The sequence below is a fragment of the Oncorhynchus keta genome, chromosome 32 (genome assembly GCF_023373465.1).
Source record: "Oncorhynchus keta strain PuntledgeMale-10-30-2019 chromosome 32, Oket_V2, whole genome shotgun sequence".
Lineage (NCBI taxonomy): Eukaryota > Metazoa > Chordata > Actinopteri > Salmoniformes > Salmonidae > Oncorhynchus > Oncorhynchus keta.
In genome coordinates, this window is record NC_068452.1 from 21,823,331 (window position 1) to 21,895,419 (window position 72,089).

The following is a 72,089-nucleotide window of genomic DNA, read 5'->3' on the forward strand; positions in this document are numbered from 1 at the left end:
CCCTCCACCTCCCCACACCCTCCCTGTCTCCTCCATCTCCCCACACCCTCCCTGTCTCCTCCATCTCCCCACACCCTCCCTGTCCCCTCCATCTCCCCACACCCTCCCTGTCCCCTCCACCCCCCCCACACCCTCCCTGTCCCCTCCATCTCCCCACACCCTCCCTGTCTCCTCCATCCCCCCCAAACCCTCTTTGTTCCCTCATGCGTGTGCATGTGTGTCTGTTTGCACACTCCACTGAGCACAGTTTTCTCACCTGAGTTGCTGATTGTTTTCATGCTGTCTTTACGAGCAAGTGAGCGTGATCCAAATGACGGGTGTTATGATATAATGTACCTATAACATCCTCGGTGTTGACACTCATGCATGCATGTGTTGTGCATGTACAGTGAACGTTTTCATTTGTCTGTATAAGTGTCGATCCGAGTGTCTGAGTGCTAGTGAGTTTATGTGCTTCGGCCCTGTGATCGGAAATGAAAATAGAATGGCAAAAGTGTGGCTCTGCAGCCTAATTTGGCAGATGGCTTTGGTATTCTCAGCAGAACCATTCCTTAAGTGTTGGCGTGGGTGCGCATCCCACTTTGGAGACAAAGACTCCTTAAGCGTCCTCTCAATGAATCCAACTTAGGCTGTGAACGCTGCAGAGGGAGAGAGGGGTTGGAGGGGTGTGATAGCAGAGTTAGAGCCAGACAGGGAGGGCTCCCTAATCACCCATTTCTCAAGGCTCCTCTCCTCTCCTCACCTCTCCTCTATTCTTATCTCCTCCTTCACCTTGTACAGGCTCATTGCCTCCTCTGCTTAGGGGAGCTCCTTCTCAGCCTCACTGAATCACCACGGTAACGAGTTGAGCCTCTGAGATGTGAAGGTGTCAGCTGATTATTTGTTGTTCATTCTACAGCACGTCTTTTGAGTCTCAGTGAATAGGCCCTACTACACACCGACGACAGGGTCAGTCATTTGATTGTTTCGTTACCATTGTTTCATTGACAGCTAAGTGCAGGGAGGTATCTCCTAGAGCTGTGCGTGCTATACAGTAGTGAGGAGAGATCCCAGTGTTTAGCCTCTACCACTCCAGAAGGTTCCTGTGTGTGTTGACAGGGCTCTGTGTTCTGAACGTATGGCAGAGACTAGCTCTGATGCCAGACCCACAAACCCCTCTCTGTGTTGGTGTGTGCCCATGTGTGTATGTGTAGGCCTCCTGGGGGTCCTCTCTCTCCTCGTCCTCCATGCTCCTGAAAAAACATGCCTCATAAGTCATCCTGTGTCATCCACGGGCCCTGGGCAATTGTTACCTGGAGCTTATGGACGACGTGTGAAAACTATGCAGAGAGGTACAGGGGGAGGAGTTTGTGTGCGTGTGTGTGAGGGGAGGGGGGCTTCCACTTCCGCTTCCCATGGAAAATTACAATTCAGACAATGTGCTTCCTAGGATGCACTGGCATCTAGCTCATTACCAGGGCTGGTGAACTTCAAGTGACCTGAAGTGGGTTTCAAATGTTTGCCCATAGAGTAGAATTTGTAGCATTTTTATTGAACTGTATAATGAGTCAAATATCCCTTACACAGCCTGGAGGTGTGTTGGGTCATTGTTCTGTTGAAAAACAAATGATAGTCCCACTCAGCGCAAACCAGCCATGCTGGTTAAGTGTGCCTTGAATTCTAAATAAATCACAGACAGTGTCACCAGCAAAGCCCCCCCACACCATCACACCTGATCCCCCCATGCTTCACGATGGGAACCACACACGTGGAGATCATCCATTCATCTACTCTGTGGCACACAAAGACATAGTGGTTGGAACCAAAAATCTCAAATTTGGACTCATCAGGCCAAAGGACAGATTTCCACCGGTCTAATGTCCATTGCTCGTGTTTCTTGGCCCAAGCAAGTATCTTCTTCTTATTGATGTCGATTAGTAGGGTTTCTTTTGCAGCAATGCGACCATGAAGTCCTGATTCACACAGTCTCCTCTGAACAGCTGATATTGAGATGCATCTGTTACTTGAACTCTGTGAAGCATTTATTTGGGCTGCAATCTGAACTGCAGTTAACTCTAATGAACTTATCCTCTGCAGCAGCATTAACTCTGGGTCTTCCTTTCCTGTGGTGGTCCTCATGGGAGCCAGTTTCATCATAGCGCTTTATGGGTTTTGCAACTGCACTTGAAGAAACTTTCAATGTTCCTAAAATGTTCCATATTGATGGACCTTAATGTCTTAAACTAATGATGGACTGTTGTTTCTCTTTGCTTATTTGAGCTGTTCTTGACATAATATGTGACCCGATTCAGGAAACTAGGCGAATTATGCATGTCGCGACTTCACAGGAGAGACGTTTGAACGTAAAAAAAATATGTTTTTTTGTCGAAATGCCTTCTCAAACATGTGAACTTGTTGGTTAAACCACAGAAAAAAATAGCAACCTTCTCACTAGCCATGATTGGCTGAGATAAGGAGTGGGCTGGACATGCCAAGAGAGGAGTTTGGATTGGTCTGCCAAATTGAAGGCTTCTGTTTAATTGAGCTCGTCAGTCTGTGTTGGTAATCCTATTGAACATGGCTTTTCTTTTGAACGTATTGTGTAGTGGAGCTGCATAAGTGTTGCTCTACACTTTCTGGAGGATCAAGTTTTGAAATCAGTGGAATTAGAGTATGGTAGCTAAAGAGATGGAGAAAACACCTGTCTCTGGATTACATCTTCAAACTAAGGGCAACTGATGTATGGCATCCTAACAGGGAGATGCGTCCATCATGCATGATGACGGATACAGGTAAGGTAGTCTAGCATTAGCTAGCTACATTTTCAGATAATACACATTTCTAATTCTGACAGAAAGTAGTTTCATTTGAAGCTAAAGTGTACGGTTAGCTAGCTATCTAAAGTTAGCTGTCTGGCTCCCAAGCTGAAGTTATTATTTGTTTCCCAGAGCCGTTTGCTTTTCTAGATAGAGCCTAATTTTAGCTAACATTGGACCTGGTTGGTTAGCTCCCAGCACTGTGGCATTGTTAACACTTTGTTCATTGTTGTTTAACGAGCTAATGGCTTGCTCGTTAGTTAACGTTACGTGACTTGTGTGTTTTTAAATGTTGTTTACCTAGCTAAGTTCATTATTTACCTAGCTAGCTATATGTCTTAAACTAAAGTGTACTGTTAGCTAGGTAGCTTATTAGTTTCCCAGAGCTGTTAGCTTTCCTAGTTATAGCCTAATGTTAGGCATTGTTGGCACTTTGTTCATTGTTGTTTAACTTGCTAACATTAGCTGGCTGGCTCGTTAGCTACGTTACGTGACGTGTGTACAACACCCAATGAATATGGTCTGCAAAAAAGCATAATGAAATTGTTGCCAGCAGAGCTAGTTAGGCTGTTTTCATGTTATCCAGAGGTAAACAAATCATCAGCCAGAGCGTCAAGTGTGCACTCCAAAAGCGAAACGAGATGGATGGGGATAAAGCTTAAGAGGGTGTGAACGATGCTGAATGAGTGTAGACAAAGAACAGCTCTTCACTAGATACCAAAACATTCAAAGGTGATTTTCTCAAAAGTGAGTTTACAAGTTGATCAACTTTGAAATCAGAATTACTTTCCCATTGTTCCTCAAATGCAGTGTATGATATACCATTTTGTAGTTCTGAGTTCTACTTTTATCCAATGTAAAAAACACCATTTCACATTTTGCTACATAAGACTGAATCCAGATGGTGAGTCACATACGGACTCGGTCTTTGACAAATAGTGCTATCTTCTTTATACCACCCCTACCTTGTCACAGCACAACTGATTGGCTCAAATGCATTAAAACGTCTTAAGTCTAGGGTGCAGTATTCGGAAGTGCAGTTGACTGATGTGCCCAAAGTAAACTGCCTGCTACTCAGGTCCAGAAACTAGGATATGCATATAATTGGTAGTATTGAATAGAAAACACTCTGACATTTCTAAAACTGTTAAAATAATGTCTGTGAGTATAACAGAACTGATATGGCAGGCGAAAACCCGACGAGAATCCATCTGGAATTGTTTTGTTGTTGAGGTCATCACCCTTTGAAAATGCTTGTCTATGGGAAATTCAAAGGAAATCCTCCCAGATTGCAGTTCGTATGGCTTCCACTAGATGTCAACAGTCTTTAGAAATGGATTTAGGCTTGTTTTTTGAAAAATGAGTTTGAATTGGTCGTTTTTCAAGGTGGCTTTCATTTGGACTGTAGTCTTGTGGCGCGCTCTGCAATTTCACCGGATGTTGTCGAGATGGGGTGCTAGCGTCCCACCTAGCCTTAATTAAGAAGGAAAGAAATTTCACAAATTAACTTTTAACAAGGCGCACCTGTTAATTGAAATGCATTTTAGGTGACTACCTCATGAAGCTGATTGAGAGAATGCCAAGAGTGTGCAAAGCTGTCATCAAGGCAAAGGTTGGCTACTTTGAAGAATCTCAAATCTAAAATATATGTTGATTTGTTTAACACTTTTTTGGTTACTACATGATTCCATATGTGTTATTTCATAGTTTGGATGGCTTCACTATTATTTTACAATGTAGAAAATAGTACAAATAAAGAAAACCCATTGAATTAGTAGTTGTGTCCAAACCTTTGACTGGCACTGTATATATAAATCAATGTCTCATGTCATCAAACTACACAAATCCTCAGTTTCAGGCAAACATTCTATGTTTTTGCTAAAGGATCTGGAAAGGTACGATCCTTTGTGATTCATAATATAACCTTATACAGACGACATTCATATACAGTACTGTATATACGTTTCTATTATAGCTAACAATTCAGTTATTAAGGATCGGCCAGTATTACATGATGTTTGAATGAGAACACTTAATTAAGGCCTAACATATGGCTAATAAGACATAATAATTTAGAGGCTAATATGTGTACCTTAAAATAAAGTGTTATCCTTCATAAACAGTATTTTTTTGTTCACACGCCTCTAGCCAAGTGTGAATGTGTCTGTGTTCTATGAATAGACAGTGACATGTCTGTATGTATTCATCACAGATGTCTTTTCCTTCCCCAGTCCACCCTGGTCTGTTCATGACCACCCATGGCTCCATCCCTGGCTGTCCGCCTCTCAGCGCAGGTGGGCATGACTACTACTCACCACACACCCTACCAATCAGATCAGGCAGAAGGAGAAAAAAAGAGGTATGTTCGAGGTAGTTATTTAAATGGTTTATTATTTTGCTACTAGGGCATATTAGGTAAACTATCTGTTTGCGTTTGTCAAAAAGGTAGGTGAACTCCATGCCTACATGTATGAGGGTACTGTATGTCATCATGTGTATACAGTATATTGAGTATATTGTGAGTGTAGGAGGTGTGGGGAGCATGTCTCCTGTGGCTTCTTCCCCCACTGACTCTGCTCATCTTTCCCTGTCGGATCCATTTCACTTGCAGTCTAACTAACACAAATTCATGCGTTGCAATTAAGTGCATGTGCTGCCGCCCACCCACGTCTGTGCTCAATCATGTCGTGTTCAGAGGAAAACAAGAGATCATCATGGGAGTTAAGGGACACTGGCCCTCAATGTTCCACTGTTTGAAATGGACTCTTTACAAATACCAATTTGTAATGGTGTGACAGACGCTACACCGTTTTCAGAAAGTTTTCACACCCTGTGACTTTTTGTTGTGTGACAAAGTGGGATTCAAATGTATTTAATTGTCATTTTTTTGTCAACGATCTATACAAAATACTCTGTGAAAGAGGAATAAAAATTAGAACATTTGCGGTAAAATGTATGGAAAATAAAAAAATATCTTGATTAGATAAGTATTCAACCCCCTGAGTAAATACATGTTAGAGACACCTTTGGCAGTTATTACAGCTGTAAGTCTTTCTGAGCTTTCCACACCTGGATTGTGCAGCATTTTCCCATTATTCTTTTCAAAATTCTTTAAGCTCTGTCAAATTGGTTGTTGACCATTGCTTGACCACCATTTTCAGGTTTTGCCATAGATTTTTAAGTAGATATAAGTCGAAATGTAAATCGCCACATTCACTGTCTTGGTAAGCAGGGGCGGCAGGTATCGTAGTGGTTAGAGCGTTAGACTAGTAACCGGAAGGTTGCAAGATAAAGTCCCGTAGCTGACAAGGTAAAACTCTGTCGTTCTGCACCTGAACAACCCACTGTTTCTAAGCCGTCATTGAAAATAAGAATTTGTTCTTATCTGACCTGCCTAGTTAAATAAAGGTTAAAAACAGCAACTCCAGTGTAGATTTGGCATTATGTTTTAGATTATTGTCCTGCTGAAAGGTTCATTCATTTCCCAGTTGTCACGACTTCCTCTGAAGTTGGTGCCTCTCCTTGTTTGGCGCGGCGTCACCGGCTTTCTAGCCTCCACCGATCTACATTTCTTTTTCCATTTGTTTTGTCTTGATTGTACACACCTGGTTCCCATTACATTTGTATTATTTCCCTATTTAACCCTCTGGAGCCATCATGGCTTTGTGCGTGTTTATTTTTGTCAGTTGTCCCGTTTATGTGATTCTGGATTTTTGTTCTCCTTGTTGGAAGATTATTTTTGAGTAAAGTTACTATTATTACTCATCTCTATGTCCTGCGCCTGACTCCACCTTGCCGACATCACCTAGACTCTGACACCAGTGTTGATGGAAAGCAGACTAAAACAGGATTTCCTCTAGGATTTTGCCTGTGCTTAGCTCCATTCTGTTTATTTTTTTATCCAGAAAAACTCCCCCGTCCTTAACGATGACAAGTATACCCATAACACGATGCAGCCACCACTATGATTAAACATAAAAGTTTTCAGGTCAAAAAGTTAATATTCTTTGCCACATTTTTTGCAGTATTTCTGTTGTGCATTGTTGCAAACAGGATGCATGTTTTGCAGCGGCGACCTGTCAGTAAGGGCAGGTGGGGCAGGGCCCCAAATTTTTTGCAAAAAAAAAAACATAAAAAAAGGTGTATATATGCACTACTGTTCAAAAGTTTAGGGTCATTTAGAAATGTCCTTGTTTTTGTTAGAAAAGCACATTTTTTGTCCATTTAAAATAACATCAAATAAATCAGAAATACAGTGAAGACATTAATGTTGTAAATTACTATTGTAGCTGAAAACGGCCAATTTTTTAATGGAATATCTACATAGGCGTACAGAGGCCCATTATCAGCAACCACCACTCCTTTGTTCCAATGGCACATTGTGTTAGCTAATCCAAGTTGATAATTTTAAAAGGCTAATTGATCATTAGAAACCCCTTTTGCAATTATGTTAGCACAGCTGAAAACTGATGTTCTGATTAAATGAGCAATACAACTGTCTTTCAGGCTAGTTGAGTCTCTGGAGCATCAGCATTTGTGGGTTCGATTACAGGCTCAAAATGGCTAGAAACAAATAACTTTCTTCTTGAACTCATCAGTCTATTCTTGTTTTGAGTAATGAAGGCTATTCCATGCGAGAAATTGCCACCAAATTGAAGATCACGTACAATAAGTGTGTACTACTCCCTTCACAGAACAACACAAATTGTCTCTAACCAGAATAGATTGAGGAGTGGGAGGCCCTGGTGCACAACTGAGCAAGAGGACAAGTACATTAGAGTGTCAGTTTGAGAAACAGATCAACTGGCAGCTTCATTAAATAGTACCTGCAAAACACCAGTCTCAACATCAACAGTGAAGAGGCGACTCCGGGATGCTGGCCACAAGCATTGCAACTGGGAGGTCAGACTGGGAAAAAACGTTTTCATCTTGGAATTGTAAAACTATTTATTAGATTTTTTTTTCAGTTTGTGAGCACGACTTGTCGCCATTATAGTGCAATTAATGATTGTATTGTTTAGTCCTGTGTTGTGTATTGGCTTTCCTGGCATGCATCTAAAACAAAATTGGGGGGGAGTTTGCTCTACCAAGATTTACATGCTAAAATCGCCACTGATGTTTTGGAATATTTGTAATCTCTAAAGGCATCCTTCTTTTCACTCTGTCGATTAGGTTAGGATGGTAGATTAACTACAATTTTATTTTATTTTACCTTTATTTAACTAGGCAATTCAGTTATGAACAAATTCTTATTTTCAATGACGACCTAGAAACAGTGGGTTAACTGCCTTGTTCAGGGGCAGAATGACACGTTTTTTTACCTTGTCAGCTCAGCTCAATGTTGCTGATCCATCCTCCATTTTCTCCTATCACAGGCATTAAACCTCTGTAACTGTTTTAGGCACCGTTGGCCTCATTGTGAAATCCCTGAGTGGTTTCCTTCCTCTCCTGCAACTGAGTTAGGAATGATGCCTGAGTTAGGAAGGACGCCTATATTTTACTAGTTACTGGGTGTATTGATACACAATCCAAAGTGTAATTAACAACTTCACCATGCTCAAAGGGATAGTCAATGTCAGCTTTTTAATTTTTTTACCCATCTACTAATAGGTGCCCTTTTTTGCGAGGCATTGGAAAACCTCTCTGGTCTTTGTTGTTCAGTCTGTGTGTTTGAATATCAGTGCTCGACTGAGGGACCTCACAGATGTGTGGGGTACAGGGATGAGGTAGTCTTTCAAAAAACATTGTTAACTATTATTGTACACAGTCCATGCAACTTATTATATGAATTGTTCATTTTACTCCTGAACTTATTTCATGTTGCCATGACAAAAGGGTTGAATACTTATTGACTCAAGACATTTCAGCTTTTCTTTTTTAAAATTAATTTGTAAATGTTTCGAAAAACATCATGGGGTAATGTGTGTAGGCCAGTGACAAAACAAATCTAAATTTAATACATTTTTAATTCCGTATGTAACTCAACAAAATGTTTTTTTAAAAGTCAAGGGGCGTGAATACTTTCTGTAGCCACTGTACCAAAGTCTATTCTATTACTTTCAGCTTCAAAGCTAAACAGATCTGAGAGAATGCTCTGTGTGGGTTGACATGTCTACCCAAACATTAGTGTGATCACAATATTAGGACAGATAGCTTGATCTCTGTTTAAAGTGTGTCCTTGTTTTTCTGAGGGGCTTGTGCATAACACTAGGGGAAACTAAGCTTTGAAAGGTCACAGACACAATCCGCTTGCTGAACGGGGAAAAAAAGGCATGTCGGATGTTTGTTTGTGTCTTTTCATGTCGATGCTCAGTAAGTCCTCTGGAGACATGGTGGTAGCTACATCATGTGAGAATACTGTCGTTTGTTCAGACGGAAGGAGAAAAAAAATCTGTGATCTGCACTGTGTATCTCAGGCTGCAGCCATGAAGGAGCATTATGAAATGTGACGATGCATTTACCAAGAGGAAGGTGTCTGTAGGGAAAAAAAGGGATAGTTCGTGAAGAATAGGTCTGCAATATGAAGGTTAGAGTGGTATGGAGTTTGTTCAAGTAAAGTTGTGAAGTAATCGTGAACGCAGAGACGGAGAAATGGAACAACAAGGCAGGGTAGAAACCTTGACCCTGGAGTCCGCAATCTTCTAGCGCTCTGAAGCTCTCTCTCTCTCTCTCTCTCTCTCTCTCTCTCTCTCTCTCTCTCTCTCTCTCTCTCTCTCTCTCTCTCTCTCTCTCTCTCTCACTCTCGTGTATTCTCTCTTTCTTTCTCTCTCCTACTCTTTCTCTCTCTCTTTCTCACCCTCGCACATTCTCTCTCTCTTCCTTTCTTTCTCCCTCCTACTCTCTCTCTCTCTCTCTCTCTCTCGCTTACTCTCTCGCTTGTAAAGGGGACTGACTGGATAGTACACCTGTGTTGGCGGCCTCAGCCCATCCAAGGAAAACTGGAAAAGGCTTCTTCCTCGGCTGTGCCCTAAAGTGACAAAGGGAATCATGTACGGAGGCAGGAGCAGACAGAGTCGGGGTGACTAGGCGGCTGGGGACGAGGACGGGGGGAGACTGAAGGAGGGGCTGTGGGGGACAGAGCCGTGCTGACTGGGCTGTGCTGGGTGGCTGTGGGTTGGGGGACTTTGGGAGTCTGGATGGTGGGTTGGGGGACTTTGAGAGTCTGGAGGGTGGGTTGGGGGACTTTGGGAGTCTGGAGGGTGGGTTGGGGGTCTTTGGGAGTCTGGAGGGTGGGTTGGGGGACTTTGGGAGTCTGGAGGGTGGGTTGGGGGTCTTTGGGAGTCTGGAGGGTGGGTTGGGGGACTTTGGGAGTCTGGAGGGTGGGTTGGGGGTCTTTGGGAGTCTGGAGGGTGGGTTGGGGGACTTTGGGAGTCTGGAGGGTGGGTTGGGGGACTTTGGGAGTCTGGAGGGTGGGTTGGGGGACTTTGGGAGTCTGGAGGGTGGGTTGGGGGACTTTGGGAGTCTGGAGGGTGGGTTGGGGGTCTTTGGGAGTCTGGAGGGTGGGTTGGGGGACTTTGGGAGTCTGGAGGGTGGGTTGGGGGTCTTTGGGAGTCTGGAGGGTGGGTTGGGGGACTTTGGGAGTCTGGAGGGTGGGTTGGGGGACTTTGGGAGTCTGGAGGGTGGGTTGGGGGACTTTGGGAGTCTGGAGGGTGGGTTGGGGGACTTTGGGAGTCTGGAGGGTGGGTTGGGGGCTTGTGGATGCTTCCATAACAGCTGGGTGTTTCTCTGACCCTTGTGTTTGTCAGAACAAATGAAAGACTGGTACAGCTGAGAAAAAGGGAGAGAAGAGAAAAGAAAGACCCATAGAGGGTGAGTGTACTGTAAGCAGGTTATATACAGAGAGGGGGGAGCTGCAGATTAGAATAGGATTTTGATAGGAATGTTCTTTTCTCCCATAGCTGTGGTTATGTTTTAGCACCACTGTTATTCTTAATTAGAAGCATGTATTTGTAGAGGCGGTGATGGCCTTCCCAAGAACCAGAGCAGACCAACATTTCTGCCTGCCAGTGTCATATCCCATTCCTTCCTGGTCTAAGGATGGTCCACCCCTCCCACTCTACTCCTAAAAGCAATCCACTTCCCTCTCTCTGTTCACCCAATCTATATTAGTCCCGCCATCCCTATCCTTCTGTCTAGTCCTCTCTTTCTCTCTCCCTCCCATCCTCTCCACCTTTTTCATGTCTTCCTCATCCCCCTCTGCCTTTTCTCTCTATCTCTCCATCATTCATTCTTCATCTCTCTACATTTATCTCTGTCACAGCACCTTCTGCTCCTATTCTATCTCCTTCTCAGTCAATTCAATTAAAATCAAGGGGCTTTATTGGCATGGGAAACATATGTTAACATTGCCAAAGCAAGTGAGGTAGATAATATACAAAAGTGAAATAAACAATCAAAATCAACAGTAAGCATTTAACATACAGAAGTTTTAAAAGAATAAAGACATTACAAATGTCATATTATGTATATATACAGTGTTGTAATGATGTACAAATGGTTAATGTACAAAGGGGAAAATAAATAAGCAGAAATATGGGTTGTATTTACAATGGTGTTTGTTCTTCACTGGTTGACCTTTTCTTGTGGCAACAGGTCACACATCTTGCTGCCGTGATGGCACACTGTGGTATTCCACCCAGTAGCTAAGGGAGTTGATCAACTTTGGGTTTGTTTTCCAATTCTTTGTGGATCTGTGTAATCTGAGGGAAATATGTGTCTCTAATACGGTTATATATTGGGCAGGAGGTTAGGAAGTGCGGCTCAGTTTCCACCTCATTTTGTGGGCAGTGTGCACATAGCCTGTCTTCTCTTGAGAGCCATGTCTGCCTACGGCGGCCTTTCTCAACAGCAAGGCTATGCTCACTGAGTCTGTACATAGTCAAACTTTCCTTAAGTTTGGGTTAGTCACAGTGGTCAGGTATTCTGTCACTGTGTACTCTCTGTTTAGGGCCAAATAGCATTCTAGTTTGCTCTGTTTTTTTGTTAATTCTTTCCAATGTGTCAAGTAATTCTCTTTTTGTTCTCTCATGATTTGGTTGGGTCTAATTGTGTTGCTGTCCTGGGGCTCTGTGGGGTGTGTTTGTGTTTGTGAACAGAGCCTCGGGACCAGCTTGAAGAGGGCACGACAAAGTCGATTCCCCCTCAGGAAACTAAAAAGATTTGGCATGGGTCCTTAGATCCTCAAAAGGTTCTACAGCTGCAACATCGAGAGCATGGTTGCATCACTGCCTGGTACGGCAATTGCTCGGCCTCCGACCGTAAGGCACTACAGAGGGTAGTACGTACGGCCCAGTACATCACTGGTGCTAAGCTGCCAGCCATCCAGGACCTCTACACCAGGCGGTGTCAGAGGACAATTTTCAGGGCCTTCAAAGACCCCAGCCACCCCAGTCATAGACTGTTCTCCCTACTAACACATGGCAAGGTAACGGAGTGCCAAGTCTAGGACAAAAAGGCTTCTCAACAGTTTTTACCCCCAAGCCATAAGACTCCTGAACAGGTAACCAAATGGTTACCCAGACTATTTGCATTGTGTGCCTCCCCCAACCCCTCTTTTACGCTGCTGCTACTCTCTGTTTATCATATATGCATAGTCACTTTAACTATACATTCATGTACATACTACCTCAATTGGGCTGACCAACCTGTGCTCCCGCACATTGGCTAACCGGGCTATCTGCATTGTGTCACGGTGTCTGTATATAGCCGGTGTCTGTATATAGCCGGTGTATGTATATAGCCGGTGTATGTATATAGCCTTTCTACTCTTATTTTCAAATGTCTTTTTACTGTTGTTTCTTTTACTTACCTACACACACACATACACACACACACACACACACACACACACACACACACACACACACACACACACACACACACACACACACACACACACACACACACACACACACACACACACACACACACACACACACACACACACACACACACACACACACACACACACACACACACACACACACACACACACACACACACACACACACACACATACTTTTTTTCTCTGCACTGTTGATTAGAGCCTGTAAGTAAGCATTTCACTGTAATACATCTGTAAAACATCTGTTGTATTTGGCGCACGTGACAAATAATCTTTGATTTGATTTGCTTAGGGGACTCTTCTCCAGGTTCATCTCTCTGTAGGTGACAGCTTTGTTATGGAAGGTTTGGGAATCGCTTCCTTTCAGGTGGTTGTAGAATTTAACGGCTCTTTTCTGGATTTTGATCATTAGCGGGTATCAGCCTAATTCTGCTCTGCATGCATTATTTGTTGTTCTACATTGTAACACAAGGGGATATTTTTGCAGAATTCTGCACGCAGAGCCTCAATTTGGTGTTTGTCCCATTTTGTGAATTCTTGGTTGGTGAGCGGACCCCAGACCTCACAACCATAAAGGGCAATGGGTTCTATAACTGATTCAAGTATTTTTCGCCAGATCTTGATTGGTATGTTGAATTTGATGTTCCTTTTGATGGCGTAGAATGCCCTTCTTGCCTTGTCTCTCAGATCATTTACAGCTTTCTCTCCATCCTCTTCTCTCTCTCCCTCTCTCCCTCTCTCTCCCCCTCTAGCCTTCTCCGGTGGATAAATGGTTCCGCTGTTGATGAGTATCTGTGAGTATAGGCTGAGATCTCAGACTGTTTTTATTTTCTTACCTTTATTTTACCTTTACTGTGGTGTTCCTTCAGGAGTCATTCGTTTTTTAAGCGAGCATCATATTTAGTAGATTTATTCCACTGCTTCGCTGGCAGACTTTGCTGGAGGCAGATGGACTTTATCTTGCAGCCCACCTTTTCAGAACCATTGCTTCTCCACAGGAGAGGAGAGGAGTGGAGGATATTGGGAGGGGTGCACCCTTCCTACCCTCCTTCTTGCCTCCCTAATACCTATCATCCCAAATCATCTCTGGTTAGACTGATATGAAGGAGAGAGAGAGGAGAAGGCATTTATAACAGGATCTGTTTTATGTTTGCTTAAACAGAAAATGGGTTCTCTGGTGCTCGGTTGGAAGAGCATGGCGCTTGCAATGCCAAGATTGTGGGTTCGATTCCCAGGGGTCACCTATATGTAAAATGTATGCATGGATTATTATATACATTTTTGTAAAAGTTTAAACGATACTGAACAAAAATATGAATGCAACATGTAAAGTGTTGGTCCCATGATTCATGAGCTGAAATAAAAGATCCCAGAAATGTTCCATTCACACAAAAAGCTTATTTCTCTCAAATGTTGTGCACACATTTGTTTACATCCCTGTTAGTGAGCATTTCTCCTTTGCCAAGATAATCCATCTGTCTGACAGGTGTGGCATATCAAGAAGCTAATTAAACAGCATGATCATTACACAGGTGCACCTTGTGCAGGAGACAATAAAACTCTAAAATGTGCAGTTTTGACACAGAACACAATGCTACAGATGTCTCAAGTTTTGAGGGAGTGTGCAATTGACTGCAGGAATATCCACCAGAGCTGTTGCCAGATAATTTAATGTTAATTTCTCTACCATAAGCCGCCTCCATTGTTGTTTTAGAGAATTTGGCAGTACATCCAACTGGCTTCACAACCATGCTGTCTGCACTCTAAATAGTTCAACACAATAATATTATTTGGGGTAAAATAATTATCTTGAGACAAGTGACTCCAAAAATGCCATTTATTATTTAAATGTATTCAACAATTCAAAAAGATAAAATTAGATAGACAAACATAGCATAGATTTCATTTACAAGCTGTTTGTTCTTCTCATCATCTCTACAGAGGCTCCCCTCCCTATGTAATGCAATCTCATTGTCTGCTGAGTAAAATATCTGTCATTGGCTGTAGCACAGAATAACAGAAAAACAACAATGTAGCGATGGCACGGCACATGCTCTGATGCAAACACTCAAATACACCAACACACACACGCACGCACGCACACGCACACATACGCTCCCCCACACACACACACACACACAATGCTAAGAAGCCAAGTCACTCACTCACCCAATCAATTTCATTCTAAAGCAAGCTGTCAGTCCGCCATGTTGAGTAAATATCACCATAATGCTTGTATGTATCAGTGAATATGCAGCTAATGACATCCAGTGAAGCCTCAGACACAGAAACCGGAAATCTGCCTCGCCATTAAACTTCTCTCTCTCTCTCTCTCTCTCTCTCTCTCTCTCTCTCTCTCTCTCTCTCTCTCTCTCTCTCTCTCTCTCTCTCTCTCTCTCTCTCTCTCTTTCTCTCACCCTCCCCCTCCTTGCTCTGCTTGGTCTGCTTGATATTTTTTACTTCACCACAGCAGAGTGCTCGAGGATGAAGCTGAAGTAATGGACACTGTTGTTTTATAAAATAGGTTACCTCCGAATCGGAATATGTGGCTTCATTGAACGATTCTGGTGGTGAAGGATATCTACATAACTAGAACATCTAATATTCATTTGAGTCTATTCTAAACCCACTTTGGCCCTGTATAGACAAATTGGATAAGGGTATAGAGACGGGACAAGGGGCAAGGATAGAGACTCTAGATATGTTGGATGGGACGAGGGAAAATGTCATGTTGTATAACATGCCTTGCATGAATAACATTCAGCCACAAACCAGGTCTGTGTTCCCACAGCTGACATCACACATAAACAAACACCATGTGATAGCCAGGTGTCAAATACACAAAATCATTATTAGAATAATCTTTAGAAACCATAATGGCACCTTTTCATTACCGTTTCTCAACTAAAGGCTTCGGAAATCACAATCAACATCTCACAAAACCGTTCTCTCAAAATCATTTTTTTTTTAGGGATAAACATATTTTTAATATCCTCTTTTGTGTAAATATACGATGCAGTAGTATCTTTCACAAAAGTAAAATGCTGATATTCTAAGGAAAAGCACACAACGACAAGATAGGACAATTTCAGTCAACAGAGTCCATATAGCCAACTGTTAAGGAGAGAAGATGATGAGGCCGGATCCACTTGGCGTTTAGTTGGTTTATTTTCCAGTTTGAGGAGGAGAAATATTCAGAAAGCGAGGAGCAACTGACAGGTTAGAATTCTGATGAGGAGGGCACCTCTCTCTACCAAGCTTCACCCCCCACTACTCCCTCCCCTATCATCGTGTTCTCCCTCCCTCCCTCACAGCACGGCAGACAGGCAGGCCGAGCTGAGCTGGAGAACCTTGATTTGGGGCTGATGTGTTTTATAAGCAGAGGTTGGTGTGACGATGGAGAGAACCAGGAAACTAGAAAGCATTCTGGCTTTTAACCCCCTCCTTCCCTCATTAGAACTCTTTCTCTCAATCTCTAACTTCCTTGTCTTCCTCTCTCTGGACGTGGCACCTGCGTGGGTTCAGTCGGCGTAGAGGATGAACCCAGAGAAGGTGCTGTATTTGTTGTTGTTGCCGCCGTGAGCCTTGCCCCCGTCCAGCTTGATGTAGACCTCGTCGCCTGCGTCTAGGTGGAGGATGACGCTATTGGAGGCGTAGTCATAGTTCTGGTCAGCGTCCTGGGCGATGGCGCTGGCTCGCACCTGGAACAGAGAGGAGAGGAAAGAGAGGATGTGCTGGTTAGAGAAACATACTGCACTCATTTGATCTGAAATGGAAGTCATTTCTGTTGTCATGCTTTGATTTAGCCTTGTTCACAAAAAGAACAAGTGACAGGTCAGGAGCCTTTTGGCGCATCACACACCACTACATGATTTGAATTAGGCTGTCATTGGTTCGTCATTGAATGTTCCACCGTGAATTGAAGGCGGTGGGCTGGGGTGTTGGGTCAGATGGTTGTTGTCTCTGCTCAAAGCAGCTGCTCAGTGTTCTCCACCTGAGTAGACATTCTAAGAAACCCAACAACGGGTCTCACTCTCCTGGTGACCTGGTTCTGTTATACACTTAGAAATATAAAAGTACCTTCTAGAACCTTAAAAGCTTTTACTGCAGTGGGCGAAATCAGGGTAGTCTTGGTAGTCTTACATTTAAAGTTTGCATCCCAATATTACACATGATATACGTCACAGAAGACTGAAATACAACAAAACCTTTTGATGTAGAAATAACGGTTTGTTTTCTATGTAATGTTTCTCAATATGAATAACATTCCACCCATGAGGCCACTAGGTCATTTGACTGCAGGAAAGGGCTACAGGGTCATTCGGCTGTCCCCATAGGAGAACCCTTTGTTGGTTCCAGGTAGAACCCATTTGGTTCCCCCTCTGTAGAAAGGGTTCTACATGGAACCCAACATCCTTCTACCTGGAACCCTTTTTTTCTGAGTGTAGAGGGAACTACTGAGGAGTTACAGTGGAATACACCAAGGACACCCACCTCACATCAACTTATAAGAAAGTGAAAAATAAATCCTTATTCTTTAGTGAATGAGAGAATACTGTGAAAGTAAGATATGGTGTATGTGTGATTTAATGAATACATTACTGTAACACTACCACAGCAATTACATTTATGTTGGCCGTAGCCTATGTGGTGTGTATGTTATTGCCAGGCTGCTTGGCAATCTGAGCGTTTTGGAGCTGGATCTCCCTGACCTCTGGTCCTGGCTAATTAAGCTTCCATCTGAAACGTTAACCACTCTCCTGGGAGAACAGCGTGGGCTGTAGTGAGATACGGGTGCCCTGACAGTAATAACTGTGTGTGTGTGTGTGTGTGTGTGTGTGTGTGTGTGTGTGTGTGTGTGTGTGTGTGTGTGTGTGTGTGTGTGTGTGTGTGTGTGTGTGTGTGTGTGTGTGTGTGTGTGTGTGTGAGGCATAAATAAATACTCTCAAAGCTAACCATTGACCATTCATGTAGAGTTTTACAAAAAAGAAACTGAAGTGCGGCAGTATTGCACTGCACTGACACATCACCAGTACACAAGCACAGAAAGATAAGGGCCTAAATAAATAGCATCAGCACCATACATTTTGGAAGACCAAAGCATCTGAGATATACATTTAGTTGCCATAAACCCGGATATTGTCTGTAGCTAAGGATCTTTTATAATCTGCCCAATGAAGAACACAGCTGTCATAAACTCAATCAAACTACTCTTTTCCCCATGCATTTCTTCTCTAAAAAGCTTCTGGATCTGAATCTAAAGTATGGGCAGGGTCCCAGAGCTGGTGTGCCGCCCGGCAGCCTGGCTGAGCAGGTGGCGGGGATAAGATGGGACAATTAATTGGCCCGTTTAACCAGGGGCCACACACAATGGATTTATTGACACATCTGAGGGCCAAGGGGCTGGCACAGACCTCCTGCAACAACACACTGATGGGTTTAACCCTGTAGACCTGTCAGTGATTGTCTGTGTGCCAGGGTTAGGGGAGAGCGGGAGATCAGAGGGATGGGTGGAGGAGTAGAGAGAGACGGTGGGAGACTTGCTGTCTAATGAATCTATGTATTTATATTCCCTCCCTCTACTACTGCAGCAATTATGAGGGTCCCGTGTGGCTCAGTTGGTAGAGTGTGGTGCTTGCAACGCCAGGGCTGTGGGTTTGATTCCCATGGGGACCAATATGGTATCTACTGAATGTTGTTCTGGATAAAATGTCTTTGTTTGTTTTATCTTTTCCAAGTCGTGAGAGCAGATCGTTAACTGTATGCATTATGTCCTGTAATGTCAGTCTTTAAATGTTTTACTAGAAGGTAGCCTATATAAAGATAAATTCATTAAAAAAAAAAAAAATTATCTGACATGACTGCCATTTTAATTGGAGAAACATAATATGCACGTTGTGAAAATGCAATGAAAGCTAATTCAATGGAAACTAAGGGAACTCATGCCCAATACCTGTGATAGGCTAAGGGAACTCATGCCCAATACCTGTGATAGGCTAAGGGAACTCATGCCGAATACCTGTGATAGGCTAAGGGAACTCATGCCGAATACCTGTGATAGGCTAAGGGAACTCATGCCGAATACCTGTGATAGGCTAAGGGAACTCATGCTGAATACCTGTGATAGGCTAAGGGAACTCATGCCGAATACCTGTGATAGGCTAAGGGAACTCACGCCGAATACCTGTGATAGGCTAAGGGAACTCATGCATAATACCTGTGATAGGCTAAGGGAACTCATGCTGAATACCTGTGATAGGCTAAGGGAACTCATGCCGAATACCTGTGATAGGCTAAGGGAACTCATGCATAATACCTGTGATAGGCTAAGGGAACTCATGCATAATACCTGTGATAGGCTAAGGGAACTCATGCATAATACCTGTGATAGGCTAAGGGAACTCATGCATAATACCTGTGATAGGCTAAGGGAACTCATGCATAATACCTGTGATAGGCTAAGGGAACTCATGCATAATACCTGTGATAGGCTAAGGGAACTCATGCATAATACCTGTGATAGGCTAAGGGAACTCATGCATAATACCTGTGATAGGCTAAGGGAACTCATGCATAATACCTGTGATAGGCTAAGGGAACTCATGCATAATACCTGTGATAGGCTAAGGGAACTCATGCATAATACCTGTGATAGGCTAAGGGAACTCATGCATAATACCTGTGATAGGCTAAGGGAACTCATGCATAATACCTGTGATAGGCTAAGGGAACTCATGCATAATACCTGTGATAGGCTAAGGGAACTCATGCATAATACCTGTGATAGGCTAAGGGAACTCATGCATAATACCTGTGATAGGCTAAGGGAACTCATGCATAATACCTGTGATAGGCTAAGGGAACTCATGCATAATACCTGTGATAGGCTAAGGGAACTCATGCCGAATACCTGTGATAGGCTAAGGGAACTCATGCATAATACCTGTGATAGGCTAAGGGAACTCATGCATAATACCTGTGATAGGCTAAGGGAACTCATGCATAATACCTGTGATAGGCTAAGGGAACTCATGCCGAATACCTGTGATAGGCTAAGGGAACTCATGCATAATACCTGTGATAGGCTAAGGGAACTCATGCCGAATACCTGTGATAGGCTAAGGGAACTCATGCATAATACCTGTGATAGGCTAAGGGAACTCATGCATAATACCTGTGATAGGCTAAGGGAACTCATGCATAATACCTGTGATAGGCTGTGAGTCACTACAAGCAAGAGGTGGGGACATTGAAGCAGTCTATTCAAATTAAATCAAATAACAGCGTTTGAGTCAGTCCCTAGTCAGTGCGGAACAAAGTGTTTTGAGAGATACATGTATTGGTTTGACACACTGTGTTTAAAAACCTGTCTAAGCTACGCTATGGTGTGAGTGACAATGCATGATCAATAGATCACAAAATTGACTGAAAACGTCCCGTCATCGCGAGCATAACGACATCCGTCAGAGAAAGTATTAATGAGTCCTCTAAAGGCTTTAAGAAATCAACCAATATGAAAAAAACATGGTCATATTTTTGTCCCCTTCCTCAACTACCTCTGTAATGATTGTTGTCGGGAGAAGGAGAAGAGGACCAAAGTGCAGCGTGGTACGTATTCGTCATCTGTTTAATAAAGATGAATACTGGAACAAAAACGGCAAACGAACAGTTCTGCAAGGTGCAACAAAAAAACACTAAACAGAAAATAACTACCCACAAATCATAGTGGGAAAACAGGCTACCTAAGTATGGTTCTCAATCAGAGAACAACGATCGACAGCTGCCTCTGATTGGGAACCATACCAGGCCAAAAACAGAAATACAAAACCTAGAACAAAAAAATAGAATGCCCACCCCCAACTCACGCCCTGACCAAACTAAAACAGAGACATAAAAAAGGAACTAAGGTCAGGACGTGACAACCTCATTACCCTGTCCATTGACTCGGTACTGGTACTCCTTGTATATAGCCTCCTTATTGTTATTTTATTGTGTTACTATTTCCTTTCTAACTCTACATAACTCTGAATGGGCTTGTAAGTAAGCATTTCACGGTAAAGTCTACACCTGTTATATTTGGCACATGTGACCAATAAAATGTGATTGGATTTTTAGAAGAATGCCAACTGCAAGATCATTTTCAACGTTGATAGGGCACACATCCACTGCTAACACCTCATGTCCCTGTCATCCCTTCTCTTTAGCAGGTCTTGTGACAGACGGAAAAGCTTAACTTCTTCACCGTGGAGACAATACGATAATACAATATTTCACATGGAGCAGCATTTTATCCACTGACATCAGTGCCTCATCGCTTTCATCACATTCAGGCATCTTGGAAGTCTTGCCAGTCCTTTGGAATCAGCCTACTTCTTTGACAGCTGGGTATGAAGCACCCTGCTGACCCTCAGACAGCCACGATAACGAGAATCTGAGAAATCTCTGTGATTTCATGAAGCCTTCTCCTTAGTGTATCTCCCTCTTGTCTGTTCCACTCTTCTCACAACAGAGGAAGAAAGTAATTGTGCCTGTTGAGACACATCATGCCAGACGCCTTAGATTATCCTCAGCCAGAATAAGAGGAATGTTCAGTAACAGTTGTCTGTAGCTAAGAAATTCCAGCTTGCATAGAGATCTTTGCCATATCTGAGAGTACTTTCAAGGTGAAGTACTCTGGGTAATGCTATGAAGGACTATGCCAAACAGTTATGCTGAAGCCAGCCTTCAAGGTGCAGGTTTATTCATGGCACATTGTACTAGCCGCATCTTTGAGTCTGTTTTTTCCATTTGTTTACCTTCCTGATTAAATCTCGCAAGGCTCATATCGATGTGCAAACAAAGCCTCTATCCTGATCTGTAGCAGCAGTCGTCCAGTTTATATTAATATGAGATGATTCGCCCTGAGCACACTAAGTCAACACGCTCTTATTAGAAGGTTGCTGCTTGGTGCCGGACAGGGGCTTGGCTGGATCTGTCTATGGGGATTTTGATGAAACTTCTTCAAATATTTCTCTTATTGCCTTCAGATTGAACTCTGGTCTGTCTGATGTCAGAGGTGTGTGATCTGACTTGCTTCAACTCCTTGCGTTAGAAAGTGAAGGAAGTCAACTGGCCAAGGACTATCCTGAAGCTATTCGAAATCCGATGCATTTGTTCTCAGCAACGGTTGATCACAAAGAATCTGACCACGCTGTAGTCGTATTACATTGTTGAGATTGAAGCTGCTCAATTCATTGTTCATTCTCTATTTCTTTCACTCAGTTGCTGTTGTACACAATGACAGAGAAGCCACATAATTTACCCTCACACTATACTCGGAACAACTCACAAGCTGGAAGCGCCAGTCATAGGTTAGACTTTGGAATGCGAGAGAGAAAGAGAGGGAATGAGGGAGTGAGCAAAAGAAGCAGCGAGATGGAAAGGGAGAACAAAACGGCAACTGGCAGAGCATGGCCTCAAAATAGAATACGACGTGGAACTTTTGACACAACAAATCAAAGCATAAGCGCCCAGGCCAGCCTAGCCTACCGCAGCGAATGCAAATGGCCCCAGAGTCGTCTGACGTTGTCTCGTCTCCCCCCAGCCGTAGCTGCTGAAGCGTGTTAGCATCCGTCACATTGTCGCTGTGATGCCTCTGATTGAATAATGCTCTGCGTGGTACTGGACCACTAGAGAGAGATGGGAGCTGAGGGCTGAGGCTGGGCTGCTTCAGCCTAATAGATAATGCCCCCCCCACAGACTCCACAGTGAATACCACTCCACTTGGCTCCGCTCGCATTCTGAAAACATTTGAATATGAATGTGGAGTTTATCAATAATGACAGCACTCGTACCTATAATAGGCCTCTGAGATGAAGAGACGACAGCTTTTTGCATATTCACTGTCCTCTGCTAAAGCTGATTAGTCCTACAGAGTTGGGAATCATGTTGAGTTGCGATGGCATTTTGCATTGTCCTATAGCTAACAGCTGAAATGTCTGGTGTTGTGTTGTCATCTCTATTGCCAATACAAAAGATCCACACAACCCATTGAAATATTGTACTGGAATAGGACCTTGTTGGCCGAGCTGTTTGCTGGTGTCAGTAACTGAGTCCCTTTCTTGGACACTCTTGGACACTGATCTGTTCTCTCCAGTTGGAGTGACAAGGACATGTCTGGATGGAGGACAGCTTCTGACGTTTCTCTGGCAGGGACTTGTTGACTCACCGTTAAGCTTCCATTCTTTAAACTTCGCTCGCCTCTTTCTAAATCCAAGTGTACCGCCACCTAATTGGGTTTGAACACCCGACCGTGAGCCGCATGCCTGATGGCAGCTTAGCCACCTTGTCACAACCCTGTCACATCTCCTAACCCACACCACCAACACACACCCACGCACACATATCTCCCTAGTCAAAAGACCGATTTTTGGTGTCAGATGTTGTTCTGAGCAAGGTTGTCATGGTGTCAAAAACTTCCATTCCTCTTTTGTGTCATTGGTGTATTTGTGGTAGGAACCTGATTAAATACATGATGAGTTGTTGAGAGAAGGAGATGGTACGGGAGAGCCACCATCTGTCAAGGAGAAGGAGAGTAAAGGCTTTGTGCATTCATCACCACATCTGTTCTGTTTGTACCTTCGGGGCCTTTTTTCCTGGTAACGTGAATTCCTTTCGTCGCATGCACCCCTCCACAGTTTATACAATTGTTTATATAATGCCAAGTGTCTCTCCCACTGGGTGTCAAGTCAAAATCAAAGCCTGTCATCACGGAAATGCATTATGTATTACAGTTCTGTGTCCTATCGGTTAGTAACAACGACCACTCGGGAGGATAATGACATGACAATACACAGAGGCGATGGATGGGGGCAACAGTGATAACGATGGGGCTGTAAAATCCTCGGGCTTGTTGTGATGCCGATGTATTGGCACAGACTTATCACTGGGAAAGGGGAGGAGGAGGAGAGGAGAAACAGAGAGAGGCAGAGGGGAAGCGTCAACTCTGACCTATGTGTGTCCTAGACACCCTCGTCTGTTGGTGACTCACTCTTGTCAGTCAGATACTGTGAGAAATGCTCAACTTTCAGCACTGCTCAGTCTCAATCCCCGCTCACTCCCTGCATCTTGGTACCACAGTGTTTTTAGGGTAGAATCTGGCGACACGTTGAACCCTTGCACAACATAAGGCAAGTTTATTTTAGTCGCTATGAATGTTTTAAAAAACAGTTATTGTTTGAAATGAACCACAAAGTATTGTGGGATATTGAGAGGAGCGTTTTGCAGTGTGAGAAACCTCCCTAACGAGGCACAGCTTAGGCAGAAAGTGCTAATAGTCTTGAAGGAGAGGCAGGTTCAGACGTTTTGCTGCCACATGCATTTTTCATGAAGTGCCCTATTCATCATTTCTGGCTGGATGGATTGTTTATATCTCACTGTTGATATCTCCCATATTCATATTTAGAGGGGAGAGCCACCTTGTTAGGCACATGCAGTAACTTAGCCATCTGAGTGTGAGTCACTTTGGAGCCATTGACATGAGGGTTCCCTGTGCTGTGAGAGAGGGGGTTGGGGGTTATCAGAATGGATTGAATTGGGTGATGGCGAGATGTCAGGGCTTACAGAGAGATGTTTACATAAGGACAGGCCCATGGGTGCTTTCCCGTCCCCCGTATGTGCTCTCATTATAATGAAGGAGCCTTGTGAGTCAACACCAAATGTCATGCAGCAGTCAGTCATCTCCAGACGGAAACCCAGAGGCTATTTTAGACCATACGCTCCTGTGTTTCAAGGTATGGGGATGTTACAGCACTTATTCATAAACTATTCAATCCGAGATGACAGTGGAGAGGAAGTCCTAGCGAGTTCTGGCCGCTGCTCTGCTATTTAGAGGGACAAGACCGCAGAGAGGCTGAAGAAGAGATGGCGTTGGAGAGAAGTAGTAGTATGGCGATTGTGTTTGCTTTCCGTTGGGAAACTTTTTCGATAAGTGATAGATTTTCTTCCGTTGGTTGGCGATGACAGCCGGGTGTCATCTTGACATTTCCAATGTGTGTGGTATTTCTTAACAACATGGGCAAATCTTCATTTAATAGTCCTACCGCACCTAATTAGACTGCTTCTAATGTTCCACTCGGCAGAATGTCAAATCCGATGTCCAATTACACAGCAAATCAAGGCCAGAGGGCCGCCTCTGCTACCCCTCCAGCTGATTATAGAGTGGGGGTCATAGACTACATGCCGGGGTCTGTCAGAGTTACACACACGCAGGCACATGCATGAATGCACGCACATAGACAGAAACACACGCACGCACATGGTGGGATCGATACCAAGGGCCTAGGGCAGCTCGCCTTTCCCTACCCCAGACACCTCCGTCTACTCTAGACAGAGGCTCTCTGTTCCTGAAGACATACAGAGATGAACAGCGGCCCCTCAGTCTCAGTGCTATAAAACCCAAACCTATCCCAAAGATACTAGCAACACATATTAGCAACTAATTTAGTGTATGTGTGTATATAAGTAGCTTATAAGGCCTTAATGTGGTCTTATTAGCCATATATTAGGCCTTAATGTGGTCTTATTAGCCATATATTAGGCCTTAATGAAGTATTTTCTAATTCAAACATTTTAAGTCATGTATTACTGGACAATCCTTAATAACATCATTATTAGCAATAATAAAGGCATATTAACATTTAATAAAGAGCAAGTAACACAAGAAACAGACTCTTAATAAGCTGTCTTAATGTTGAACTGGTAAGGGGATTGTACCTCAATCTGTGTCCCTTATTTTAACTATCCATAAATGACCTCATTGGACAGAAAGGGGCACAACTCCGTTCATATATGCCATACAGCCAACATCCTAGTCAAAATTCTTAGGTAAACTACATTTTTATGCAGTATATACAGTATTTCCATATATATATCAATTGGTTGGATAAGGCTGTATTATGAATTACAAAGGGTCACACCTCCCCACACCTTTGAGACAAAGTCATATAATGTTAGCCTGAAACTGAGGAGTCGTGTAGTTTGATGACATAATCAATTGATTGATATATGTCAAATAAACAACATTCAAGTCTGATTTTAACAATTGATGTAAACAATTAGTTTCAGGTAAACATTATTATGGTTGTGCTCATGTGTGGGGGGAGATTCACATTATATCATGAAACATCCATATATGGAAGTATATATTGAAGTTTAGTTGCTCATTTAAAAAAAATGTTTACATCAAATGACTAGAATGTTGGCTGTATGGCATATATAAACGGCGTTTTGCCCCTTTCTGTCCAATGAGGTCATTTATGGATAGGTAAAATAGGGGACACAGATTGAGGTACAATCCCCTTACCAGTTCAACATTAAGACAGTTTATTAAGAGTCTGTTTCTTGTGTTACTTGCTCTTTATTAAATGTTAATATGCCTTTATTATTGCTAATAATGATGTTGTTAATGATTGGCCAGTAATACATGACTTTGAATAATAAGTGGCAAATATGACATAATAAATAAGATCATTATATACATACTTATAAACCACAAATAAGTGGCTAATATGTGTACCTTAAAATAAAGTGTTACCACAGATATATATTGATTCAATGTCGAGACTGTTCTGAAATAATAGATGCTACAAAGCAAATGAATGCAATGCATGATTGTGTATTTTAATACCAAACATTTTGTGAATTGAATCATTTGATAATTACGGGAAAAAGCAGATTTTTTCCCCCACCAAATTTTCAAACAGGTTTCATTAATCAAGACAGACACTAATATAACATGCCAGATTCGGATCCAGATGGTTCATGTTTGTTCAATTTGCTGTGTATAGATTTGCCATGCTAAACACACTGCATGGGTCACACCTGGATACACAGCAATAGGCTAAACAGTCTTGTGTTGATGTGCACCAGAGCATCAGAAACCCCCAGAGACATGAAGAAGGAACCACTGAGATGCATGGTGATAAGTTGGGAAATGACACGCAGGTAACAGCTTTATTCACACAGTATTGTATTTCCAACAGCCCTCTAGGGGGAAATACAAAGACATTTTCTAAATGTTGCTTTGGATAATACTTTTTACACACATAATAGTGTTGGATCTGTGACATCCACTTGTATTGATTATATCTTCACTAATGCTGCAGAGCTTTGATGCAACACTGTCTCAGTTCCCATTGGCTGCAGTGACCATGACATTGTGGCAATAACAAAGCCAAAGTGCCCAAGGTTGGGCCTAAAGTCATTTAGATATGACATTTTATATAATACATTTTTGTTCATTTTATTTAGTATTTTTCACACCAAATACAAACATACAAATACGAACAACAACTTACAGACAACGACTACATCTCATCTGCCCAGACCCACATGCTCACACCCCCTTCCTTCCCTAGTGCCTGAATGATTGTTTGCCTTAAATTGTACCAATTTGTTCTCCTCGACCATTCTTTTTCAATAATAAATCATTGGATTTTTCCATTATGTTAATTGACAGATTAAATTCCACGTTTTTTTTTGTATCCGTTTGTTCAAGATGAGTGATGAGAATCGTCCAGCCCATTGGGTGTCTCAATACTTTTGACAGACAACTTTTTATCTCGCCCATAACTCTTGGACTTTATAGCATTCCCAGAGATTATTGAGTCATTGTTAGTTTTACACTTAAGACATGACTCTGCCGTTGTGCTGTAAAAAAAAAAAAAAAAAAAAAAAATGTCTCTTCCATAATACATACATACAGTTTGTTTATACCGGATTAAACGTACATTGGCGTTAACTTTAATTTAGTTAGTTATGCTCCAACATTCCCTCCATCTTGTGCCAACATCAGTTCTTTCTAAGTCTTGGTTCCAATAGTTTCTATTTTCTTCTTAAGAGATTGTCAGTTGGATAGGCTCTCTGCATGGTTTTGTATATCTTACCTATCATATGAACATCCTTTTTCTGACTCAAATAAGATTCCCTCAAGGTTGCTCTGATGGCCAAAAGATTTCATTTGAAAATCTACATTGTTCAGTCCAATATTGCTTTTGAATTCTATCATGGAAATAAATGTATTTCCTGTTACCAAGCAATTTACGGTTTCTATGCCTTTAGTTTTTAACGTGGAAGAATTTATCTGTGAATTCTGAAAAGCTATCCAAGGATTGTTCATTAGGGTTGTGTTTTTAGGGAGTGATATTGATTCATTTTCTTCCATATGGTTAAAGTGTTCTTACATAAAATATTGATGGATGAGCATGCGTATCTTCAATATGCACCCATTGTTCCTCTTTACTCCTTTTAACTGTACTGTATGTAGCAAGTAAAAGCCTTGGGTAGCGAGTTAATACAACCCCTCCTCAGACTAAGATGTAAAACTTTCCTTTTTATTCCATGATTTTTTTTTTGCCCCTTATAAAGTTTATTATGACTAAGTATACTTTTTAAAAGAATGTCTTCAGTGGGGTAATTGGTATTACCACGAAAATAAATACAAGAACTTTGGAATCCGTGTAATTTATAAGAGATCATACCAAATGTTTTCTCAGGTTTCTCAGGAGTCAGGTTTTTGAAGATGTCTATGAGGAAATTAATCCAGATCCAGCAATGGGAGTATTTGTAAAAGTATTCATGCTAATTGCTGACAAGCATGCACCTGTTCAGAAATGAACTGTGACAACTATTAGAGCCCTCTGGCTTAACAAGGAATTTAAAAAGTGTTACGGTTCAAATAAATTATGCAAAAGTGGTGGCAAACAAGTCAGGCTGCTCAGCTGATTGGTTGACATACTGTAAATTGAGAAATTTGGTGACTACAAAAAATAAGAAATTATATTACCAAACCAAGATAAATGACATAAAACACAATGGAAAAATAATCCTGAGTATCTTAAATGATATCATGGCAAGAACTATTGTTGTGCATCAATAACCGCCAGGTATAGACAACCTTGATGGGACACTATTGAGAATGGTTGTCACGCCTTGGTCATAGTGTTTTGTGTTTTGTATTTGTATAGTTATTTCATGTATCGCTTTGTTTCATTAAAGACATGAGTAACCACCACGCTGCATTTCGGTCCGACTCTCTTTCGACAAACGAAGAACGCCGTTACAATGGTAGCAGACTGTATTGCAACCCCCATTTTCTTTATCTTGAACCAAGGCCTAAAGGAGTGTGTCTCCACAGGCATGGAAGGAAGCTAAAGTAATTCCACTGCCTAAAAACAGTAAAGCACCCTTTTCTGGCTCTAACAGCCACCCAATCAGTTTGCTGCCTGTTCTTGGTAAACTGATGGGGAATGTTGTGTTTGACCAAATACAATGAAATTCAACTTATACTGTACTGACTCAGATGACAGATGATACGTTAAAATAAATGGATAATAAATTATAGTTGGAGCTTTATTGTTAGATTTCAGTGCCGTATTTGATGTAATTGATCATAAATTGCTATTGAAGAAACTCACTTGCTATGGCTTTATATCACTTGCCATCACATGGTTGGAGAGTTATTTACCCAATTGAACCCAGAGAGTGTTCTTCAATGGAAGCTTCTCTAACATCAGATATATACAGTGTGGTGTCCCTCAGGACAGTTGCCTTGGGCCATTACTCTTCTCTATTTTTTCAAAATATTTGCTGCTGGTCTTATACAAAGCTAGAATGACTATGTCTGCGGATCATTCCATACTCAACATCAGCACCCAAAGCCAGTGAGCTCACTGAAATTGTAAATAAGGAGTAACAGCATCAGAATGGGTGATTAGTAATAAACTGGTCTTAAATACATCTAAAACTAAAAGTATTGTATTTGGTTAAAAAAAAGACGTAAACCTCAACTGGAGTTGTGTATAAAGGTAGTGACCATTGAGCAAGTTGAGGAAGCTAAACTCCTAGATATAACATTAGATAGTCAATTATCATGGTCAAGTCATATTGACAAAGTTGTTGTGAAGATGGGGAGGGGTATGTCTGTTATTAACAACAATCAACTGTACTAGTTGTTCAGGCTCTGGTGATATCTTATCTTGATTACTGTCTGGTAATATGATCAAATGCAGCAAAGAAAGACCAAGAAAAGCTGCAGCTGGCACAAAACAGAGCAGCGCAACTTGCCTGTAAAATATACTTTTCATGTTTTGCAACCAAATCAAACATTTTGATGTAAAATGATATAGAAGGGTCCAGCACCTTTCGTATGATTTCACATGTTTTTGAGAAACTTACCCCAAACACCAAATCACTTCCTCGTCCTTGTTGTGTATGGGGGCACCGAAAAAACATGAATAAAGGTTCCAAAAAAACCAAATACGTCCTTTTACAAACGTCAACACTCATTTTTCTGTATCTATTTGGGTTTGGTCAATGTGTGATTTGAGTGGGCATTCTATGTTCTATTTTCTATGTTTTTGTCTTGCTTTGTTTTGGCCGTGTATGGTTCTCAATCAGGGACATCGTTGTCTCTGATTGGGAATCATACTTAGGCAGCCTTCTTTCCCTGTTGTATTTGTGGGTAGTTGACTTTTGTTAGTGGCATTAAAGCCCTGTGAGCTTCACGGTTATTTCTTTGTTTGTTGTTTTGTTTGCAACATTTTTAATAAAAGGAAAATGTATGCTCACCACGCTGCACTTTGGTCCACTTCTTTCAACGGCCGTGACAGAACTACCCACCAGCAAAGGACCAAGCAGCGTGGCCAGGAGAGGCAGCCCCCCCAAAAAAGAATTGGGGGAGGGGCACACGGGACGGTCGGCAGACCAGAGGATGGAACCAGAACCAGTCAGGGTGAAATTGGATGGGAACGAAGGGAGCGAAGCAGAGACAGTGAAGGAGTTGATGGGAAGATTGGAGGGGAGAGCTATGAGAGAGCTGCTGTGTTGGTGCATGAGGCACGACATTCGCCCTAAGGAGCGTGTCCTCGGTTTGATGTCACCTCATTCCAGTCTTTAGTGGTTGAGGGTTGACGAGAGATGAACTGCTTCTCTTCTAGTTTTTATGAGAAATATTACTGTGATGAAAATTCCTGATTGTCTGCATAATCAAATAACATTCAGCTCAGACACCCATATGTACCCCACAAGACATGTCACCAGGGGTCTCTTCACAGTCCTCAAGTCCAAAATGAATTCACTGCAAAGCACATTACTATACCGAGCCATGATCACATAGAACTCCCTTCCAACTCTAATTACTCAAGCAAATAACAAAATTACCTTAAAAAAATCGAATCTCATTGAATGGTGGGGACTGTGAGTGGACACACAAATGAAAACAAACAAACACGCACACACAAACACACTCTGTTGCATTGTTTGTGTATCTTTGTGTTAAAAATGTGTGTGACTGTCCTATTCTATCAGTGAATAAGTGTTTTGTTACTTGTCATGTTCTGTGTCTTTTTGCGGATCCCCCGGAAGAGTAGCTGTTGTCTCTGCAAAAGCTAAAATGGGGATCCAAATAAACAAGTAAATAAACCAGTCTGTGAAGATGATCTCAGTACTTCACTCCACAGCACCGTGTGTCTACTTGGATACATCAATTCAAAGGAGCCAGTGACGGACTGTGCCAAGATTTCCCCTCGTTTCTATACTACAGTCCAGAATCTTTCAAGTGCGTTTTTGCTTTCTAAGCAAAACAATATTCCTGAAGTTAACCTCCAAGAGCCAAACTTTATGTCTCCAATAATAATCAAGACACATATTGATATTGAATTGTCAATAAAGGGATGGGCGTGAACTGTGCACTTCTGGGAGGTCACCTTGGATGGCTAGAACAGAGCAAGGAGATGTAGAGGTCGGTACACAGTGGGGGGGGGGGCAGGTGTGTGTTTTTGCGTGCGCGCGTGCATGGTGGGAAGCAGGGAGCAGTAATTGTTGGGGAAGAGCCATATGCGCTGCTCGGAGGACGCTGGAGCTTATTAAAGAAGGAGACAGAGTGATTATTCACACAGGGCCCTCCTGAGAGAGTGACGCTCACGTCATTGCTTTTAATTAACTCTGAAACGGTTCTGCGGATTAATAAAAATATTAAGAAAGGAACCGAGGAGGAGCACAAACACATCCTGGATCTGGTTCAAGGTTCTAAACTGCGATTAGAAAGGCTCTTTGGCATGATAGAACCTCCCTATTTTGTGATTTTTTTTTCTCCATTTGTAGTAGCGTGGCAATGGATTTGTCTTTACTGTCATTGCCTCGTCTCCCAGGGTGCCTCCAACTCAGGGAATCGAGACTCTGACACATCCGTCTGAAAAGATTGGGATTGGTTGGAGATAGTTGTCAAGCGAGTAAAAGAACGTCAGAAATAAGAAGCCAAGGAGAGAGGAGAGGAGTGGAGAGGGAACTTGGAGAGCAGATGAAGTGCACCGGGCTGAAAATAGAATCGCATTTGCCTGCTTACCAAGAGCAGCTAACTCTTTGGTGTAGCTTGAAATGTGTCAAGGTGCTGGGGACAATGTTGACACTCTCCTAATGCAACCCACAGAACCAAAAGAGGGAGAGGGAAGAAGGAGAGGGAGATAAATAAAAAAAAACAGCAAGGTGTGGAGATACAGGGTGCAGAACAACTGCAGTGCTCGGGCCTGAGAACCTGCAGTTTCATGATGCACCAAGGCCAAAGGATGATAAAATACTGTCATTGTCTGCTATTCCCAGTCCTCCCCAGCCTCCTAGTCCCTACACAGCTTCTCTCGGCCTTAAACGAGCAGAGGAATGCTCCGGCCCAGACAGCGCTGCTCTACGACCATCAGCCTTCCCGTGGCCACTTCATCAATGACACAGCACGAGTTACCCCACATTTATAACCATTCACAGTAACTTACACAGACAGACACACTGGGGTCTCACCTCCACACCAGACCCGTGGACAAACCCACAGACAGACGCACACACAGACCCACAGACAGACCCACAGGCTCACACAAGGAAAAACCTTTCTAGCAAGATTCTCTGGCTATAGTGAGTGTAAGCTACATCCCCTTCTAAGCTATTCAGAGAGAGAGAGAGAGAGATGTTTCATTAGCCAGGCAGTTACCACTTCATAAACATTACCCCAGTCTCTGGAGATGTCTGTTGCCTGTGTCTAACGTAAGTGCTTCCCCTCCCTCCCCTTAGGAACACAATGAAGCGGGAACAGAAGGTGCTTTATAGGAACATATGTCCGCCTATTATGTATCAACACTTTTACACCCCCATAAACATTATGGTGGAGTGAGACATTATATATAGAGGAGAGGTCCTTCATGTAGCAGCCAACTCCACTCTCCTTGGGTTTGCTGGGTGAGAAGTTTGTCAGCTTGGATCGGTCAAAGGAGTTGAACTCAGGGAGCCATAGTGAGACTTGGAAAATGACTGCAAAGAGCTGTGTCAGTAACAAGCAAACGGTCACTTTTTTTGGTCTCTTTGATTTCTTGCTTTATCATGTCGACACTCTCTAACACGGCAGAAATGGATTTCACTTAATTCATCACTTCTTATTCCAGTCCAGTTCAGTGATCTTATCACATTTCAATTCATATATCACCAGCACACCAAAACACAATTTTGGATGAAAATAGAAAGTAGCCTAGTCTATAAAAAGTATTGCACAAAATGTACAGTACATCAGATAGATTGTTACTGACATTTACCCCGACCTTTATGTTGAACCCCTCACATGCATTATCTTCCTACAATGTTACATTATTATTCCATGGCTGAAGCCTCCAGGTGCCTCAGGGGTGATATGTCAAAAGCAGCCGTGGAAAATAGGCCTTCCCCACGAGGACACACTCTCAGTATCTGTCCAACAGACACAAGATCAGAAACACCACACTGAACCGCCAACAGATATGCCCAGAAATGGTATTTATCTTTCTGAAATATTGCCCATCTCCAGAAGGGCCCGTTGCTCTGGTAACAGTGCCTTCATATCACAATGTTAGTGGATGATGGAGAGCTCTGACCTCACTGGTCACAGAGACCAGACCCAGCACTCTTTACAATTACACACTGAGTGTACAAAATATTATGGACACCTTGCTAAAATAGAATCATTTGCCCTCAGAACAGCCTCAGAGGGATGCTGGCCCATGTTGACTCCAGTGCTTCCCACAGCTTCCAACAGTTGTGTCAAGTTGGCTGGATGTCCTTTGGGTGGAAGACCGTTCCTGATACACATGGGAAACTGTTGAGCGTGAAAAACCCAGCAGCGTTGCAGTTCTTGACACAAACCTGTGTGCCTGGCACCTACTTCCATGCCCTGTTCAAAGGCACTTCACTAACGCCACTTTAATAATGTGTACATATTTTGTATTACTCATCTCACATGTACATACTGTTTTATATACCATCTATTGCATCTTGCCGATGCCGCTCTGTCATTGCTCATCCATATATTTATATGTATATATTCTTACTCCATTCTTTACTTAGATTTGTGTGTATATAAGGTAGTTGAGGTGGAATTGTTAGATGACATTTTAGATATTGCTGCACTGTTGGGAACTAGAGGCACAAACATTTCGCTACACTGGCAATAACATCTGTTAAACATGTGTATGTGACCAATAAAATTTGATTTGATTTAATACTTTTTCTTGCCAATTCACCCTCTGAGCGGCACACATACACAAGTCATGTTCCAACTGTCTCAAGGCCTTAAAATCCTTCTTTAACCCGTCTCTTCTACACTGGTTGAAGTGGATTTAACAAGTAACTTCAAGGGATCATATCTTTCATCTGGATTCACCTGGTCAGTCTTTGTTGTGGAAAGAGCAGTTGTTCTTAATGATTTGTACACTCAATGTGTCTGTGTCCTTTCTTTCCATTTCAGTCATATTTTCTCTGTAATTGTACAAGTGAGCAATGGTCAATTCAAGTGGTTGGATAATAGAATTAACTAATTAAAACAACCCTTCAATGACCATGGGCTGGATATTTCTCTATGGCAAAATATGAAGAGCATTGCACAACAAATAAAGACTTGATCAACATCCTATCCTATATTTGACAACAATACGTTTTACATTAGATGAATAATGCTGCCAGACATACCCTAAGGCCTACATAGATTTCAATTGAGATTGTGTTTTATAGTTGCTAGAAATCTATATGCCTTTATGAAAGAAAGTGTTCCCTAGCTCTCTTTTTTTTTAAGAATGAGGATGTTCTCTCTCTGACATATACTGACAACAGTTGATTCTTTGGAGATCCCCATCTAAATGTAACATATAGCTAGCTGCAAGTCCACATAAGTCTTGAGTCGAAGGCAGGAGTTGCCTGCGCATGAATCGGATTGCAACCGACTGTGAATTGTGAAATAATCGATTATATTATGTGTACAAGTGTTCGGCAAAACACCCGTTAAAGCATAAAATAAAGCAGGGAAGCATGTGCTCAACAGAAATGGCATGATGTTGTGTTGAGCTCAACCCCCCAAACCCTAACCTCTGCGTTAGCAAATAGGCCTACAAGGTAACCTTACAGATTAAGTCTACTTTAAACATGTTGAAACTGGCCAACTAAGACAGGTTGTATTCAGTCATGATGACAAATACATTTACAGTACACTATGTGAACTACATATTAACGTTTAATTCCATTATAAAATATAATGTAAACCTTATGCGCTGTAATATCAGGGTAATGAGTCAAACAGATATACCTTGGGTTTATAATCGAATGTTCTCCAGAAACACCGGGAGCAAAAGTTTAGACCTAGAAAAATAAATAAACGTAGCCTAATTAACATTAAACAAAGTAACTCAAAAGTCTAATTAACAAAGCAATATGTCGGAGACCATGCTGTTAGGGCATTGAAAAACATTGCATGGGGCTTAATGAAAGATAATTGTGAGGATTTTAATTATACACTATAGGCTAATGGAGCTGTAATATGTCATGTAAAAGAGTGATGTGACCTTTACCCTATAAGCTAGTGGTCATGAACAAATAATAAGAGGATATTCAATCACAAAATGTTTGATGCGCGCTGAAGCTGTAGTATAATTTATGATTGCCTCGATGCATATTGCAAATGACTTGACGGTAAAAAATATATATATATATATATTTCTCTTTCTCTTATACTCTCCTGCGCTTTAGACGTTGCCGCCTGTGCTGGACGCGAGAGTTCTCGAGTCGCACACACTCGAGGTACCTGAGAGCACCCCCAGGGCGCAATAAATCTCCAGACCCGTCAAGTGATGCGTACATTTTTTTTTAAAGAGAATACATCATGCAAATTATATTTATTTCAAGCGGATGTCACGCAAATATTCCCTTGTTTTATCAACCATATACAACCGAAATAATAAGCAATACTTACATTTCCCAGTCTGTGCACACTGTGACGGATAAGTAGACTAATTGTCATCCTCTTGTTTTACGCACGAGACGTTCGGATAATTGCGGTCATGTTGAGTCTCTCCAGGAGTACACCGTTAGATTACATGTAATTAAATATGTGAACTCGACAGTTAAATGTAGCACAATGTAATTTATGTCTGAACGCATCACTTGCTGACTTGCTGCAGTTCACAGATGTATCGAGCACAGAGAAGCAGACCGTTCTTGGTTCACAATTCAACTTTTCGCAACAATAATGATAGCCACTGTCGGGGAATTTTTTTTAATTGCATCTTCTATAGTGTGCTTTCACACCACTCCTGTGACTCCACTTATTTAATGTACTTTCCCTGTCTAATCAATTTAGTTTACACAAGCATGAATGCGAAAGTAATACGATCCGAAATTACTGGTTAATATCTTATTTCTGAAAAGAGTAATTATTTATTACAATTGCGTAAAGATCTGAGTCAATTATTAAATAGCGCTAGTCTTAACTGACAAATAGAGATGCTTCCGTAAATCAGGCACATACACTTTTTTCACCTTATTTTTACATTCCAAGTTAAATAAACAATTACACCAGTATTATATGGCAAACTTATCAATTTTGAAACAAGTAGAAAGTGACATGGACTTCGGGGGTAACTGTCTGTCCTTTGATTTGAAGGATGCGGGCAATGTCAGTGTGTATTTATGCGATGAGGGGACGCGCGCCAGATTACACACCATTCTCTCTGGGCGCGTTTGGTGCCACAGCTGTGTGACCGTCATCTGCTCGCTCAGGGGGGGTCTTGGGAACGCACTACAGATGCTTCCGCTACCCACCAGCCTTCCGTTTCCTCGGAAATAGAGCCTCTGTATTATAACGCGGTTTCAGGGCAATTTGATTGTGAAGCTCCGATTAAATTTCCACCAACCAAGTTACCACAGTGACATCAGGTCAGGACACCCAGCGATAGAAAGAGAGAGGGGGAGGGAGAGAGAGCACAACAGAGTAGCAAGGCATAAGGTGAGATATCTGTAGTTTCGAAGGAACCTGAGTCTGTAGCAGAGAAACCATTGGAGTGCTAATTAAAAAGAGCAGTAAGCAGGGAGTGGTACAATATGTCCGAGTGACTGAGCAGTATAAGACTTGGACAAGTGAAACTCGGAGAAGTGAATTGACTCACCTGTTCATTTTTGCAGAGGTCTGCCCACATACTGGTCCCATCCCCACCTCTCATCAGCACATGGTAGATGAAGAAGTAGGTGCCAGGGATGCTGCAGATGAACTTGCCTGAGATGCCGTCGTAGTTGTTTCCCAAGTTGGTGACCACGTCGTCAAACTTGAGGATCTCATAGCCTTCATGGGGGTTCTTAAGCCCTGCGTAAAAGGCCACCCGGGGCACTGTGCTGTAGGTGGCCGTGCTGATAGCTCCGTTCCCCCCCAACCCCAAAATCCCAGTCCTCCCTCCAGACCCTCGATCTCCAGGGGGTCCCACTGGCCCCGGTGGCCCTGGCTCTCCAGGTGGTCCCGGGAGTCCAGGTTTACCTGGCCTGCCTTGCTTGCCCTGGGGGCCCTGCACCAGCGTGGAGGGTATGTTGCTGTTGTCGCTGAGGGCCTCGGCTTCTGCCTGGATGCCACTGGAGCTGGTGCTGCTGGCTGTCGTGCCCTTGTTCAGGTAGGGGTCACACACCATGCGGCAGGTACCCAGCATTTCAAAGTGGCTGGTGTCGGTGCCCACGGAGCTGACCAGGACGGGGATGAGGACCACCAGCACCAGGACCAGCATGACCCCGACGGCAGCCGCCACCAGGGTCTTCCTCCCGATGCTGAGTCGGGGAAGGGGCTGTGCTGCCAGCGTGGCTCTCCCTGGGGCGGAAATGGTGACTGCTGGGTGTGGGGAGCCTGCCACCGAGGAAAGGGACACGGGGATCCCAAGTAGAGTAGGAGGAGCGGCGAGTGTGTGAGGGTAAGAGAGAGACCCACATACACTCACTGATACGCCTCGCTGCTTTCACTCACACAGAGGTAGTTCCCGTACACTCTCGCTCACCAGCGTGCACACTGACGCACATAGGGAGCACACACGAGCCGACATACAGAATTTAGTCCCAAACTCTTGGCATGAAAAAGGAGAAAGAAAGAGGATGTAAAGGAAGGAACACTCAGGAGGATGAGTGTTAGAGAGAAACAAGAGGAATGGTAAGAGGACGAACAGAGAGTGAGTGTGAGAAAGAGAGACGGAGAGAGTAGTCATAGAGTCCGCGTGCGTACGTGTGGTGTGTTTGTGGTGACGGATTCTCAGGCTTGGCTTTTTATATGGCAGTAAGAGTGGAGCCCCCCCCCCTCCACTCATCCTCCCCTCCTCCTCCCCTCTCCTCCTCCTCTCTCCTCCTCCCATCCTCTGGTTGGCGTGGTTACGAATAGGGGGAGGAGGGAGCCCCACGCTGTCCCCTCTCCCTCTCTGTCTCACTCAGAATGGCTCTCATCACATTACTTTCTACCACACTACACTCCCTCTGAGCCAGTGAGGAGCCAACACACGCTCCCTCCCTCTCTCCTTCTCCCTTTCTGCTCTCTTACCCTGACTCCTCACTCCTTCCTTCCACTTTTGATGCTTTCTCTCTCTCTCTCGCTCTCTCTCTGCTTTCCTCTCACTTTCCTCTCTCTCTCACTCCTCACTTCTTCCACTTTTGATACTGTTTCTCTCTCCTCTCTCTCCTTCTCTCTCTCATCAGCCTCCAGCCTCTAAAAATAAAGATGGAGCACAGGGAAAGGGAGCTGCATTTTCCTGGAGGTGCCAGGAATGTATATGCTTTCAACACTTTCTATCTGGCGTATCAACACACACACACACACACACACACACACACACACACACACACACACACACACACACACACACACACACACACACACACACACACACACACACACACACACACACACACACACACACACACACACACACACACACACACACACACACACACACACAAGAGACTCTTGCGAACAAGTGCCACGGGACTCATCTGAAGGTGACCAGTACTGGATAAAAAAAAACGAATGGAAGTATGAAGGTAGTTTTGTGCCCCCCAAAAAGGGGTAGGCACAAATATAGGCACAAATATCTCCTAGATTTAGGACAGACACTTCAAAACCTTGTTTCTTATGATTTATATTCTGACTGTACTTTTTGCCATTTATGAATGTGTTATTCAATGCATTTCTATGGGCTTTAGTAGTAAAGACCAACATCAATATTTTATCAAATCATTTTTGATATATATATTTTGTCTTAAACTGTACCTAAAGGGGCCCTAAAATTCCAAATCAAATAGCTAAATGATCCATAGTATGACCATCTTAAAACAAATCCATGTGTTAGCTTAGCACCCCCCAGCGTCTTAGACTCTAAAGAATTCAAATGTGTATGGTGTTTATTAAGAAGGCTAATGCTAAATACCAACACATGAGCCAACAGCACATACTGTGCACACTAGTAGCACAAATCATTCATCTACTGTTGGGTGGCGCCATCACTTCCTGGTCTTTCCTGGCAGACAACCTCCTCCTGGGGGAGATTTTATTCAGGGGAAGAAGACGGGGTTAAAGGACAATGGGGAGGTGCCATCCAGGGTTAATGTGCCACTGACATTGACTCCATTTTACTGTTGCTGTAGTCCACTTTTTGCCCTCTCTCAGCGTCAATAACCGCACTTCTGCACCTCAATGCGCTGACACCGTTTCTTATTGGTATCTTTTTTTTGAGCTATTGATCTCATGGTTTTATTCAATTAAGGGTCCCCCGTTTGATGGGGGATAGATCTCTGCGCAGTGGTGATGTCATATAGTTGACATTTTCATCTTTCAGAGTGATGAATGAGAAATATGGAGGGAAATGACAACATTAGAAAATAGTCAACGTGCACCGTTCTCCTCCTCTGGACCATGTCTTTGGAGAGGAGGTCAATTAAATGAGGTCTGGATTTATTTAGCATAACACTTAAGGCTGAGTGAGTCTGTGTCTTACACAAATCCACTCGGCTTTTACTGGGGATGTGCGTTAGAATTTGCCATAGCAAACAATTGAGGCTTATATCCTCGAGTGCTTGTTATTCAGCATTTAATTGTTGTTGTTGTTGTTGTGCTGTTGCTGTCGTGTAGGGATGAGGGCCAGGCCAGCATGGTGAAACATGATGTAAAACCTCCCCCAGATGGAGGGCTTTGGCGTTGTTTGCACTAGGTTTGGACAGGGCTCTCACGGAAGATTGAGATGGATCAATGCACACCAGGACGCCTGAACATTTGTCACCACTAGGCTTGACTGGTCACCAATTAGAGCATTCCACTTCTGTCTCTTTATCATCATCAAACAGCCATTGCAGTGTTATGGCGTAACCGGTTGGCTCTCAAATTCATCTTCCAGGGTGAGTCCATCCACAGACTCAACACACAACCCAGATCACTCACAAAAGACCAGGTGTGCGTCTGACTCGGTCGGGCGTATATTTGACCACTGTGTGTTAAGCTTTATAATTGTCATGGAGTTTGTCCGTATGAAGAAGCAAACAATACCTAAATTGCTTTCTGGGTTTGCTTAGTCGGATTTGTTTGTTTTAGGCACCTGCCGGCAGTACCTGCCGGTGAATCTGTCGTCAGTGACCCAAATCTCTACATCCTTTAACCACTGATAGATCAGTTCACAGCACAGAGGACAAACACAGAGGTAGGGATGCGAGAGAGATGAGAGAGAGAGGAAGACGGTCTGGAGAGAGGGAGACAGAAGGAAATGAAAGAACAGGAGAGAAGTCATTGGAAGCTGTGGGAGTTGAGGCATGGCTGAGGTTGGCTTTGATTGGTTGGTTGGGAAGTAAGTAGGGCGGAGGGAGTAGGGCTGTTGTGGTGAGAGAAAAAAACGGAATTAAAAATGATGATTGAGCTGTTATACAATGCATAGTCTACCGCATATTACGCATGGCTAATTATTATTTTATTTTTTATGATTTAAGATGTCTTTGGGACATAATTGGTGTAGCCTATTGTATACTCACTTGATGAGAGATTGACAATGCTACTATAGCCTATCGTCGCATCATGCAGCTCACTTATGTTCATTTTACGGTTTGTATCATTCACAACCAAAGTTACCAAATCGTTCTAAATCTAGCATACAGGAGCTGTTTCAAATGATCACTTTAACTCTCATACTGTATGTGCAATCGTGCCGAAAGGGAAAAATATCCTTTCTATTTTATTCAGCTAAGTTCAATTATATTCTTATTACTATAAAATCAAATAATATAAAATATTGCCACGGGACTTATAATATCTTGTCAGCTAAATAAACAAGCCTACATCCTATGGCATGGAGCATAAGCAGATACCATACAGTAGGTCAACTCCTATTCTCTTCTTCTGAAAAACATTTTCTTCATATCATGTTTCTTTAGACCTGACTACTAATGAATACTGGATTATTGTGATGGTGTATATTAAACTGATTCATTCCTTTAAAAAAAAAAATGTAGGTGTTCCAAAGATGCGCAACAGTGGCTTGTATCCGTGGAGGCCAGGAGATGCTCGAGGTGTTTATGTTAATTACCGCTCAATTACCGTGAGACCGGCAGTCTTTTGCGTGACAATGACCCGTCTGACAACATTTTATGGCCAATGAAAATCATGTGTTTTATGGGGATTTATTTATTGAACGGAAGGAAATGTCTCGTATTGAAGTGACAGAACATTAAAGGGTTACGCAGTAATTACAACTCTCTAGGACTTTGGAACAAAGGTTACACCTCCTCCCCCTTGTAATACGATGAGGATAATTCACTTAGCTCCGTGTCCAAGTCTTCATTACCCTTAAAACATAGATGTCAGTCTCAATGTGACTTCCCAGGTTAAAAAGGAGAAATACAATACAATTGGAGAAAAAAACAGACCATCCTCAAAAGGACATTGTTTCGGAAATCAGACCTGCTTGGTTTCGAAAAGATCATTAGGAAAAAAGATTGCGGGAGGCTCACGGCTCAGTTGAGCCTTCCCCGATCCTATGGAGCTGTTCAGTGGAAGGGGGTGCTGAAATCCCCCCACCACTCTGCAACTAGCACCATTAAACCTGATAGTTAACTGATGGTGGTTATAAACAAGGTTATTTAGTGAGTGAGAGGCTGATTAGTGGTTTCTTATGTTGATCAGGTGCCAATAGCCAAAATAGCGGACAAAAACAAATATCAAGGTTGAAATGGACGTTTTCAGGGTTTAGACATCCGGTTTGTTTCTGTGAAAGGGGTGTTTGGAGGGGGGAGAAGAGGGTGCAGAAAGCTTTTAAAATTGAAAGAGTGAAATGCTGGTCATGGCCTTAGCCCTGTGGCCTGCATTTCATCAGAGATTATTTAACACGTGGCTGGCTGGGGTCAGGAGAGGAGATCGTCTCCACTGAGGCATCAGACACAACCAACCAAACATAGCTCAATGCACTACAGCTTTGTAGTTTTTTTCTCCTCAAGAAAAACAAAGATCTCAAAATGTGTTTGAGAGAGAGAGAGAGAGAGAGAGAGAGAGAGAGAGAGAGAGAGAGAGAGAGAGAGAGAGAGAGAGAGAGAGAGAGAGAGAGAGAGAGAGAGAGAGAGAGAGAGAGAGAGAGAGAGAGAGAGAGAGAGAGAGAGAGAGAGAGAGAGAGAGAGAGAGAGAGAGCTTCAGAGGTCCACAAGGAGGACAGACTGAACATACCGGAGTAAGAAAAGAAAGAAAGAAAAAAAGAGTTGGATTCTTTTAAGAGAAACCTGGACCAGGTCAAACAGTAAAATAGAAATGGCCAAGATAAAGCAAAGCAGTTCGACACATACAACAACACAGAGTTACACATGGAACAAACAAACATACAGTCAATAATACAGTAGATTAAAAAAAAATATATACAGTGTGTGCAAATGAGGTAAGATAAGGGAGGTAAGGCAATAAAATAGGCCATAGTGGCGAGGTAATTACAATATAGCAATTAAACACTGGAGTGATAGATGTGCAGAAGATGAATGTGCAGGTAGAGATACTGGGGTGCAAAGGAGCAAAAATAAATAAATACAGTATGATGATGAGGTAGTTGGGTGGGCTTTTTACAGGTGGGCTATGTACAGGTGCAATGATCTGTGAGCTGCTCTGACAGCTGGTGCTTGAAGTTAGTGAGGGAGGTAAGAGTCTCCAGCATCAGAGATTTTTGCAGTTCGTTCCAGTCATTGGCAGCAGAGAACTGGAAGGAAGGGTGGCCAAAGGAGGAATTGGCTTTGGGGGTGACCAGTGAGATACACCTGCTGGAGTGCGTGCAGCGGGTGGGTGCTGCTATGGTGACCAGTGAACTGAGATAAGGTGGGGCTTTACCTAGCAAAGGCTAGTGGGTTTGGCGACTAGTATGAAGCGAGAGCCAGCCAACAAGAGCGTACAGGTTGCAGTGGTGGGTAGTATATGGGTCTTTGATGAAAAAAAATGGCACTGTAATAGACTGCATCCAATTTGTTGAGTAGAGTGTTGGAGGCTATTTTGTAAATGGCATCGACGAAGTCGAGGATCGGTAGGATAGTCAGTTTTACGAGGGTATGTTTGGCAGCATGAGTGAAGGATGTTTTGTTGCGATATAGGAAGCCAATTCTAGTTTTAATTTTGGATTGGAGATGTTTAATGTGAGTCTGGAATGAGCGTTTACAGGCTAACCAGACACCCAGGTATTTGTAGTTGTCCACGTATTCTAAGTCAGAGCCGTCCAGAGTAGTGATGTTGGACAGGTGGCAGGTGCGAGCAGCGATCGGTTGAAGAGCATGCATTTCGTTTTACTTGCATTTAAGAGCAGTTGGAGGCCACGGAAGGAGAGTTGTATGGCATTGAAACTCGTCTGGAGGTTTGTGTGTCCAAAGAAAGGCCAGAAGTATACAGAATGGTGTCGTCTGCGTAGAGGTGGATCAGAGAATCACCAGCAGCAAGAGTGACATCACTGATGTATACAGAGAAGAGAGTCGGCCCGAGAATTTAACCCTATCGGAGAAGTAGTTGGTGAACCAGGCGAGGCAGTCATTTGAGAAACCAATGCTGTTGAATCTGGCGATAAGAATGTGGTGATATCGTTTAGGACCTTGATCGTGGCTGAGGTGTGATGACCTGCTCAGAAACCAGATTGCATAGCGGAGAAGGTAGAGTGGGATTCGAAATGGTCGGTGATCTGTTTTTTTTGTGTGTTTTTATTTCTTTATTTATTTTTATCCCCTTTTCTACCCAATTTCGTGGTATCCAATTGGGCTTTACCTAATTTACCTAATTACTATCTTGTCTCATCGCTACAACTCCCATACAGGCTCGGGAGAGAAGAAGGTCGAAAGCCATGCATCCTCCGAAACACAACCCAACCAAGCCACACTGCTTCTTAACACAGCGCGCCTCCAACCCGGAAGCCAGCCGCACCAATGTGTCGGAGGAAACACTGTGCACCTGGCCACCTTGGTTAGCGCGCACTGTGCTCGGCCCGCCACAGGAGTCGCTGGTGTGCAAAGAGACAAGGATATCCCTACCGGTCACGGCCGGCTGCGACAGAGCCTGGGCGTGAACCCAGAGTCTCTGGTGGCACAGCTAGCGCTGCGATGCAGTGCCCTAGACCACTGTGCCGACCCGGGAGGCCCGGTGATCCGTTTGTTAACTTGGCTTTCGAATAACTTAGAAAGGCAGGGTAGGATAGATATAGGTCTGTAGCAGTTTGGGTTTAGACTGTCTCCCCCTTTGAAGAGGGGGATGACCGCGGCAGCCTTCCAATCTTTGGAACAGTACATAGACACAGTCACTGTCCTCCTGTCTATCCAGTTGGGTTTGGCTCTCTGATTGACTCCCCTGTGCTGTGCTGTGTGGGTCCTGGCTGGGCTTTATCAATGGGCTCCTTTCATACACAGCTGAAACAAGTCACCGCTGTCTGTGCATTGGTCACTTGGCTCCCACTGAGAGGACTCACAACACAGAGGAGAGAGAGAGACAAAGTCAAAGTGCAGTGAGCTGGCGGGGTAGGAGGGGAGGGGTGGGAGGGAGGAAGGAAGGAAGGAGGAAGAGATGGGGTGCATTTAAGGGAACTGGGTGGATGGTGTATGATAGGGTAGGAATGTCGGAAAAGAGTTGGCACAGAGATGACATGGAAAGTTGTAAATGTGCATGTGTGTGTGTTAATGTTCGTAAGCCTGCTCTGGCCCACTGCTTTACTTGCTGATGTGGCACTTTAACACACTGCACATCCAGGTGAATGAAGAAACAGAGCGAGGGGCATGACTTCAGTGAAAACAACAAACACTAACACTGTACCCTCAGGGTGTGTGTTCCACTAGAGCAGCCATGACTTCATCAACTGCATTGTTTACTAATGTGACAGCACTGACGATGGCCAGAGCTTTCCCATGATGTTGCACAATGATTTAAGTCCATAAGTCATCATTTTAGTCAAACAATTATATATTTTGGCTTGATGCGACAAATCCGAACTCCCCACTTCGTGCAAATCTGTGTGAATGCGGTATATTTTACCATGATATGATGTATAAATTATTTTCAGCCTAGGTATCGTTGAATTTTTATGTTACTGCCCACCAGCATGGCGTTGTTTATTAAAACAGCTGCAAAGTTATTCCTCTTTGTGAGTGAGATGAGCCAATCAGTCTTGTATCCACTCGGCCGCCAGAACCATATAACAAATTCAAATATGGGATGTAAACTTGTGTTTTTCCACCTTTTTTACCAAAAAATCATCATAATCTATTGGCTAGTTGGTGAATTTGCACTTATTTTTGTAGTCTGTAGTAAAAAAAATAATATATATATATATATATATATATAACCATTTTCTAAAGCAGAAGCCTGCCAGCAGCTTACCCACCAAAGCACCTCGTCCATTATGATGTCGAAAAATGCATATCATCGATCTTTCATTAGTTATCCATATTACCGGTGCTTCATCTTATTCTGTCTAACTATTTCAATAGATAATAGATAGATAGATATAGATAACAATAGATAACAATGGATGGTGAAGTCAAAGATAGGCCAGTGGTTTCCATCTGTGACAAAGTTTTCCCTAAATCAATGCTTGATGACAAATCCAGCTCCAGAATCAGCTATAGAGCCAGCTGGCTAATCTTTTTTAATATGGTGTAGCAAAAAAAAGCAATAGCATTAGCATTAGCATAACATTAGCTAGCGAGATAAGATTAGCCAGATGTCAGTGCCCTATTTGTTGATGTTTATCAACTCAACATGGAAATTCCCACACCCATTTTGTGATTACGTATAGGTAGCCTTCGTAATTATTTCGAGGTGGAACCTAAAGTGCATTTCCTCTTAGGAAAGTACGTCAAAATAGTGGTGGCAACTTCCTCTTGGGGGATCCTTTAAGTTGGACGTGTTGAATGTCTGTGAATAGAATCATTAATTCGCAATGAGGCCTTTAGAGAAACATGCTCTTAGGAACAGACGAGCAAATGACTAATCCAGGTGTTTAGTCGAGGTAAACAACCGAAGATCAGTACTTCTGTGGATGGTTATTTTTTCTGTCGGTGGTTATTTTTCAGGAGAGCGAAATAGATACTTCAATGCACAATCATAACTCAAAGGTTGTGCAAAACCAGTCAAATTACTGTACCGCTGTCTAGACACATGCCTGGTGCTTTAGTTCAATAAAGTGTACAGTTTCTTTAAATACACACTGCAGTCACTAAAGGGAACTGTCAAATGAGAGATTATTTACCTGCTATGCACAGGCTCAACAAACCCTCATTGCAGCCTGCGCTGTTAGGCAGTAATAAGAAAAACAATAATTTGTCATTCTTCATTCCCTAAATCCCGTTCCCCATGGCCATGGCTCAGTGTGTGTTTGTTTATTGTCTAGTCCATTTTCCCTGACAGCGACATACAGAGACCCATAGTAGACAAGGTAGGGCCTTATGAAGTAACTCTTTTTCATGCAGTGTGCTGACACTCACTGGGCTGTGACATGCTGTTGAGTGAATAAGAGTGTGAGATCATGAAGAGGCCTTGCTGTCTGTCCCAGGGGTTCTGCTCTGTGAATCACATGGCACGTAGGGCTACACAGTTTTGATCATGATAGAGTTATCATTGATAGTACCCTTAATCAATAATATTATTCCAGCATCTTATATATCCTTTCTCGACGAGGGCTTCTCTCTGTCTAAAAATAGGGAGATTCACTAGCAGTCCTCCCACTCCGCCAGACACTACTGAATATCAGTCTTACTGACTACATTTAAATACATATTCAAAGAGGTGCTGCTAGTGCTTGATGCAGACAAAAGAGGTGGTCAGTCTGTAGAATATAAACTTACAAAGGGTTCTGGACAGCCACTTCAGAACTGTCCCTCATGCACCTTCTAACCCACAGGGAAAACAACCGACAGACACTGTGCACTACTGCAGCGTCCAAGAACATAGACATTTTCTGGCGCAGCATAGTCCTCTACAGTGACGTTATATTTTATTAAAAACCTTGCTGCTTTTAAACGACTGCTAGAGCTATTGCTCCAGGTAAATGGCAATATGTATCGAAAGAAAACCACGCTAGGGAGTAATAACACTCAAACGTGGAAACATCTCACAACTGTAAGTGATTCAGCTGCAATTGAATTGCTTTTTAGTATTTCCTTTTCGCTCCTCAGTCATGCCTAGGGCTAGACTGGCTCCCCAAAACCCTTGCTCTGGCCAAACGATACACCAAGCCCACGGGCGCTGGTTTCTTCTCTGCAATGAGTCTGGATTTGAGTACCTCCACAACGATTTCGAGAATGGATATTCATTCTAGAAGCCATAGGTCCTATTCCTGGCTGGACTGCTTGGTGTGTCACTCACATTGTTGTCATTGGCCACACCCAGAGGTTGCTGCCATGGAGGATGCCACTGTTGACAGTCTCCAAGCAGTGAAAGGTTGCATAGAATGAGACAATAATGAGTGCAGAATGAGTGCAATAATATATACAGTGGGGCAAAAAAGTATTTAGTCAGCCACCAATTGTGCAGGTTCTCCCACTTAAAAATATGAGAGAGGCCTGTAAATCTTCATCATATGTACACTTCAACTATGACAGGCAAAATGAGAAAAAAAAATCCAGAAAATCACATTGTAGGATTTTTAATGAATTTATTTGCAAATTATGGTGGAAAATAAGCATTTGGTCAAGAACAAAAGTTTATCTCAATACTTTGTTATATACCCTTTGTTGGCAATGACAGAGGTCAAATGCTTTCTGTAAGTCTTCACAAGGTTTTCACACACTGTTGCTGGTATTTTGGCCCATTCCTCCATGCAGATCTCCTCTAGAGCAGTGTTGTTTTGGGGCTGTTGCTTGGCAACACGGACTTTCAACTCCCTCCAAAGATGTTCTATGGGGTTGAGATCTGGAGACTGGCTAGGCCACTCCAGGACCTTGAAATGCTTCTTACGAAGCCACTCCTTCGTTGCCCGGGCGGTGTGTTTGGGATCATTGTCATGCTGAAAGACCCAGCCACGTTTCATCTTCAATGCCCTTGCTGATGGAGGTTTTCACTCAAAATCTCACGATACATGGTCCCATTCATTCTTTCCTTTACACGGAACAGTCGTCCTGGTCCCTTTGCAGAAAAACAGCCCCAAAGCATGATGTTTCCAGCACTATGCTTCACAGTAGGTATGGTGTTCTTTGGATGCAACTCAGCATTCTTTGTCCTCCAAACATGACGAGTTGTGTTTTTACCAAAAAGTTATATTTTGGTTTCATCTGACCATTTGACATTCTCCCACTCTTCTTCTGGATCATCCAAATGCTCTCTAGCAAACTTCAGATGGGCCTGAACATGTACTGGCTTAAGCAGGGGGACACGCCTGGCACTGCAGGATTTGAGTCCCTGGCGGCGTAGTGTGTTACTGATGGTAGGCTTTGTTACTTTGGTCCCAGCTCTCTGCAGGTCATTCATTAGGTCCCCCGGTGTGGTTCTGGGATTTTTGCTCACCGTTCTTGTGATCATTTTGACCCCACGGGGTGAGATCTTGCGTGGAGCCCCAGATCGAGGGAGATTATCAGTGGTCTTGTATGTCTTCCATTTCCTAATAATTGCTCCCACCGTTGATTTCTTCAAACCAAGCTGCTTACCTATTGCAGATTCAGTCTTCCCAGCCTGGTGAAGGTCTACCATTTTGTTTCTGGTGTCCTTTGACAGCTCTTTGGTCTTGGCCATAGTGTAGTTTGGAGTGTGGTTGTTTGAGGTTGTGGACAGGTGTCTTTTATACTGATAACAAGTTCAAACAGGTGCCATTAATACAGGTAACAAGTGGAGGACAGAGGAGCCTCTTAAAAAGAAGTTACAGGTCTGTGAGAGCCAGAAATCTTGCTTGTTTGTAGGTGACCAAATACTTATTTTCCACCATAATTTGCAAATAAATTCATTAAGAATCCTACAATGTGATTTTCTGGATTTTATTTTCTCGTTTTGTCATTTTGAACTTGCACAATTGGTGGCTGACTAAATACTTTTTTGCCCCACTGTAGGATAAGTTAGTGATTGGAAAGGATTACAGTGAGACGGGGCTTGGCAACCTGAAGAGCACAATTGTGGGAAATTATATTCAATCTACCAGGAAAGTTCTAATATCATAATAATAACTTTATTTGTATAGCGCTTTTCAAGTAACAAAGTGCTTCACGTCATGAAATAGAATTACTAACAAAGAAACAAAAACAGTAGGAAGGAGAATGAAAAAAAGATAGCTCATTGAAATAACACATTGAAATCATACATTAAAAGCATTTGTAGCACTTTCGAATAAAGCATTCATAATGGGTCTGTAAATAATTTATTCATCGTTCATTAATCATTATTCCCACATTTGTAGATGTTAGCAACCTAGTTATTCCAGGATTTATCAACAACTTTTAAAGTATTTAATAATGATTCATGCCATTAGTAAACATTCCAACAGTACCTGATGCTCCTTAAGGTCTCAAAATGGCCCCTAGATGATCAACGGTTACAGGGCCGGCCCGCTCATTAGGCAGGATTATGTGGACGCCTATGGAGACAGATTGATGAGGGCAGATTTTTAAGAGCTAACCTGACCAAGACACACCCTCCAACAACATAAAACTTCACATAAATCTGGCCAAAAACAATTTCTCTCAACGAGTGGCATATGGGCATTTCAGGTGAGGGCTGATTCCGCCATGTGATAAGCACGGCCCACTTTGTCAAAGGCAGGGGCGCAAAATATTTTGTTTGTCCATTCCCAGCGCGCCTTCCTTATTGGAGAGACGCTTAGATGTGGTGCTCCACCAGCATTCCGGCAAAAAAAAACATCTACCATAAATCATGTAGCAGATATAGCCAGGGTAACACATTCACAATAATTCAGACAAAATGCTATTACACCACTTTTTTATCATTACCGCATGTCATAGGCATGACTTCTCTCCCTTGTAACTATTTCCCAGGTAGTTTACTCTAAACGAGAATGTGTTCTCAGTCAACTTACCTGGTAAAATAAGGGTTAAATAAAAATTAAATAAAGAACAACTAGCCATTAATTAATAGTCAAATGTGTCATTACACTTTTTTTGTGTTTTGTGGAACAGAAGTGATTTCTTTAAAGTGCTTATTTGACAATTAGATGAAAACATCTTGACTTGGGTTGCCTAGCTGATATTCAGAGTTTAAATTGCCAAATTGATTAGTCACAGGAATCAGGACTAATAAAGCCAATGCAACGGCCTGTTTTACAAACCGTGGGCCTACCACATGGATGGGCATTCATGAAATTCATTTGCAGCCCGACATGGTAGGCTACACCACAGTAAGCACAGACCAACGTCGACGTTGGTTTTTAACCTGTTCCGGACTAAATCTGAACCAATCATAGAAGTTTATGTTTAGTTCAGATTTGGTCCGGCCGGGACCAGCCGTGAATGGTGAAACAATAAGGACACAATACAGAGGATGTTTAAGAACATATGTTGAGAATTGTATTCCAAAACAGTCACACTGTTGTAATAGTGTGCTGTGTAACTTTAGACACACTATGCTGAGTAAAATAAAAGCATGAATTCTGAAAATGTTTCTTCGCACTGACGTTTCTACCAAAACCTCCCGCTCATTTTACTTCACATGCGAAGCAGTCGAAGGTAAATGCACTGCCTTCGCCCAAACCTGGTATGTTCATCTGTGATGAAAACACAAACTCCAAAACGACTCCTTATCCTATGAATTATGTCGTTGTCGCAACAGATTCTTCGGGTTACGCGCAAAATCTGCCCACGGGCGATTAAGAGCAGTCTAGAGAAATTCTTACGAGGTAACGAAACACATACCTGAATATCAAATCAAATCAAATTTTATTTATATAGCCCTTCTTACATCAGCTGATATCTCAAAGTGCTGTACAGAAACCCAGCCTAAAAAAACAAACAGCAAGCAATGCAGGTGTAGAAGCACGGTGGCTAGGAAAAACTCCCTAGAAAGGCCAAAACCTAGGAAGAAACCTAGAGAGGAACCAGGCTATGTGGGGTGGCCAGTCCTCTTCTGGCTGTGCCGGATGGAGATTATAACAGAACATGGCCAAGATGTTCAAATGTTCTTAAATGACCAGCATGGTCAAATAATAGTAAGGCAGAACAGTTGAAACTGGAGCAGCAGCATGGCCAGGTGGACTGGGGACAGCAAGGAGTCATCAAGCCAGGTAGTCCTGAGGCATGGTCCTAGGGCTCAGGTCCTCCGAGAGAGAGAAAGAAAGAAGGAGAGAATTAAAGAACGCACACTTAGATCATTTCGCTGAACTATCCCATGACGTTTAAAAAGTTACTACGTTTAAAGTAAAGTAAAGGTGCCACCAAACAAAGCCTCGTGCCAAAATAGTCTGGGGTTTAAAAGACTGAGGCAGTGGAAGTATGTCCATCTTTTTGTGAGAAATAACACTGGTCACTCAAAACATAGATGAAGTCTTTATAAAGTATAAACAGCCCACACTTTAGATGAAGCCATGCAAAAGACAGCTAAGTAAATGGTTTATAAGGGCCTACATTCAACATCTGATGACTGGAATAATGATTCATAAATGATTTACTAATCCATTATAAATGCGTTATTACGTGGAGTTGTTATAAGGTTCTATCAAAGCATCTTTATAAAAGTGCCTTCAGCAGGGATTTTGAAAAGAGGCACTGAATCTGCAAGCCTGGCCCCATGTGGCAGACGGTTCCAAAGTCTAGTGGCCATAATGGCAAATGTCCGGCAAATGGAAAATGTGGGAGAGTGGCAGGGAAAATGGAATTGGATTGTGAGTTGGGGTAAAGTATGGGAATTAGGCTTTGAGGAGAATGGCAGCTGACCACGAGATTTGATAAGAGCCATGGAAGGCATTGTGGACCTGGTACAGTAAAGCATCTTGTGAAGGTGATGGCTTGATTTGTCTGCCTGTGACATTATACAACACTTCCTTTCCCACAACAAATTGCAGTGAAGGAATTGGGAGAGCGAAAGGGAATACACACACAAGGTGTTGATCAATACTCCACTCTTTGAGCAGACAATATCCCCACTTTAGCCTTGTTTATACCTGGCACTATCATGCATCCTGTGTCTTGATCTTGTCCCCATTCTTATTGTGACCACATCTTCAGAAATGTTTCTACACATGGTATTAAAGTGTGTCTGTTATCCGTCCACTGTGACTGCATTTGTGAACACGTTTCCTGGTGACACCCTGTAATGCAAATGATTTGTAAGATATCCTTTCAAAATAATATTCATGTTTTCTGAAATCAAATTTAAAAAGCGACCAAAACAGGCTGCGAATTAGCTAAATTACAGTGAATTTCCATGTTATGTAGAACGGAAATGTATACATTTGTACCTTAACCCTTTTCTTCCAAAGTACATTCCACATACAGTGACTTCAGAAAGTATTCACACCCCTTGACTTTTTCCACATTTTGTAGTGTTACAGCCTGAATTTAAAATGTATTAATTTGAGATTCTGTGTCATTGGCCTACATACATAATATCACATTTTCTTTTTCAAATGGATAAAAAATGGAAAGCTGAAATGTCTTGAGACAATAAAGCAAAAACAGGTTTTTAGAAATGTTTTCAAATGTATAAAAAAACAACTGAAATATTACATTTCCATAAGTATTCAGACCCTTTACTCAGTACGTTGTTGAAGCACCTTTGGCAGCGATTACAGCCTCAAGTCTTCTTGGGTATGATGCTACAAGCTTGGCATACCTGTATTTGTGGAGTTTCTCCCATTGTTTTCTGCAGATCCTCTCAAGCTCTGTCAGGTTGGATGAGGTCGCTGTACAGCTATTTTCAGGTCTCTTCAGAGATGTTTGATCAGGTTCAAGTCTGGGCTTTGGCTGGGCCACTCAAGGACATTCGAAGCCACTCTTGTGTTGTCTTGGCTGTGTGCTTAGGGTCCTTGTCCTGTTGGAAGGTAAACTTTCTGTTAAGGGAATTTTTATCAATGATGAGTAATTATGTATACATTTCAATCAGGACTGACTAATCAGAATACTATTATGTTACTGTATATTTACTAATCCGAATACTATTATGTTACTGTATATGTACTAATCAGAATACTATTATGTTGCTGTATATGTATGAATACTATTATGTTGCTGTATATGTATGAGTTTTCTTTCTTGATCCCAGTGCTGAATAGAATGTGTGTAAATGTGGTCAAGAGTTAGAACAATGACTGTCTGTTCCTTGGTAGAAATGAATGAACAATATATTCAGACTGGCTAGAATGCTTATCTACACAAGAAGACCTTGACTCATAAATTATATTAAATTGGTAGCGAGACGATGTGGGAAGGCTTGAGATACTGCCTTTGTACCAGGGTGGGAGAAGAGACAGGTTGGTACTGGAACTAATGACGTCATTTTCAGTTTATAACCTGTGGTAACCTGTATCATGTTCAGTACTCTCGTGAATAAACTCTGCTGATTGACTTTAAGACTGGGCTCTGCATTATTATAGAATAAGGGTCTTACAAATCCGTACGAATTGACAGAGTGTTTAATTTTAATTGGGTATTAAAACATAGAGCAATTTAATTCCTGTAACACTTTCTCACCAGTCTGAGGTCCTGAGCGCTCTGGAGCAGGTTTTCATCAAGGATCTCTCTGTACTTTGCTCCGTTCATCTTTCTATTGATCCACTGAAAAACTTCCCCACAGCATGATGCTGCCACCACTATGCTTCACCGTAGGGATATTGCAACGTTTCCTCCAGACGTGACATTTGGCATTCTGGCCAAAGAGTTCAATCTTGGTTTCATCAGACCAGAGAATCTTGTTTCTCGTGGTCTGAGAGTGCTTTGGGTGCCTTTTGGCAAACTCCAAGTGGGCTGTTTTGCTGAGGAGTGACTTCCGTCTGGCCATTCTACCATAAAGGCCTGATTGGTGGAGTGCTGCAGAATTGGTTGTCCTTCTGGAAGGTTCTCCCATCTCCACGGAGGAACTTTGGAGCTCTGTCAAAGTGACCATTTGGGTTCTTGGTCATCCCCCTGACCAAGGCCCTTATCCCCCGATTGCTCCATTTGTCAGACCAGCCAGCTCTAGGAAGAGTCTTGGTTGTTCCAAACTTCTTCCATTTAAGAATGACAGAGGGCACTGTGTTTTTGGGGACCTTCAATGTAGCAGAAACTTTTTGACACTCTTCCCCAGATCTGTGCCTTGACACAATCCTGCCTCGCACCTCTATGGACAATTCCTTCGACCTCGTGGCTTGGTTTATGGTCTGACATGCACTGTCAACTGTGGGACCTTATAAAGACAGGTGTGTGCATTTCCAAATCATGTTCAATTTATCATCAAGTTGTAGAAACATCTCAAGGATGATCGATGGAAACAGGATGAACCTGAGCTCAATTTCGAGTCTCTTAGCAAAGGGTCTGAATACTTATGTAAATAAGTTTTTTTTTTTAGTTTTAATACTTTTTAATAATAATATTTTTTTAAATGTCTAAAAACCTGTTTCGCTTTGTCATTATGAGGTACATTTTAAAATAAGGCTGTAACGTAACAAAATGTGGAAAAAGGGAAGGTGTCTGAATACTTTACGAATGCACTGTATATATATTTTATTCGTTTGGAATTTGGTCTTTACTACTACAGCCCAGAGAAGCGCATTGAATAACATATTCATAAATGACAAAAATATTTTAAAATTTAATTTTAAGATACAAGGTTTAGAAGGTTTAGAAGTGATTTTGATGGGGATTTTTTTATTATACTACTTAGATTCAAGCAGACTTTTCATATACCATTACATATTTTGAAATTCCCAAAAATAAGGTAACTTTGGTTTTGTACACAGTCAGACAAAACGTGGTATAGAAAAGGACAATCTTAGGTGAGTACATGGGGAGTCAAAATCACTGATGCAGCCAGAAGAGGACTGGCCACCCCACATAGCCTGGTTCCTCTCTAGGTTTCTTCCTAGGTTTTGGCCTTTCTAGGGAGTTTTTCCTAGCCACCGTGCTTCTACACCTGCAATGCTTGCTGTTTGGGGTTTTAGGCTGGGTTTCTGTACAGCACTTTGAGATATCAGCTGATGTACGAAGGGCTATATAAATAAATTTGATTTGATTTGATTTGATGCAGGTCCTCCTCCACCCTTTGGTGGTCTGGATAACTTCTGTCTCCTGAGAAAATAAAGGTCCTATCTACAGTTTTACATTACTATAGACTAACTGTAGGTGTTATTCATGCTCCAGTGTTTATACTGTAGTAGTTTATGTGTCGGGGGCTAGGGTCAGTCTGTTATATCTGGAGTATTTCTCCTGTCTCAGCCTCCAGTGTTTATACTGCAGTAGGTTATGTGTCTAGGGGCTAGGGTCAGTCTGTTATATCTCTCTCTCTCTCTCTCTCTCTCTCTCTCTCTCTCTCTCTCTCTCTCTCTCTCTCTCTCTCTCTCTCTCTCTCTCTCTCTCTCTCTCTCTCTCTCTCTCTCTCTCTCTCTCTCTCTCTCTCTCTCTCTCTCTCTCTCTCTCTCTCTCTCTCTCTCTCTCTCGAGCCCTAGGACCATGCCTCAGGACTACCTGGCTTGATGACTGCTGTCCCCAGTCCACCTGGCTGTGCTGCTGCTCTAACTGTTCTGCCTGTGACCATGGAACCCTGACCTGTTCACCGGACGTGCTACCTGTCCCAGACCTGCTGTTTTCAACTCTCTAGAGACAGCAGGAGCTGTAGAAATACTCTGAATGATTGGCTACCAAATGACATTTACTCCTGAGGTGCTGACCTGTTTCACCCTCGACAACTACTGTGATTGTTATTATTATTTGACCCTGCTGGTCATCTATGAACATTTGAACATCTTGGCCATGTTCTGTTATAATCTCCACCCGCAAAGCCAGAAGAGGACTGGCCACCCCTCTTGGCCTGGTTCCTCTCTAGGTTTCTTCCTCGGTTCTGGCCTTTCTAGGGAGTTTTTCCTAGCCACCGTGCTTCTACGCCTGCATTGCTTGCTGTTTTGGGGTTTAGGCTGGGTTTCTGTACAGCACTTTGTGACATCAGCTGATGTAAGAAGTGCTTTATAAATAAATTTGATTTAATTCGATTTTTGGCTCGGGTCAAAATGACCCCAAAGGACTTCCATTTTTTTTGTTGATACAGAAACACTATAAACTATCAAAAATAAAGAGAGTTGCACACTCCATATTTAATCTCCCAGTAATTTATTGGGTAAATTGTTTATATATAGAGTGTGCGACTCTTTATTTTCAGCACCTCCACACAAAATATTATTTTCTGGGTGTGCGCCAGCTCATGTTTATTATGATACAGAGACACTAAGCAGTGATTTAGATGTATTAAAAACAAGTTGATTGAAAAAGTAATGAACAATTTGAAGAATTGAATGAACCACCTTTGGACCTCATTTGGTATGAGGGCTAAGTCAGTAGTGCCACCTGTCAATCATTTTAGAGGACGGGATAGTGACAATGTTAACAGTTTCACTGTCCAGATCTGTCTACACTTGTAAGATATCCAGATACATTGTGTGCCTGACTACCTCTGGGTGTGGCCAGGAAGATCCGATCAAGGTGCATCTTTTATTCGTTTACACCTTTCTGAAAATGTGGGCACAATCAGAATGTGGACTAGCGTCGGACGAAGGATCCATGTTAGAACCAGATATAAATGGGGCTTTTGTGTCTGTGTTGTGTAGTATCCAATGATTGAAATGTCTTTCAAAGTTTTTGGTTAAAAAAAAGTATTTTCGTTGAGTTTCGTTGAGCTTTTGTTGAGTTTTTGAGTGCTCTCAATAACCTATTTGTACTGACAGAATATATAAATAAATGGGAGACTTTTGAGTTGTCAGTTTTCCTCTCTTTTATGTGACCCAAGGGAGAAATCCCAGAGTGGTTCCCATCATCCAGGCGTTGGAGACAGGGGCCTGTCAAAGCCTCAGCAGGAGCGCAGCAAGGGTGCACTGTGACCTGGCCTCGCTCACAGCCTCGCTAGAGTGTTTTGGAAGAACCATGGAGGAATTGTAGGTCCCATGGGAATGGAGTCTGGTGTGAAGTGGGGTGTTTCTCTAGAGACAGGAAGGATGGATTGGTAGAAGAAGAGTGGAAAAGGCTACCTCCATCCTTTCAGCTCACTGAACATTTGTCATATATCACCTTTTTAACATGTACTATAGCTTGGTGTTCCCTTGTGAATATGAATTGAATTGAGAAAACACCATAAAGACGTGAATATACAGTAAGCTTATGTTTTCGCTCATGGCCTGGGGGCTACCACTGTATTTTAGAAGTAGGTTCATTTTGTCAGGGCTGTCTCAACTAAAATAGTTAAAGTCCAGCAAACCATAGATTTCTTACCATAGATTTTAGACCTGTAGATTTCTTTACTTGAATGTTGAGAATGACTTATTAGGCTTACAGGCGTATTGCTGTGCATTTCACTGAGGCAAATCCAAGCTCCGTTAACTTCTCGACTTCGAATCTCCGACAATCCGAGCGGAGCACTCAAGTGCCCTCCACGGTCCTTAAGTACCTTCACAGCATGAATCTAAAATTAGCCCGAAATATTAAACAGCATGAAATGCTTCGTGGCAATGTAAATATTGATGTCACTGAAGCATTACATAATGGCGTGGCTCCTTATTACTGTTCAGCAGTAAGCTCATAAGTACACAAAAGGACGAGGAGACTCACAGGGGAAATAGATGCGTGATCACTACATACAGTTTGGCCTGAGGAGCTGAGGGGGGACGTAGGGGGAAGACTTTGAGATAATTGTAAATGCTGAAAAAGCAGTACCCCAGATAGAAAGCTCTCAACTAATATCAGTGAAAAACACACACACACACCAATAAGCATGACAAAAGGCACACACTACAGTAACACACAGACACAATAACAACACATAAACTAGCACACTCAAAGAATTATACCCACTCACTATCACATAGGTCTTGGATTGCCTATAACCCCCCCTCCTCCTCATCCTCTGATGAATACATAGTATATTCATGTCCTTATAGTGTTTTTGAAGAACAGTTCCTCGTTAGGCTGTGAGGCAGACCCACCATGTCACCACAGTGTTGCACCTTGGGACTCTTGCCCAGCCAATCACCAAAGACTACCCAGCCGGAGGAGGGAGAACCCGCAAGCTTTGTACCCTTAAGTATTTATGGTAATGAAGTGGTCTGGATTAATCATGAGCAATGTGGAAAGAATTCTGATGAACTTGGAGTGCATGGCTGTGAGTCGCACTCATCACCAGCGATCTGAGTTCCACTCCAGGCACGGACGTCTCCTCTCTCAATTATACATCATCTAGCTGCCAGGGAGGAGTGTATGCTACAGAACATCATTAATATGGATCTGAGAGGAGGGAAAGGACACAGTTTGATATAATGAGAGGTGCTCTGATTACTATTACAGTCACTATGTCCTATAACACTGGTACAGCAAGCAGAGGCACGTTTATTATTTATACTTATAGGACTATGTAATATGTTGATGTTTATGCTTGATCATACAGTAGTAGTGGCAAGGGTACGGCTCTGATACTCAGAAAACCTTTAACTGGGATACTGAGTCAACTTTAAGTGCTGATTCTCAGACAACCTTGAACTACTTAACCCTTGTTAGTGTCTGTCCTGAACCGCTATCTCATTCCTTTAATCTTTAGCAAACTTAAACAACTTTGAACTTAAAGGGGAGGTGTGCTGTGATAGATCACTAATCTGCAATGTAATGGTGGCTTTGTCTAAGGCCTTTTACTGCAAACTTGGCTTATTTTTGTACTGTCTGATTTGCTGTTTGTTTTTGGCTTCTTTTTGTCTCTAAAAGAGAATCAGTCCCATCTTACTGTACATTTATCCTGCTTAGTCATCTGAAAGACTCATGAGAGATGAACAACTGACTGGCACACCTGAAGCCAGAAAGCGATCCTAATTTCTCCCATGAGAGAGAGATGTGGAAGAGAGAGGGAAGAGAGAGGGAAGGGAGAGAGAGAGAGAGACTAAAAGAGAGGGAGTCAAATTGAGTGAGCGATAGAGCACAAATGGGAGCAACTGAAAAGCATTGTGTCGCTCCCTCCCTGTACCTCCCTCACCCTGTCTCCCCCCTGTGTCCCTCCCTCCCCTGCCTCCCCTGTACAGCAGTTAATTTAAATTCTGCAAGGAGACAACCAATAAATCACCTGCATTCTGACTAATGGTTCCTGCACTGAGGGGAAAACTCTCTCTCTTTCTCTCTCACCTCTGTACCTAGAGACACTTCACACTGCAAAGAAATATAGGGTAGTGCTATTAGCTAAATGTACACTACTTGTGCACACACACACACACACACACACACACACACACACACACACACACACACACACACACACACACACACACACACACACACACACACACACACACACACACACACACACACACACACACACACACACACACACACACACACACGTTATTGCATAAACATTCACACTCTCACAAAAACACACGTACCGTAATATCCACTGACAGGCTGCAGTTGTAAGAGTCAGCAGAAACACAACTCCCCTGCCAGGTTTGCACTTCCTCCAGAGGTAAACATCCCCCAAAGTGATGGTCCATAATTAGCTTCTTCAACTCCACCTCAGCTTTCACCGTTGATGTCTGAGACACAGAACTTAACCTTGAACCGTCATGCAAAAGCACAGCAATGGTGTTATTCCCAAAATATACTGCAGCTGTGAGCTTGACAAACCACGATCATTAAAAAACCTGAACCTTCTCACCCCAAATCCAGGTCCACTATTGTTATCACCACCAGCACGAATACCATTTACTAACTAAAGGCATTGACTGCAGCGATATTATGTTAGTAAAAGTACTGAAAATCAGCAGTTTGTGGGGAACAGTAGAAAACAAATGCACTCAATAAAATGGGGCTAAAATGACTGTGACTAAAACTAAACTAAAACGGTCCAGAGTTTTTGTCGACTGATAATAACTAAAACTAACCAGGAAGAAATGACCAAAATGTGACTAAAACTATATTGAAAATAGCTGCCAAAATGAGCGCTGTATTGTGCAGAACCACATAGTTTAACTTACGCATTTTGATTTTAAAAAAATAATAAAAATCGTTCTAATTGCTCCCCTGTGAAGTCGTGACTTGCGACTCCCCTGAATCGGGTCACATATTATATTATAACATTACCGTGAGAAAAAAACACCAGCTAATTTCTTAATAGATTTTAGGACGCTTGTGCAAATGCTCAAATGTTTCTCTCACGTGGCCACAATTCAACAGCGCACGCCACTAAGCAAAATATGTATTTGATTGAAACAAAACACAGTTATGCTACAGTTTCTTAACACCATCTGCTCACAGTCAGTGGCGGTTCTAGCTTGTATGGCTCCCTTAGTCGAACGCCCCCTTGGTTGGCATGCAGATGCTGCAGGGACATAATTCACGATTGACAGGGAGAAATGTGAAGGGAGGGTGGCCACAAAAATGTGTGGAACATGACACGGATCTTTCCAGCGGGATCAAGGGGGTGGGACCAGGCGGGACTGGGGCGGGACAGGGGCGGAACTGGGCGGTTACCTACGGATCCGCAGCCTCGGCCTATTGTAAAGGAGGGTGGGCCAGGGACAGAAAAACTGTATGCCCTTACTGGCACCAGAAGGCTTGTTCTCTCTGGTCTCTGCTGTTCTCTGTTTTGTGCCAGTGAGGCCCAGCGCTGAGGGATGAGAGATGACACCTCAGGCCCCCCTCTATTTCTTCCTGGCCCTCTCGTGACCTGTCACTATCAGTTTGTCACTATTCTACTGAGTCCGCTATGCTAGAAAACATGCATATTCTCATTACCACTCTCTTTCTCTCACACACGCGCACACAAACACATTTAGCACACACACACAAACACACACAAACACAGGAAAGACTCACACTTGCACACGTACATTTGAGTTCCTGTGAGCTAGCTAGTTTGAAGCCACGGACAAGGGACCATTATGAAGGGATGGTGTATACACTCTATAATCTGTGCTACTCTCTTGGTCTTTAAACTGTTCACTCTTTGATGAAAAGGGGCTATCACTTGTGCAGTGACCTGGGGTAACCCGCTGCAGCAAGCCTGGGCTCCCATTCCCCCCAACAGATATGTCTGACTGCCAGCTGTGATTGGGGCCTCCTACATGTGTTTTTACACAGGACTGGACTACGTTCTCCGTCCCTCTCTCCCCCGCCATCCTCCTCTATTCTCCTCCCTTCTCTTCTCCCCCATCCTCCTCCCCTCTCCTCCCCTCCTTCCTCGCTTCCCTTCTCCTCGCTCCTCTCTGTTCTCCCTTCTCCTCCCCAATCCCTCCCCCACTCTCTTCCACCTTTCTCTCTCCCCTCCCCTCTCCTCTCCTCTCCTCCCCCACCCCTCCCCCTCCTCCTGTGACTGGGCGGGGACTCCTGGGCAGCCGTTCTGTCCTGCTGACTTTTGACAGAAGATGATAGAGGTTGTACGCTGTGGGGTGTGACACAGATGGACAGAGCAGTGTGCAGGGAGTACACTCCACTGGACCACACCATCCACAGTCCCCAGTCCCCAGTCCCCCTTTCCACGCCCTCGGCTTGGTCTACATCTGCAGCGAGAGAGAAGCTCCCCTGCAGTCCTCTCCTCCGGCCTCCTCCAACCCCGTTCCTCCAGACCTGCCAAAAACAGCCAGAGTACTGTAATGTATGTGGGACACTGACCTGTCTGCAGCTGATGCCACGTCTCAGACCCAGTAAACATCTCTTCAGCTGTCTCTCTCCATCTATCCCTCGTAGTATTGAGCCCACAACCAACATTTTTGCTGATATTCCTCCTGACAAAGTCAATTGGAAATGCAAAGGGAGACATGCTAAATGGACAGGCATCATCACCAGCTGAAATACTGTCAACGGCCTAAAGGGGTCTTAGTTCAATGTGAGATCCAAGGATTTTGGGAGAGGTTGTCATGGCCGCATGGCACGAGCAATGACTCATGGGTGTGAGACGAGGTGAGGTGCACACTGGGATACTATAAATGGTTGGATGTTATGGCAAGAGAGAATACCCTTAATCAGCCATCTCCACCAAAGCTCCCGAGGGCCCTCTTCAGATCAGGTAAATCCCATGTACAGCTATATTATATTGCCTTGCCTCGCTTACTCTAATCATCTCTCTGTCGCTCCCATTATCATTAAACAGATATTTAGCAGCTAACCTCTCTGATCCTGATGGACGTGAGTACCCCCCCCCCCCACCCCACCCCCACATACAGTATAGTAGTACTTTCCCACTCGCCTCTGCTCCATAACCACGTCTCATTAGCTGTGTAAATGGAGGGGTCTCACTGTGAATCCATTACAGGGGGAATCTGTCGGGCTCTTTGTATAATCTCTCCTCCACCACTATGGGATTAATCATCCCAGAGAGAGCAGAAGTCAATCAGTTTATCCAGAGAGAAAGAGAGAGAGGTGACAAAACACCTTTACGAGAGGGAAACGCTGGGAAATTCTTATAGGCAAATTGAAATGCATGAGAGGAAAGAGGGAGAGGCAGAGAATGAGAATGCCAATTAAAAAATAGTTTTTAAAACCTTGTTTTCATGGAATATCACGGTCTTCCACATAAATACACAATTCATTAATTTTTGTACTTCACATTTAGTATTTATTAGGATCCCCATTAGCTGTTGCCAAGGCAGCAGCTACTCTTCCTGGGGTCTAAGCAGGTTTATATTACTACATTATTACACTGTTATTCACCCCCCTCCTCTCCCCTGTAACTATTCCCCAGGTCGTTGTTGTAAATGAGAGTGGGTTCATCGTCAACTTACCTGGTAAAATAAGGGTTAAATAAAAATAAATACAAATTTCAATGTACAATATAAAATCCACAATACCACAACAGCATTACAACGTGTTCATGTTACTCTTTTGGCGCGTGAACCCCTAGCGGGACACCTACGACAACATCTGGTGGAATTGCAGAGTGCGAAATTCAAAATACAAAAATACAAAAAAGCTTCACTTCTTGTTAATTCAACCACGTTGTCAGATTTCAAAAAGGCTTTATGGCGAAAGCATACCATGCAATTATCTGAGGATAGCGCCCCACACCAAAATGCTTTTTCAACCAGCACAGGCGTCACAAAATCACAAAGGGCGATTAAATAAATCACTTACCTTTGAAGATCTTCCTCTGTTTGCAATCCCAGGGACCCCAGCTACACAATGAATGGCCTTTTTGTTTGATAAAGTACTTCTTTATATAAAAAAAAGTCTGTTTAGTTGGAGCCCTACGAACTGCATTCTGGGTCCTGTCTATTTGTATTTCCCATAGGCAAGCACTGAAATGGCCGGTGACCTCAAAAAAAAGAAAAAAATCCGGATGGATCTTCCTCTGGTTTTTGCCTGCCATAGCAGTTCTGTTATACTCACAGACATTATTTTAACAGAAACTTCAGACGGTTTCCTATCCAATGCTACCAAGTATATGCATATCCTAGCTTCTGGGCCAGAGTAACAGGCAGACTACTTTGGGCATGTCAGTCATCCGAAATTCCGAACAAAAACAGGTTAGAGTGTTTGTGTATCTCTTCACACTCCGTGTTGTGCCATGAGGTATTGTTTTATCTGTTTTCATATCTTAAGTCATGGCTCTATGTAGTACTGCACATTTCCCAGAGTCTGTTCTGGACTTGGGGACTGTGAAGAGACCCCTGGTGGCATGTCTTGTGGGGTATGTATAGGTGTTTGAGCTGTGTGTTAGCTGCTTGAACAGACAGTTTGGTGCTTTCAACACGTCAATACCTCTCACAAAGACAAGTACTGATGCAGTCAATCTCTCCTCAACTTGGAGTCAGTAGAGATTGACAAACACCGTATTCATATTGGCTGTCTATGTACATTTAACGCCAGTCGTGCTACTCTGCTTTGAGCACAATTTGCTTGTGTTCTTTTTTTGTGGCACTTGACCTTATAACTGGGCAGTGGTCCAGGTGTGATAAAACTAAGGCCTGTAGGACCTGTTTTGTTGATTGTGATGCCAAGAAATAAGAGCAGCTCTTCATCACAGACAGACCTCTTTCCATCTTCGCTACCGTTGAATCAATATGTTTTGACTCTGTCAGTTTGCAATCTAGGGTTACACCATGTAGTTTAGTCTCCTCAACTTGCTAAATTGCCATATTATTCATTACAAGATTTAGATGAGGTTTGGGGTTTAGCGAATAATTTGTCCCAAATACAATGCTTTTAGTTGTTGTTATATAACAGGACTAGCTAATTAGTTGCCACACATTCTAGAACTGACTGCAGATCTTTGTTAGCTGTTGCAGTGATTTCATTTGCTATTGCTAGCTGACGTGTATAATGTTGAGTCATCAGCGTACGTAGACACACAGGCTTTACACAATATTACTGGTAGGTCATGAGTAAAAATAGCAAAAAAGTTGAGAGGGGGGAGGGTGGGGGAGATATGGGAAGGGAGAATGAAGAAAATTAGGGAAAAACTGCAAAGAAAATGACTTTCTGGCGCTAAATGGCTCCAATTATCTGTGCCATCTATTTGGGAAAACACTGGGGTTTGGATGTACTGAGGAGAAAACTGGAGCTGTGGAGATCATTAGAGGTTAGTTGTGTGTGATGAGACTGCACATATTAACAAGCCACTTCATGCACAGTTCATTACACCAAATAAGCCAATGATTGAAGAATATAGAAGAGTCTGAACTAAATTGAGTCTGAAACTCTCTACTTATATGTGTTTATGCATGTACATTTAACAGTTAAACGTGTTTCAGAATCTAAAGTTGAAAAAAAAATGTTTAACAGTGTGTGCTTTTGGTGTTGCGCTGTGTGTATGAGTGTGGACCTGGTGTTGCGCTGTGTGTATGAGTTTGGACCTGGTGTTGCGCTGTGTGTATGAGTTTGGACCTGGTGATGTGCTGTGTGTATGAGTTTGGGCCAGTTCTGTAAGTGTGTGTTTGTGGGAAATTAGGCCAGGGTTCCTAGGGTAGCCATGCAACATTTCAGGCTGATGATACCTCTGTGTGTGTAATGAGAAGAAATTAGGGTCGACTGGCGATGTTAACCCACTTATAAAATCTGCCTCCCTTTAAAGGGTGTTAGAAAACCACAATTACCCCCCTGACATTTTTTCCTGCATGATTTATGAAGTGAACATTGCTTCCCCCCTCCTCTAGCCCCAGCCCCCGTTTCCCTAGGTAGAGCAATAAAGGGAAGTTAAGGGACGGTATTGATCAAGAAAAAATTGTCTTTGATTTGCCTGGGAGAGAGGAGGGCTACTGATGAGTTTCTCTCCATCCTCCCCACCTAACCACCACCCAGGGCCGTGTCTAGCCTTTTGGGGGCCCTAAGCGGGCAAAACATTTTAGTGACCCTCTTGACAGTGGAGAGAAAATGTACATTTTAAAGTGAATTTCCTGCAATACACATTTTTCCTTGACTTATGCCATGTTAATGATATCAAAGTGAGAGTGACTAACAAATCAGTGGTGGTCCCCTGGAGGCCAAGGCCCCTGGGCACGTTCCCGTGCATTGTGTAACCGGTCAGTATTAGGCCATGATAGCTGGCTAGACTAATTTACCAATCTAAAAATTGTTAGCTGACATGGCTAATTGAGTGACTGACATAACAAGAGAGATTGCTGATGCGCAACCAAATGTTGAACTTTAACCTTGTGTATTCTACTATTCAATTCATGTCACCTTTATTTAACTAGGTAGGCCAGTTGAGAAAAGTGTTCTCATTTACAACTGCGACCTGGCCAAGATGAAGCAAAAACAACACAGAGCTACACATGGGATAAACAAACATACAGTCAATAACACAATAGAAACATCTATATACAGCGTGTGCAGATGTAGTAAGATTAGGGAGGTAAGGCAATAAATAGGCCAATAGTGGCAAAATAATTACAATAAAAAATGTAAACAGTAAGTTGAGATGCTGACTGAGTACCTAAAAAATATGAATAAAACTTTTTGGGGTTTGAGGGCTCGCTAGCGGCATGGGACCCTAAGTGACAGCTTTTGTCGCTTATGTCTGGAGCAGGCCCTGCCACCACCACCCACCCCTTCTCCCCACTCCACCTCCTCCCTCTGGCTGTCTGGCCACCCGCCACGTGTGAAGAAGCTTTCAACTCAGATCATCGTCTCCACTTCCACCTTTAATTGGCCATATGTGTCACCACCACCCTGCTGTTATTGGTGGAGAGGAAAAGGAGTGGGAGGGCAGAAGGATGTGACAGGGTGTGTGTGCAGACTTATTTGGTTATTACAAACGCTTGTCAGCATCCCAAATGCCACCCTTTTCATAGCCGCAGGAAGTAGGGGTGCTGAGGGTGCTGTAGCACCCCCTGAAGAAAAAGAAAATCTCACAAAAGTAGTGCACTATATGACACTATTTGCTTAGATAGTGCACTAATTTTGACCATAGCCCTTGTGGAACCTATTCAAAAGTAGTGTACTACTGTAGGTAAAAGTATGCCATTGTGTGCAGACCTTGACCATAAGAGGGAAGGTGTGTTACGGGGATGAATAAATGAACAAAGGAGATGGGGATAGAGATGCTCTAACATGAAGTGGTCTCAGCAGACATGATCTAGAGCATCAGTATGAATGACACATACTGGTACTACAGTATAATACCCACAGAAGCAGCAACACATTCCTCATGACATTCAGCAAGCATTCATTAACCTTCATTAGCATTCATTAACCTTTACTCCTGATCACAGGAAGTGAAGCAGCAGTTACCTCTACATTATAAGGCAGGGGTTTATTTCCCTCTGCAGTGGGGATACTGAGAAAGGGTATTTGAAAAACAAACACACGAGTTGAAACAACAGCTCACATTCAGAACAACTAGCATGACGCGGTGAAGTGCATATTGATGACATCATCCGAGCTGGGTTCATTTTCACCCAATGTCAGTTATACTGCACTGTCTCCAGACATGTCTGTGATGAAGGAGAAAGATATAGAGGGAGGAAAAGTCAGGTTTTTTTGGATAAGGGTCCACCCTCCTTCCCTTCTCTAAATGGCAAATGTCACAGCCAGGAGATAGAGATGAGAGAGAGAGAGAGAGAGAGAGAGAGAGAGAGAGAGAGAGAGAGAGAGATGATCGGCAAATGGGAGTGTGGTGGAGCAGGAGTTTACAGAAGCCAATATCTCTCTGCAGTGGGGGTGATCAACCAAAGCCAAGCAGTGTGGCTGGCAGAGATCGCAGAGTTGGCAGTGCCGGGGTGCTAGAGGGGAAGCTTGCAGGGTCTTGGGACACATGGTGGAGAGGACATGCAAATACACATACAGTATAGTGACCTCAGCCCATACACCCCCTCCCTCACCCACTAGGCATGCAGCTGACACACACCAAACCTGGGTGGTAGGGCTAACAAATCTCTTGGAAATTATTTCAATTCGAGAACATTTTCAACAGTGCTCTTACTGCAGAACGTTTGTCAAGATTAGTTTAGAATGTAACTGTTACACTGTCAATTTAGGATGAATTAATTATAGATTGTCAAGTAGGCTCCTTATGACCGGGTTAGATCCCTTATACCATGGCAACAACAGAAATGACTACACACGCCAATTTATCTTGCAGGGATCTGAATGTCCAATAGCTAGTAGAGACAAGACACAACAGAATGAAAATCAACAGTAGCCTAAAGATAATGCTACAAATAGCTGGAATTCCAGTAAGCTAGATATTAAACCTTTGCCAAACAAAGGCCACTCACTCTATCAGCTTTTAGCACCAATGTGATTGTCAGAGTCTATCGAGAAGATAGCGAAGGAGTCATGCGCAGGACACAGGTAAGAGTAAAAAAAACACTGTATTTACTGAATCCAAGAACGGAACAAAAATCCCGTTTACAAAAACAAGGACAAAACAGGACTCGATCTCCAACACACGAAAGAAAATCACGCACAAAACAGAAAGGGAAACCAGAGGGTTAAATAAGGAACATAATCATGAGATGGGAACCAGGTGTGTAAAACAGACAAAACAAATGGAAAACTGAAACATGGATCGGTGGCAGCTAGAAAGCCGGTGACGTCGATCGCCGAACACTGCCCGAACAAGGAGAGGGAACAACTTCGGTGGAAGTCGTGACAGTGATAAATGTCTGGGGCTGTGACGTTCTCCATGTTGTAAACAGAAGACAGGAAGAATAGAAATAGATCAAAATAAACACTGAAATGAGTCACTGCAGGTCGAACTGTACCACCTCTTAGCTCTTAGCTAACCCTCTTGACACTAGGGCCAGGGTTTAGATCAGATCCGCGGTAATCCACAGTAACCGACAAACGCATATCTTGTCATTGCTTTTGTTTAGGCGGTTCCGGATTTTCTAACTGCATTGGAGCTGTCAAATCCACAAGTGGCTCCCGGCTCTATGCCTGTTGCAGACATCTGAGGACTGTCACATTGGTAGAGATCCATTGTGGCCGTGTTACACGTTCTAACACTGGAATGTGGAATGTACTCTACACCTTAATTAGGATTTTGAATTTGAGTGTCATTATTTTTACGTAGCCTTTCTCTTTCTGAACGTCTAATGCCGTTAGGATATAGGGACGGGTGTGGTTTCGTGGCCAAAATAGCCGCCGCTCACCGATTTTAGAGCTCTAGCGCAGTTACACCTCCAACACCCAATGAAAAGCGATGCGTTTGTCAGCTAACCGGGGTTAACGCTGATCTGATTCAATCCTGGCCCAGATCCACGGGTATGCACATTTCAGTCAACTGCTATCCTTTATTTGTCTCTGGAACTACCCCGTAGAAGTTTCTAGAACCAGGCAGAGGCTAACAGAGTCGGTCTGTGTGGTGGCATTGCTCTCCTGTGCATGGGGCTTATTGAGACACAAAGGACCTTTGGAAAGACAGGGTACCATAATGATGTCCATCTACCATTGTCCGTCTGTTCGTCTGTCTATCCATTCGTAAAATAACGGTGTTGAAATAACATTTACTGCTGGTTTGGTATGGATTTGCTGACACACAGAGTAAATGGTCCACTTTTCATTTTGTGAATGCAACCCTTTCTAATTTAAAAAAGGTCTGTCTGTCTGTCTCCCTCGGTCTTCTCACCACTGTCTCCTTTTTCTCTGACTCGCCCTGTGTCTGGGCTGTCTGGGCTGCTGATAGATGAGTATCTGCCCTGGGATTATGTACTGCGAGCTGCTAATAATGTTGAAGAGCCTCCTGGGCTCTCAATCCCTGAGCAACGGCGCAATAAAGCCGGGAGCTGGGAAATACATGGCTATTTAATGGAATCGCCTGTCCAGGAGCTGAGGGGAGCTTCAGTGCCGAGCTATATTTACAGTTAGCCCCCATGCCACTTCCGTGTTCGCCTCGCCTGCCTGCCTGCCAGCCCCCTCAGAGGACAACAGGCATCTGCCGCTCTGCTCGGCAATACCTCGATGCTTCCTCCCACCCACGCCACGCGCCACCGCCACGAGCACACACTCTGCTCACACAGCCAACAAAGTAAAAGCCAAAGAGTATAGAGTCAACCAGTCACGTGTCGGAAGTGGCAAAAGGCCAGGCAAAAGTCTAAATGGGTGACACGTGATCGAGGTGAGATGAGCTAATGCTCCCGCGAAGGCCGTGCCACTTTGTAAACAACAAGTGGGCTGTTCACTTTTGGTTTGCCGGCGCCGCAGTTGTTCCGTCTGTCTTTTTTCAGACCTTGTCATTCATTTGCACCATCTGTCTCACACCGAAGTCAAGAACAACTGTGACACGACGCAACGCTTCTTCCGTCTTCTCTTTCTATTTATACTGCGATAAGGAGAAATCAGCACAGGGATGGCTTGGCTCTGGCTGCCACACGGGCACACACCTCCATCTTCCAGGGCCATATGGCTCATCAACAGCAGGGGGGGGGGGCGTTGACTCCTCTGACTCTGGGGCACGAAGGGGCTCAGACCTTTACTTCATCCAAGTCACAGGTTTGACATCGAGATCCACAGCGCCACATATACTCTATACTGAACCCCCTAACATCAATTCAGCTCACTGTGTGGCTCCATGATAACCCCTGTCTCACATCTCCTTGTAAGTGTTATAGCACAACAACTGACAGGTGGGGTGATTGTGTGAGATCAGTGATGATTAGTTTTACCTAGGAAGTCGTTGGTCTCACAGGCAATACGAGCTGTGTTTCTGGCCTCCGGACACGCTAGGGGTCTTGGTCGTCCTTGTGTCCACACGTGTTGACCCCGGCACTGGGCTTGTGTGTGCGCAGTGTGTCAGGACCGAGAGAGAGAGCGACTCCACATGACTCATTACACGCTCTTGGACTGTTTTAATGGACACAGATTGACAGCCGCACACATGCAATGTTCAAGGCAGCATCCTGGCACGGAATCTTTCTAATCTGGTGTCAGACCCGCTCCAGAACAGCAGGCATTGGCACAGCCAACTGTCTTATATCCCCACAGTAAGATATACACACATACTCTCACATACAGTACACACACACACACACACACACAAACAATCGCAAACACAAACAGACATATAGGACATAGAAAGCGATGCATGCAGACACACTCCCACACTCACACACACACACAGTAGTTCCTGATGGTCGGAACACATCGCCTGTCCACAGCATAGTGACCTTGATTCTGGATTCAGTTGAGCACTTCCCTTGCCTGAGTCGGCATTCTGATCTCTGTCTCAATTGATTCCTTGGAGGAGGTGGGGAAGCTCAGCTCTCTTTGTTCTTGGTGGAACTTAGTTGCCCTCCGTTGTGCACAGGGTTGACAGAGGTTAGTAATTGAAAGCGACATCATTACGCAAAGCTTTGTCATGCTTCTCGCATCCATTCCCAGGACCCTCTCACTCTCTGGTCTCCATCTCTGAGGCTATTGTCTAGGTCAAGCGCTGGAACACAAAACGCTATTGCTGCACCGAAATCACCTCGGCCGTCTTCCTCGAACCCGGCCAATCCAACATTTCAATACAGCAGTCAACTCGTTTTATGTTCCTTATTTCTTCCTTCCCCTCGGTCCTCATCACAATCAGCAAACATTTAACCAGCCTATTCGGTTCACAACACAGGCCATTGTAGATAGGCATGGCTGGAGTCATGCAAGTACTATACAGTCTCCACTGTGTGTGTTCTAAGTGTCCTTCCTACACACACTCTGGCTTCTGTCAGGGACGGCTGTGTAGAGGTTTGAATTTCTGGGTGTTTTAAAAAAAAGAAAAAGGAATTCCACTTTTGCCACCTTGAGCGACAATAATAATATTACTGAAAGAAGTTGAACTACAGTATTGGTTAAAACTTTATTTGAATAGTCCATCTGCAGATACTGTATAGACTATCTACAGACTATCAGTACAATGTCAAGTAACTATCTACTAACCCTAGTTCTTATCCTAACCCTAATCTTAACCTTCACCCTAACTTTTATTCTGAACCTAATCCTAACCGTAACCTTAGCAGGAAGTTGTTGTCAACAGATAGTTTGTTGATAGTATGATCATCTGTAGAGTATGGTGTGAGTATGGTGTAGACAGTCATCTTTTCATGTTTTTATATCGACAGTAGGTTGACCAAACCTACCAA

General features: G+C 43.1%; 1 protein-coding gene and 1 non-coding gene across 2 annotated transcripts; one reads left to right on the forward strand and one right to left on the reverse strand.

Moving 5' to 3' along the window:
- Positions 1 to 14,462: 14,462 nt before the first annotated feature.
- On the reverse strand, positions 14,463 to 38,210 carry LOC118365278 (C1q-related factor-like). The gene is made up of 2 exons (XM_035747368.2): positions 37,119 to 38,210; positions 14,463 to 16,340 (listed from the first exon to the last, which is right to left on the reverse strand). Exons 1-2 carry the CDS (start codon positions 37,719 to 37,721, stop codon positions 16,161 to 16,163), a joined length of 783 nt encoding a protein of 260 aa, XP_035603261.1. The 5' UTR covers positions 37,722 to 38,210; the 3' UTR covers positions 14,463 to 16,160.
- On the forward strand, positions 18,241 to 18,315 carry trnaa-ugc (transfer RNA alanine (anticodon UGC)). The gene has a single exon. It is a non-coding gene; the product is annotated as a tRNA-Ala (tRNA).
- Positions 38,211 to 72,089: the final 33,879 nt, after the last annotated feature.

What these genes read in the sequence shown, in the direction of transcription:
- LOC118365278 (XM_035747368.2), bottom strand. Translation starts at nt 37,721, where the DNA reads ATGCTGGTCCTGGTGCTGGTGGTCCTCATCCCCGTCCTGGTCAGCTCC. An exon ending in ACCTCTGCAAAAATGAACAG is followed by an intron (nt 16,341 to 37,118) that starts GTGAGTCAATTC and finishes TCTCTGTTCCAG; the next exon opens with GTGCGAGCCAGCGCCATCGC.